We start from the raw sequence: 72,089 nt of genomic DNA on the forward strand, positions 1-72,089 counted from the left end.
AGGAAAATTCACTGTATGAGGGCTTCCAAGCCTCTCCCTCATCATTTGCTTTTAAGCCAAAATTAAGTGTAAATTTTTTTATTATTGTGAAGTGTTTGATGAATTGGAAGTTGATTTGTTTAAAAAAATGTCAGAAAAGGAAGAAAAAAAAAACGATTTAAAAGGGGGATTGCTGCAATTGTTTATGTTCACTTCTCCAGTTTGGCCTCTGACGAAAAATTTAACAAGTCAAGTAAAATTATCCTTTTGCCTTTCCCCAAATTAAATTCGTGACCAAAAATTGATATAATGCAAGTAGAGGCTCGTCCCCAGAAAACCATAGGTGACGAGGGAAGACAGAAGTCATATTCGAATTCAGCAAGCTATTTTTCATTAGAATCCAGTAGCAAAACCTACGGAGTCCCTCTGCAACACTGTCAAATTTGTCTGCAGCCTCAAACGAGTTATGCTGAGATTTTAAAATTTACACTTATTCTAATCTATATTTTGCGCATTTGTTCATACATAACATACATATATGTATACTTACATTCATATATTCATGCATATATATATATATATATATATATATATTCATACATATATACATACATTAATATATATATTTATATTGTCATTTTAATTTATAAAGTGACACTATGTCTGTGAAAAAAGCTGCAAAAGTCGTTACGTTTCATGATCTTGCATAACTGAACAAGTAATTCTTCAAATCTCTAAACCTTACATATATAATCTCACGGCTATTATTGAGAGTTTTTACCAGCAGGGAAGTGCTTACTAATCTTCGCTACAAGAGGTAAGCATATTTAAGTTTACTCATAATTATTGTTACACCCGCAACAGAAAGGTGCATTTATTTCTCCACAGAAAAATTTATTTGGATATAAATTTTGAAACTTTGTATTCTAAAATAGCTTATCAAGATACTTTGTATTAAGGGCACAAAAAATTATGTAATATTTTAATTATAGTTACTAAGCTTCCCGGGCATAACATTTAAAGTTATAACTACAACATCTTACTAAATTGAACAGACAAACTATAAATAAAATTATGTAATAAATAATATGTTGGAAAACTTAAATGGCAACAGTAACTACACCCTTTGTCTTAATTGAGTGAACCCCAGTTAGTAAATCAAAATCAGCATCATTTGATCATGTAACATTGTGTGCAGTTTATTAATTCAACTTGGAAGATTCTTCAGGAAAATATTTTGTAAATGATACACTGGTTATCATAAATTAAGGAAAAATCACAAAAATAGCGATAACTCTTTCAAAAGTAAGCCAAACCGTGCAAAATTTGCATATGTTGTCCACTAAGAGTAGCTGAGTAAAATTGCAATATGCAAATTAGTGGCGCTGCACTCGGCTTACGTCATCTGCCTGGAGCATAAAAGTCCAAGTTTGAGAGAAAGCACACAAATTTTACTGTGATTGCGACATTGAAAATCTGAGATAGCCAATTCGTAATAATGACCTCTAGGCATCATTTGCCTGAAGAACTACGATGGAGAGCCATCGGGAGACTAGAGGCAGGGCAGAGTCAATCAGAAGTGGCCAGATGGCTAAATGTGAGTCCATCTGTGGTTCATAGACTTTGGAGGCAATTTCAAACCACAGATTCGGCATCTAGGAGGTTCAGTCAAGGACGGCCAACTGTTACGACCAGTGCCGATGACCGATATTTGACATTAAGTGCACGCAGGAATAGAACCGCTACTCCGACACATCTTAGATCCTCTCTTGCTGCAGCCACCGGAAGGTTGGTGTCAACGTCAACTGTGCGCAGAAGGCTCCACGAAGGTGGTCTGTATGCGAGACGACCAGCCATTTGCGTGCCGCTCACATCACGCCATAGGAGAGACCGTTTGCAGTGGGCCCGACAACATGTCCACTGGACGTCAGATCAATGGAGGCCTGTTCTCTTTACGGATGAGTCCAGGTTTAGTCTAGAAAGTGACAGTAGACGTTATTTGATATGGAGAGAACCTGGGACCCGTTATCATCCATCAAACATCCGTGAAAGAGATGCATACGGAAGAGGCAGTGTCTGTGTTTGGGGAGGCATATCCTTAGGAGGGCGCACATACCTCCATGTCTTTCCAAGGGGAACCGTGAATGCTCAGGTTTATCGAGACAACATCCTTGATGCTTATGTGCGCCCATATGCCGGGGCAATTGGTGATTGCTTCCTGTTACAGGACGATAATGCAAGACCACACAGAGCTCGCATTGTTGATGATTATCTTCAACAGGAAACAATTACTCGCATGGAGTGGCCAGCTCGATCCCCGGACTTGAATCCTATCGAGCACGTTTGGGATGCTCTAGGGAGGCGTGTATCTGCCATCAATCCGCCCCCTCAGACCCTTGCCACGCTTGCAACTGCTTTACAAGAGCAATGGCTCTCACTTCCTATTGAACTGATAGACCGCATAATTGAAAGCATCACACATCGCTGTTTGTGCTGTATTGCTTCTAGAGGCAATCATATTCCATATTAAAGGTACTTTTTCTATTGCAAACCGATACTTCCAATTTGTTTATTTTATACATGTGCTAATTTCTATACTACTATTAATGTCTGATAATTTCTTTTTATGTTGTTTAATACCTTACTATGTGTTGTATATTGTGGGTAAGTTTCATAAAATTCCATGTGTAATTTCTTGAGTTATCGCGATTTTTGTGAATTTTCCTTAATTTATGATAACCAGTGTATATGATAAAGAAAATAAACTAAAAGGCAAGAATTCTATTGAAATAGAAGAAAAAGCAATTTTTTAGGGAATGTTTTTTTTTTGGCATGTATGATTGTTACTTGGTTACATTTTTTTAAATATATGGGGCAGATTTTGTTCAATTTTTATCCATATTAAATCAAAAAAGGAATGAATAATTGGAAATGTTTATTAAGTTTACATAAAATGTAGATACTTTCTTACTAACTGATACTGAGTTAGAAATAAAACAAAATTTAACATAATTTCATCATTATTTGAGATTAAAAATTTCGAATTATTTCAATGATAAATACAATTTGCTAAATGTGTATTTTTGGACTAAATAGTGCGACAATATATTTTTTATATATACAATTTATTTTTTGCCTTTTGCAGAAGAATGAATAAATAACAGATCACGAAATCAGAAAAAGATTTTAAAAAAAAACAACCTCTTAAATATGCAGAATGTCTAGAAATAGACAAGGGAGGAAGCAAAGCAAGGAAAGAAGCAGAAGGAGGGGGGGGGGACAGCCAAGAAGGGAAAACAAACACAGCGACAGAAGCAGAATAAGAGGCAAAGAAAATTTATATTATACTACTTTTAGAAATAAAAAACACTGTAAATATTTATGCGTCATTCCATTGGCCAAGCAAGTCACACTCGCAACAAAAACTTTCAATATTTTCTACATGGGCAAGAACTGAGTAATTTAATTTTTTTATTTTGTTGAGTTTTTGTAAATGCATGTTCTTTTTATATATCACACATATAACGCGAGGAAATTATTTTTTAAATAAATAACTAAAATATTGACCAACTTGCACAGTTGTATTAATGTAAGTGATCTACGTGGGAAAACCATAAAAATTAAAACCAATGCTATGAAATATTTTAGCTAATGGCTAATTTAGTTTGTGTGGGTGTCACACCCGCAATTTTGGATTGGGCGAAACAAAGGATGAACTTGTAGATAATATTGAAATCTTTCCCTTTTAAGGACGAAATTAACAGAATTTTTCTGGTTCTGAAAAAGTTCTGGTTTGTTCCTATTTAAAGCTTCTTCAGATGAAATTCGTTATTATAACATCACGATTACATCACAGACAACCACCAGAAAAAAAAAAAAAAAAAAACAATTCCCCATTCTTTATAAATTAAAATAGAAAAAATCTTTTCTTGATTTATTAATCTTTACTTGTTCTCGGTTTTTACTGCCAGAAATTTTTTCTCCATTTGTTCTTAAAAAAAATCGGAGATGGAAAATAATTTGCAATTTGCTGTGATAATAAGCAGTGAGCAGAAAACTATAGTATTTTGTTTTTAATAAAACAAAAATATCAATATTTTTGTTTTATCGAAATAGATTAATACTGTAATTTTCTCACGATTACTTAAACTTTCAATAGGTATTAGTTTTTAATGGTAATTCTACGGTAATACAGACATAATAAAACGAAATGTTTAAATATTTAAAATTCGCAACTAAAAAAAAAAAAAAAATACAGGCAATAGAAGGATTAACAAAGTTACAGACATGTAAACAGAAACACATAAATTTTAGTACAATTATCTAAAAGAATTGTGTAGTCTGAGTTGCTATAAAAGTTTAATAAGAACAATTAATGTATATTTAATTGATTAAACGAAGTAGGAGTGAAATATAAGCATTGAAGGACATCAACTCTCACGAAAGCATTTTTACAGCGCATAAATAAAAACAAAAGTATTTACAAATAGTAAAACGAACTTTCCAGTAATTTACATAAATATGGCTTACCACGCAGTCTTTAATGCTATTCTTCGAAGGCTCTGCCGTCATACATTTAAAGAATGATGGATTTTCAGATATTAATATGTTATTCAAATTTAATCCAAAGCATGAGCAGTCTTCTGAAGCAAATAAAAAACCTTGCGCCATTCAGTGCATTCCTGTCCCTGTGGTGCTCAGACGTCCTTGCTAAAGAAGCCAGTAACTTGTTCATTTATTCGTACAACATACATTTTCAGGCTTGTGTGTTCAATTAAGACTTTTAAACATTTGTCAAGTAGAAGGCAGCATCCAGGGTAACAGCAGAATTCGAACCCGCTACCTCCACGCTTTGCCCAGCGTTTGGCGGGAGCTAACACTAGGCCAGGGAGGCCCCCTTGTTGGATCAATCTCGCATAGTCACCTCTAAAGGTGCAAATGCTGTTGCCAAGCGCTATTTTTTGGAGGAAACTTTTAAAAACCCTTCTATTCCAGATCTTAAATGTCCTAGAAGCCTCTCATCTATAATAGCAAGACTTCTTACAGGACTCTTCAAGGACATGAAGATGTCTCCAGATAAAACCACCAGATACTACCCCATTTAAAGACAGGACGCATTTTCAACTATCAGGTCATTCATGCTGTACTTTTTAAATTCAGCCCACCATCAGAAAACATTCTATACAATCTTCAGGCGTCAAAACTCGCAAAACTCATCTTCCTAACATTTAGAAATATTTAGCACTGACAACGTATTATTTTTAAAACTATTGTGACTTAGTAACAGTTATTCGAAACTATTAGGTTAACTTAATTCCATTTTTACCTAACGTAATTGTCGTTTTATACGAAAATGGCACAAAATATCAATGAAAAAAAACTTTCTGTTTTGTGAATAGGAAAATAGTATGTAATCGAATTTTTTTTAATTAAGTTACCTCAACGCGGCATTGTTAAAATTCATAAAAAATTTGATTTATTCATTGATTTCTTTTTAGCTTGAAAATCTTGCCAAATCGGTGCTTTTTAAAAAGTTTCAATTTTTTTTTTTTTAAATCTTGCTAATTTTTACGAACCTAGACAATAAAGCGTTAGAGTGACTTTTCTAAACGGATCACAGACGCTTTTCAATTTCACAAAACTGTGGTTGTGGATAATTGTAACGAACTCCTAACAGCCAAAAAATAAATTACAAAAATAATCACCAAAATACGTGATTACATAAGACGATAGAACTTTCAAAGAATAACATTGATATGGAAATAAGCAAATGAAATAGCATCTAATTAATGTAAATTAAAATTAAAAAAAATTTCAATCACAAAGAAAATTATCACAGTTTCAACAACATAACTTATTACACCCAATAATCATTTCATTACACATATTCGATAACTTTTGATTTAATAATTTCTAGATACCAAGATACAATCTGAATGGTTCGAGGAGTAATCACAAATGTAAGACACAAGACTAAATTAGACACAGAAACTCATTTTCTCTGAATATGCATAATTACTTTTTGTCAGGGTTTGGATTCTTGACCCTCAAATAGGAAATATCCGCATTTTTGTAAATATGGTCTCAAATAATGACCAAAATAAATAAATAATAATAATCACAGTTTTTGAGAGACTGGAAAAAACTCTGTAATTTTAAAGGTAAGAATAACTGTCCTGTTTCCATTATAAATTTAGAGATTAATGAAAAAAAAGTAGCATTTGCAATTGAGCAGATCTTGCAATACTTTATTGAAAGAAAATTTTAAATTTTAACTCTAAAAATTCATTAGAAAAATTACTAATTATAATTATATTTTTCGCAAAATAAATGATTAAAAATCATTTATTTTGAAATTCATATTTTTATTTTAAAAGAATTTCATATTTTTATAAATAATATAAAGTACAATGTTATTTTTCCAAATATACTACGAAGTTAAAGAAAAAAGTTAATCAACTTGTTAACCATGATGTATCTTACAAAAAGCTTCTGTTATTTCCGCTGGAAATTCATGGATTTTAATTTAAACTCCTGGGAGTAAAAAATCAGTAGTTTTAAAAATTTCTTTATCAAAAAACTGGATTATTCCCGGGAATATACAATATTTTTCTTGCCATTGCAACTCTACTCCCAATAGTTTAGTCGAAAAGCCCATGATGTTAAATTAAATTTTTGAAAATTTTTTCGTAATTCTGAATTTATTTTAGCGAACCAAAAATTATAAAACTGCTTTATTTAAAGTAAATTTCAAGTATAATTGAAGAATTATTTTTCAATTTGTAATTATTTTAATTTAATGCCGTTCGTTTTTTTTTACTGTATGATAAACAAATTTTTAAATGATTTTAAGCAATATGGTGAAAGACAAAACTTGAACTTATTCGTTCAAATACTAGTTCTCGTAAAATAAGCATTAAAAAATCTTATTGCTCAGAAACTATTTGACCGATTTCATTGAAATTTTGGATTTCATTATTTATAATAGCACAGTATCATGCACACTTTACAATTCAAAAAGGTTTCTATTACAAAAAATAATTAAAAAGATCGTTCAAAAATAAATTAAAAAAGTATTAATAAATGCTTATAAATTTTTTTTCGAACTCTTTAAGTAATACTACTAAATATGAGTTGCAGTAGTGGGTTTGATTCTTTAAAATAGATAAATAAGCCAAAGGTAAAATAAACCCATTTGTGCCTAGTGTAAAAATGCTTTTTTCAAGTAAGAAAGAATTATTAAGTTTCATTATTTTGTAAAAGCAAGATATTACCACATTATATAAATTATTTAAATATCCATTTTTGAATCTCAAAACATAGATCCTTTTTAAAAATAAAGTGGTTGAAAAAAATATCCTCTTGGTATAGAAAAATATGTATTTTTCATAAAAAAGGAACCTTTTATAGTTAATCATTAAAACTGTGTTTCCTAAATTGCGGAACATTAAAAAATCTGTTCAGAAAAAAAATATTTTTTGTGTCTGATTTAAAATATCTTTTAAGTAGAAGACTCTAAGTGACATTTTTAGAGTAAGATATATAAAAAAAGTGGTATTTTTTTTAGATTTATTTAGAAGGTTATAGATTAATAATTCTTTTCCATTTGTCTCTTCCTAATGTGAAATAAAAATCATACAAGTGTACTCAAAACTAATGTGGATTAGTTATGTCAAAATTAAAGCAAAAACATTTCTGTTACATAAAACATGTCTATATTGATGTGATCCCTTATGTTGTATACCCGGCCTGATTTATGTATACCCCTTACCTGCTTCATTGTATATTAAGATCTATGCATAGAACTATTAAAATTGCAGGTGAAAACGTTGAAACGTTATTCAGGTTTCCCGTTTTATTTATTTTTATTTTACACACTGTATAGCAAGAATCCATTGCAATTTTTATTTACTGACATAACTGTGGTAGCAATAAACACAAGTTACTTCTTTAAAGGATTTTTGGGACATAAAATTTTTTATTTTTTCTATTCATCGTTTATAAAAAAATAACGCAATTAATTAGCTTTTTTAATAATGAGCAATTTTTTTCCTAGTATTAACTTCAAGAGATTCCGAAACACGGAATGTCTTTTGTCTCCCAGTCATTTTTCTTCAACTATATCTCAAAATTTACAAAAAATAATTGCATAAAATTTAGAAAACATATATTATAGGTATAATTACTTAAATTTCTCTTCAGGATATTGAAACATACAGATTTTGATAATCAAATTTTTAAAACATAATAAAAATGAAACATACGAAGTTTTAAGAGATGATATCAAAATAATATTTTAAGAGATGATATCAAAAAATATGCCGAAAATAATTAAAAGTTATCAGTTTATCAAGAAATTGAAGAATGTGCAAACGTTGAGGAATTTTTAAAATATAATAGTTGGGAAATTTTAAATTTATAAATTATTTTTAAAAGATATTCACAAAAGTGCTGCAAACAAATAAATTTTTTTTTCAGGACAGTGAAGCTCATGCAGGTGTTGATAAATAATTTTAAAAAAAATAATAATTGGAAAAATGTCCAATTTTAATGTTAGATATTTTTAAAAAGATTATCGCAAAAAAAGCTTAAAAGAAATTCATTTCCTTTTCAGAAAATTGGAGCACATGCAGATGTTGATAAATAATTAAAAAAAAAAATGATAATAGGAAAAATATGCAGTTTTAATTTCGGAAATTTTTGAAAAACAATAACAAAAAATTTTGAATACAAATTAAAGTAATTTGTCTTCAGAAAATTAAAACATATGTCGACAATAAATTAATATAAAATAAGGCCAAAAAAAAATTCAAACTTTTGCTTCAGAAATTTTTTGAAAGATAATAACAAAAGAAAGCAAGAAACAAATTATGGCTCTTAGTTTTTTATAAAAATTGAAACTAATACATATTTTGGTAAATAATTTTTTCAAAAATATTACAATTAAAAATATATCAATACGATTTAATGAAAAGATATTAATACATGCAGATATTGATAAATAATTTTTTTTTAAAAAATGATTATAGGAAAAATATGCAGTTTTAATTTTAGAAATTTTTAAAAAATAATAAAAAAAATTTTGAATGCAAATTAAAGTAATTTGTCTTCTGGAATTTGAAACATATATAAATAATAAATTAATATTAAATAATGCAAAAGAAAAAAAAATCCAAATTTTTGTTACAGAAATTTTTTAAAAGATAATAACAAAAAAAGCAAGAAACAAATTATGGCTATTAGTTTTTCAGGAAAATTGAAACAAACACAGATTTGGGTAAATAATTTTTAAAAAAAAATACTAAAAATGAAAAGATATTAATACACAATTTCAATAGACAATGCTTGATTTTTTCATTTTATGACGTAGAAAGTTATCTGTTGTACTGTTGATTGACCATATGGATGGTGTTTTCAATATAAATGTAAACAATAACAATTTCGAGCTCAATACCTGCTCTAGTTCCGGTTAGAAAGTTTGAAACTGCTAACTACAGCTTATTCTGCGAGGCGATATTTTCAAACGGATAATTTTGTTTTCAATACAAGAAGTAAATTAGATAATTTTTGAACTCAAATCTGCCGTATTTCTTAAGATATTAATGTTATTAAGTAATCCTGGTGAGTTTGACGAGAAAATTTGTTTTAGTTATTTAGAGATATATTGTTAAAAAAAGTGACATGGTTGCTAGATTTTGAAAATTTTGCTTTTTTGGGTGTCCTGATTCGGCCTATCTCCATTTGTTTCAGGGTTGGCAAGTTTTTGACACATGACAGTTTTTACCGGTTATTACCATGGTTTTTACCGTCATGTCAAAAACTGTCAAAAACCCATAGTTTTGGTAAAACTGTATTTTTATTTGAGTTTAACTGCTTATAATTTAAAATTAATTTTTGGGCAATAAAATCAGAAAAAAAGTTGTTAAAAGATATTTAAGAACAGATTCTTGCATTTTCCCAACATGTTTATATCAAAACATACTATTTGAAGTAAAATATTAGGATACTAAACAAAATTCTCAACATTTCCAAGCATCACTTTGTTTGGCATATTACATGACTGAAGAATGTCAAGATTGATAACTTTCATTCATAAAATCTTGCTTTGAGAAACACATGTACACATAAAAAGAAAGCCTCATAAAATAAACTTTTCTTATAATTTTTGTTTTCAATATTTTACACAGAAATGAGACATGAAAAAGCCTGGGAAATCCTTTTAGAGTTTCCTTGCAACATTGCAATAACCTTTTGTTATCATTATCCTCAATGGCAGGCTTCCATTGACAGAATCTTCTCGAATTTTGGACTCATCCATACTAAACTCAGAAATCGACTGGGCAATGAAAAATGCGCAAAATTAGTCACTTGCTATCGTATGCTTCGGTACCGTGACCCCGACTACTGAACATGTAATTTTGTTTTTAATTAAGTTTTGCTTAATATGCATTTTCAACTGAATAAAAGCTTTTAACTTGACGAAATAGCAGTAATTCTTGACTTAGAGTTTGTTAATACTTACAAGTTTTGAAAGTTTATTTTAGCTTATTTCTAATATTTAAGAAATGCCAAATTTTAAATTATTCTTTTTAGTTCTTGAATTTATTAATAGTTCCAAGCTTTTTTGTTTGTTTGTTTGTTTGTTTCTAGCAATTAAGAAGTGCAAAATTTTGAATCATTTGCAAAACAAGCTATAATGATAAAAGTAAGTATCACTATTTTCAATAAGTATATTACAATATTACTGAATGAATGTATATCCTTCTATAAGAATACATGTAAACAGTTGCAAAATCAATAGCAATCATTTACAACATTCATTTATAAAGGCAATTATGTGAAAATAATATATTGTCCGCTATATGCCATAAATTTAAGAAAACAGTAGGTTTTTGACAGTTTTTACCGGTAAAAACACGGTTTTTACCACTGTCATGACAAAAACCAGTTTTTGACGGCAAAAACCCAACCCTGATTTGTTTATTACTGTTTGTTCTTGTTGCAAGCTGTGCACCATCTTACGTTAGTGTTAGCACCTTTAGCAATGTAAACACAAGTATTGTTAGCATTGTAAACACAAGTAATAAGTAATGAAATACCACGTTTGCAAGAATCTCAAAACACAATGATCACGTTGTGAGCCAAATGGCTTTAAAATACACCAGAAACAGTAACCCGGAATTATAGGCAGTATGGAGCTTGGAGCGTTTCTTAGTGTAGAAAATACCATCCATAACCAAAACGTAAATATATACCTCACTTTCTGTTAATGCCTAAAGATGGCGCTTTTCTCATCTGTGTAAAGAGGGAATGAGTTTTCCTCACATGAAATAATTAGAGCTCGTCCCGTCATAGAACCGGTTGAACCTGTTTGCAGGCTGAAGATGCTTACAATGAACACCTGTTGTCTATGGATGGTGTTTTCAGTAGAAATTTAAACAATAACAATCTCGAGCTGTATGCTTGCTCTAGTTCCGGTTAGAAAGTTTGCATCTGCTTACTACGTTACTCTGCGAGGCGATATTTACAAACGGATAATTTTGCTTTCGATAAAAGAAATAAATTAGATTATTTCCGAGCTCAAATCTGCCGTATTTCATAAGATATTAATGTTATTATGTAATTCTGGTGAGTTTGTATTGAAAATTTGTTTTAGTTATTTAGAGATATATTGTTAAAAAAGGTGACATGGTTGCTAGATTTTGAATAACTCGCTTTTTTGGCAGTCTTGATATGGCCTCTTTCCATAAGTTTATTACTGTTTGTTCTTGTTGCAAGCTGTGCACCATTTTACGTTAGTGTTAACACTTTTAGCATTGTAAACACAAGTATTGTTAGCATTGTAAACACAAGTAATAAGTAATCAAATACATTGTTTGCAAGAATCTCAAAACACAACGATGCCAAATGGCTTTAAAATACAACGGACACAGTAACCCGGAAATTTAGGCGGTACCAAGCTTGCAGCGTTCCCTAGTGTAGAAAACACCATCCATTTTAAATGTTTTTTTTTCCGTTTTAAAATGATAAAAGATGCTGAAAGCAAAGTATGGATATCTCTACTGAAAATAAATATAAGATTTCAGGTTTCAATATTTTCTCGCATAATATTTCCATTTGTATCAAAAATTAGAAATTTCACTATAATTACTTCTTAAATTAGCATCTTTGTGGAAAGTTACCTTAAAAAAAGTTTTTAATATTTTTTCCGTGCTCCACTTAGTGTAATAACTTTTGATCAAAGAATAAAACTTTTATGATAACAAATTTTCCGATATATTGCGCGACTACAGGGTGTTTCTCACGGGATATCTGTTCATTTTAGACGAAGCGAACTTAACTGTTAACCGAGCCTATTACCAAAACAAAACATAGATATTTGCTGCCAGTTAGCTCCAAATCTTAACAAATACCAGTTCTGAATCGTAATTGTCCCTTTCACACAAAGAAACTAGCAGAGCTCGCTTATGTAACAGAACTAGTTGAAATTCTTTCTTGGCTTCGAATACCATCAAAAGTTAAGGTAAGTATTTACTAAGAAAACAGAACAGTTATTTGGTTCCTCTCATCACTTGCCATCCATTAGACTGATGGTTTTCATAAATTTATAACAGGAAAACAGTTAAGGATAAAAAAAAGTTTTTGCATCAAATTCATGTGACAAGGCATAAATTCGTTCACTTACAACTCCTGATTTAAGTTAGAAATTTTCTTCTACAAATGGCACTGTAAGTCTTTTCTACATTTCTTTAGTTGTGTTTTGATGTATAAAAAATCTCGCTTTACAATAACGACATAATATTGTGACAAATGGTGGATGTTTTGAAAATATTCTAATGTCATTTCGAAAAATCATGATGTAATTTTTCAGTCTTTGATTTACAGATTTACTACTTGCAGTGCCATCTGTTGAAAATTTTTGAACTAAAAATAAAAAATCTGGGATGAAACACTTATGTCCATTCAGATAAAGTTTCTGCAAGTTATTTTTTCCCCTGCAATAATATTTTAAAATCAATTTGTCTAATTTGGGACACCATGTATTTTTTGTGACTAAAAATATTTCATATAAAAGTGTAAAACATAAAAAATAAATCAGCTTTCTATTTCACTGCTTCAACGGTAACTCCATTTTCGCTAGTATGAGTAACAATTGTGTCTATTTCATCATCTGTACGTGGAGGAGAAGATTGTGCAGATTTTGATCCTCTTCGAGATTTGACTGAACTTCCTCTCCTGCGACTATCAGGAGTTTCAGATCCACTCAAAATGTCATCCTCCATCAAAATATTAGCATCAAGCCCAATCTTGGTTCCAATGTGTAATTTAGCCATTTGAAATGTTGCAGATAATTTTTCCTGGACAACATTTATGCACATAGAAGTTAAAGCTAATCCGAATAGTAAATAAATGAAAGTTGCCATCATATATGCTGGATGTTCTGGGACATAATCCCCAAAACCAATGGTACTCATTGATATAAAAACGAAATAAAATGATTCGAAAAAAGTCCAGTTTTCCCAAAGGTGAAACAAAAAGGCTCCTAACATCATGTATGCAACCAATAAAAGGACTGCTAATGATACGGGTAAGTTGAACTCATCTTCATCTTCATTTGATTCTATGATGTAATCTTCTCCGCTTTCCTTTTCTTCTTCTTTTTGATCAATTTCTGTATTTTTTCCCCCATTTTCTTTTTTCTTCTCGTTTTTATCAATTACTGTATTCTCTTTCCCGCTTTCTTTCTTCTTTTTCTTTTCTTTTTTGTGTATTTTTTCTTCCAGTTCATCAGCTGAATCAGCTTTTCTTCCATCCATCTCAATATCTTCGGCAACATCACTTGAACGGCGTTTCTTAGATCGGCTTTGATAGGGCATGATGTAAGGCATTTTGTTCCACGCTACTGACATGTACTAAAATAAAAAGAGAATCTCAGTTACTAACTATACGCCAATGGACTGTTCTCACTGCATGCAAAAATTTGGTGATGCGATTAAGAATCTAATTGGTATATCCATTAAAAATTTATCCATCAGATTCTCATACGTGATTTTTTGCATACAATGAAGTGGGCCAAAATAGTCGAAATTTCTTTTAGCGGTGCTGTGAAAAAATTGTCAATTATAGAGCCGGAGGTCCAAACCAGAGGCTGAACTAGTTCCACTGTCATTCAATCAAATTTTGTTTGCACTATTCCTATTGGACGATTCGTATTACTATTCCAATAAAAACACATTCCTATTAGTTGCATCTCTGTAGATCATTGGTAGATTTTAGTGGTGAGGTAAGTAAATTGGTATCAGCTAAGATATCTCTATCCCCAATAAAAAGTATCCAAATTTTTATAACTCGCCAATTGATATCATCTGCGCCTCAATGGTCTGAAAGTTGTGTGAAACAGATTAGAAGTGCTTAAAATTAAAAAGAAAAAAATCTACCTCAACGGCATCGAATTCTGGATGATAAGTGTATCGTTTTAAAAAATGATTGACTGAATGTAAACAATAACAAGCTTTCTAAAACCGGAAGAAATTTAGAAAACTTCCTACGTATCCCTCCGCTTACGTTATGTTAACGAGGCGATATTTGAACAGGCTTGATACATTCTAGGAAGTTTTATTATTGTTATTTGTGTTTAAATTTGAGCGTAATTTTACCATTCATAAGAGTTTACTGTAATTTATAAATTCTAACGGGTCGTGAGCCTAAATGAAATTTAACAAAATTAATATCACAGCATAAATAAAGTGTATGGTCAGTGTCGGCTGAAGACGTTCTCGCACTTCGGGCGATACTGAAAACAGTGCCCTTTACTCAATCTTGGGAGAGAAAAAAAATCTGAATTTTAAAGGAACAAAACTCTTTTCTATCAATCGTCTCTCTGACGTAGTCTTAACTCTATAAAAAATTGCTTTTCATATTTCTAATTACAATATTTCAACCAGCAAAATTATAGAATATATATCAAAATTAAATGTTGATTCAAGAAACACTTGAACAAAAGGAAAAACAATGAGAACAGAAATTCTCAATATTTTTTGCCCCATTCAGTTTTCTTCATCATTGTTAGGAGATAATTTTAAACCAAAATTTAAAATCAGAATACTCATTTATTTAGCTCTTATAGATTATTTTCTGAAAGTTTTTTAAAAATTAAATAATGTTATTAAAATAAGAATAAAAGTAGTTGTTTATTTTCATATACTGAAACTAAATACTTAACATCCTAAATTAAAGGAAAACGTAATTTACTTAACAGAAAAAGTTCAATTAGCATATCTGCTGGGGTAAAAAAAGCACCAGTTTAAGTAGTCTGAAATAAAAGAAATAACAAAAAGCGCAGTTTTTAAATTAAGGATGAGATTTATTTTGATATTTTAAAATGCTTGTCTTTAAAATTTATGAAGTAAATTTATTAAAAACAAGCTATACAAATAAATATAATTCCTAATATATTCCTCACACAGATTAATATTTTGCACCACTGCCCCACTATATAACTCATATAAGTCAGAAAATTTCAGCTCATTTTGACCTGCATTGTAAAATGTGTACTTAATAAGATTTTTCAAATTTTAAATTGTGTGTTTTTAAACAATGTTTTTCAAATTCGATAAATTAATCAATATTCATTTGATTTGGTTAAATTTGATAGCATTTTTATACTCCATTTAGTTTTCGGTTCACGTGAGATGTTTCAAATCGTGTTTATAACTGTACATGCATGAATACTATTTTACAGGTATTTAACATTCAATTACCATTTTGTTAAAAATTATTTATTATTGCAGAGATGCCAACTGCTCCGGATACGCCAAAATAATTTTAAAAAAACGTTAAATAACTAAAAATTAAATTTTGCAAATATTCGATTATTTTTGCTTGATTTTTAAAAGGTATAGCATGACATAAGTACTATAAAGTAGTGAAAATAATGGTGGATAAAAATCTGCTAAATTGAATTTATTAAACCAAGAATCACAATCGATAAACTACCACTTTAAAATATATATTTGCTGTCCGGAGCAAGTTGGCATCTCTATTATTGTTTGTTTTTGCATCATCATACGTTAGTATTAGCGCATTGTTCGGGCTGCGAGACTAAGCTCATTTTACAAATTGTGATCTAAGTTTAAATTTCGAAGTTGGTATATTGTTGACAAAGTATGAAGTGTTTTATAACGATTCTTTTTTTTTCTTCTTCAAATGTTAAGTTACACAGCAAGAAATACCTCGAGTTTAAGATTTAGAACTCATTGTAAACAGAAATAACGTAAACCAGGTAACAAATACTATATATAGAAGAAATACGACTCAAGATAGTCTCATAGCAATATTAACACGTAGTGAGCCATATGGCCTTAAAATATACCGCAAACAGTAACCCGGAAAAATAGGCAGTAAAGCCATGCATCCTAACACCATCCTTACTATTCTCTCTCTTGAGTACACACTCTTTAATAAATTTTAATAGTTTTTAACGAAAGGTTTGGCAGCCATTCCATTAGTTACATTACACATGTTACGTTATGTTATGTTGTGTATTCGTCTATTAGAGTCAGTGAAGCTTTGAAACAAAGAAACGCGAGTCAGAAAGATAACTTGAGCACTATTGATGGTTTGCTGAGTTTTCTAAATCCAGCCATAGAAAACGTCTGGCGTATTTTTCGGCCAATGTTGTATTTACGAGACTAACTTTGAACAAATCCAGAAAATTTTATTTTTAAGTTTTCATCCAATATCTACATTCATAAAATGTTTTCAATTTTTATATATTTATTTTTATATGGCGTGCGAGATTTAAACTGAAATAAAATTGTTCGAGACAATCAATAAATAAAATGAATGGTCTTTTGAGTGTTATTGCTCATTCATTTGTTTCAACATCGAATTTTCTACTCGGTGTAATTCGAAACATTGGAAAAGTCAGAAAGCAGTAGTTTTTAAAGATTCCGATATAGTTATATAGTTCTCTTGAAATTTTTATTTTATCTAGGTATTGCCGTAGTATGTAGGTAGTTTATTTACGTCGCACTAGAGCTACACAATGGGAAAATGTCTGTGTAATGGGTTATGTATGGGTAATGGGTTATGAATGGGTATTGGGCTATGTCTGGGAAACATCCCTAGAGATGATCCGAAGGCATGCCATCACAATTTTGATCCTCTGCTGAGAGGATGGCATCTCCACTTTGGAAGTCGAGCACTTTACAGTAGAATAGTTTAACGAGGAACCATACCGCGTACCCTTGGTCCCAATGCAGACTGATCAAAGTAGCGATGCTGGTTTCGCCGTGGAAATTTATTGGTAATCGAAGATACTTCCTTATTTTTTCGCATCTGTGCTAAAACCAAGTAAATTTCATTTGCTTGGATTTAAGTATCATTTGTAGATTAAAACTTTTTACATTATCATTAACCGCAATCATTAAAATTTTATACTTTTTACTCGCATGCTTCATCCTTTTCATCTTCCTTGTGAATATGCAGGTCATTTTAAAAAGTGATTCTTTTTTATAGCTGTTTTGGAAGTGAGACTTCAGTTATCACTCTGTATCTGAATTTAACAAGTCTAAAAAAAACATTTAAATAGTTATTAGCAGTTCGCCCTTAAGAGCCTTTCTCACTGCGTGCAAAAAAATTACGCGTGTGAATTTGGAGTTGCGAGCGAGAGTCTGATTAATGAGTTCGTCGCGGGTAAATTTATTCGACCAATCAGGTTCTCATCCGCACTTCCAAATTCAGGTACGCAAATTTTTTGAATGCAGTGTGAATGGTCTCTAAGGCTGTGATTTCATTAAAAACTCAGATGTAATGCCATACTTGAACTGGAACAGCTGTAGCTCTTCGTCCCATTTTTCTTGCTTTTCTGAACTTGCCAGTTTGACAAAATAACTTGACATAGAAAAAGACAGCTTTTATCCAACGAGTAAAGAGCTTACCAAGATCAGCTAATACCATCAGAAGAAATGGAATACCAATAAAAGCGTATAAAATGGTGGCTACTTGACCTCTCACTGTCACTGGATATATATTTCCATAACCTAAGGAAAAGAAATTAAAAATGCATCATTCATCTGTTATATCGCGCATTAAAATAGCTTCTTTTTTCCTCAAAAGACCTCATTGAGACTCAAAACACTGACTCAATAAACTTATTTATATAAGATGTTTCGTAAACACCTGCTTTAATTTAGTTACTTTTAAAATATGTCAAAGATTAAAAACAAAAAGTATATTTACATTGGGAGCAGTGAAAAAAAACTCTAAAATCTTTAGACGTCTAAATCTAAGTAACCAAAATCTTTGAGCCCTTTCATGCGCTTTTTATTTCGAATCTTTTACTGTCAATGTTCGAAAAATGGGAAAAAATTACAAAATTTTAAATGCTATTGAAATCGAAATATGAAGACTTATATTCCATTGAAATAACGTTACGGTGTCAGATTTCTGGGCATAAAGTTAGCGAAGACTTAGCGAGTCGACGGGCGAGCCAGGTTACGAAATGGTCAATGACGGTTTGTGAAGGAAGTTCTTTTCGTTGCTCAATATTTGCAGCCTGTCAACCACTTTCTATCTATAAATTGATACTCAACATGCCTAAGTGTTGTGCAGATTGTATTTCATCGCATGGGAGGCAAATCGATGTATTCATTATACCAGTGTTTCCCAAAGTGTGGTACGCGTACCCCTATGGGTACAGGAACAGTTTAGCGGGGGTACTTGCTCTTATGCGAAATATCTTGCAAAAAACGAAAATTTCAAATTTTTTTTTTTAAAAAACAAAGCTAGCCGTGAAAATTTACGACTACGTATTTTTCAACCCACGGAAGTTTTAGGAAAAGAAGTTTTAGAAGAAAAAATTATAATAAAGCGAAGTAAAATATTTTTGCTTTATCTAATTGCTTAGAACTTAATTATTTTTAAGTGGTGAAGGTTTCGATTTTTTTTAGAATGAATCAATGTTATTTATCACGTTCTAACTCAATACAATGAACATGCAGGACTTCTTTTTATGGGCACTACAGCCCAGGGTGGGCCTTAGCCTGCGGCACAATATTTCCCCAGACAGATCAGCCCCTGACCTTGATCGTCCAGTTGGAGATCTTTAAAGTTTTTAAATTATTCAAGACATCATCCATACATCTTTTCTTTGGTCTGCCTCATTGCCTATTGCACATGGGCTTTCAATGCAAATCTTCACCACTCGGTTGTCATGTGATCTCTCAATATGACCAAGCCATGAAAGCCTCTGTTCTTTGATGAATTTCACAATGTTTCTATGCTTGATAAGAGCTTCCGGTTCATCATTAGTTCTTATTCTCCCTCCCATAATTATTAGTTAGCTGTATTGGGCCATACATTTTTCGTTCAAAAATTAGCAAATTATTTATATCTCTTTGTGTCAAAGTTCAAGGCTCGCAGCCATATGTCACCATGGGACGAATGATTCTTATGTAAAATTTTAGTGTAATTGCGAACATCCGGGACTATTTGATGTTTTTATGAAGCAATATGATTTACATTTCATAGTAGAAAATGGTTTAATAAGAAATGTTTTCTTATCTCTTTTTAATCATGATTCATCGAACTATTTTTAAACTTAGAATAATATCATTTGAAGAATGAGCCTCATTCAAATGTACAATTTCATATTTTGTAGTATTCAATTAAATGTAAACTTTAATCATGTATTATAAAAAAAAATGATAGATTCGAATAACAAAACAATTACGAGACTAAGAAAAATATGTCATATTGTGTAAGAAAAAAAAGCAAATAATAAATCATAATTTTATTGGCACATCCATAAAATTGCTATTTTAAAATAGGTTCTAAAGAATTCTTTCAGAACCATGCGATAAACTTTGAAATTCCAAGTGGCTATAAGATAATCAAAAACACTACAAACAAACAACGCTTATAATAAAAAAATGAAGCAAAATAATTTAGCAAGGTATTTTTCCCCTTAAGAATGTATAATTTTAAAAAGGTATTAGTTTATTTTCAAAAATAAATTTAGCTTTTTTTTTATTTTCAGTATACTATAAAAAAGTAAAGTATTTTAAAACATTAAAGTGTATACTAACATGTAAATTTTTTATGACAATCTTTCTTATCAGATTTGTCAAAAATATATTACAAAATAGTGAGTCCTCTCTAAAATTATTAGCGGAATATTCTGAGCAGAAAGTGTTCAATAATTAAAAAATTACGCATGGTAAGAGACGAGAAAAGATTGTATACTTTTGCGAACTGAATTTTAAATTCTACAAGATTTTCTTTAAACCGTAGTTTTTTAAGAAATAAAACATAAAACAAATATAAAGCATTTATTAAAATCATCTTTCGTGTTACTGAATACGATGCATTTCAATAATTGATGCATTTTAAATAAGATATATTTAAATGAATATATATACATATGTACAAACTATTGTTTTAAAATATGTTTACAGGAACTCTTCGAGACTTAAATGATAAACATATAAGTGGGAAAAAATGAGAATAGTGCTTTTAATCTGGAGCAAACTCAAAATTTATTTATTCCTAAGATTGCAAAAATCTAAATTTAGTTTAAAAATAGAATGTTCCATTTTTAGTTTTACTGCTATGATATCTGTGTGTATACATATCATCCCATCTGTGCATTTATTTGCTTATCAATTAGAAACATTTTCTATGGTAAGTTGCGTGCAAAATGGAAGAAAAAAAAATATTTTAAAAAAATCAAATGCACAAATATAAAATGCTGTAAAAATTTTAATAATTTTTAAAATACTTGTTTAACGCACAATTTTATAAAGTATATTAGACTTATTGAAAACAAAATTACTTTAAAGTTCTATCTTCAAAAGGGAAAAAAATTCAAAAAACACGTTAACACCAAAAAAAGCATATTTGTGAAAAAGCTTTGTTTTTTCGGAAAAAACCACTGCCCGTTTGCCAAAAATTTTATATATAATTCAGATAGTTTCAGTTAAAAAATTTTCAGTGTATTTGGAATTATTTGAAAATTTAATGTAAGCTATATATTATTTTTCGATACTTTTGTTAATATTTGGCTAATGTGACATCTTAAAATTAAATTACAAAATCCAATAATTAATTCTATTGAAGTAAAATATTATTTAAGATTTCACCATGGCTGGTTGACCGTGTAAAACTAGGTACAGAAGGCCCTAGGGGATAAAATTATTTGTAAGATATCCGGGTTGCATGTAAACTCTCTTTACACACATAGTATCCCCAAGAGATTTTGAGTGCGCTGATTGGCTTTCTTGGCAACGCCATCTGTGACGTATGGCTATTTCATTCTGCCATGCTTGTTATTTTCAGCATAGAGTGGTCTTTATACTCCAGCTTTTGTGTACAAACTTTAAAAGTCGGTTTTTTCAACAGAGAAACTGTCTTCTTCATTTAAAAATGAAGTACAAAACATTTCCTCAAATACTATTACCCTTAGAAGCAATGTTCTAAATTTAGACGATTGCAACAAGTGGGTAATGGAATTTGGGGAACTTACCAATACGAAATGGAATTCTAGAACTTCCAAATCTCATGGGCAAAGATTTGTTTGTAGGTAAATAACTAGTTTAGTTATTTTAAGAAAAATTTTGTATTTAATTTTTATGGGAAATGCTTTTTTCGTTAAATTTATGATTATTACATGCATGAATTCTTATGAAGCTAATATCCCTCTAATTTATTGAATAACATTGAAATCGAATTTAATTACCTTGCTTAATTCTTATTCTCACTATAAAATGAAAACTTAATAGTTTTCACTTGATATTTATTTAATTAAATTAATGTTCATCGAATTAAATTAATATTTCATTTATTTCTTATGGATTACTAAAATTAAATTATAAAATTTTTTAATTTAATATTCATTAGTGGCGCCATCTATTATTATAAATTAAAACTAAGAGATCTGCATTATGCCTACCTATTTATAACTCATTTTTAATGTTTTTCTTTTTTCTTTTTGAAATGTTTTATAATACCAAAAAACTATTAATTGATATCTAAGAAATCAAGCAATTGTCTTTTAAGATGCTTATTTTATTAATTTTGGATTGCATAATTCCCATCAAGATAAAAAGTTAATGATTATGAATCGTCCATTAAATTAATACCATGAGTAATTAAAGAATAAATTTACAAAAAATTCCCTCTTTTAATTCTAGTACATTTCTATTGGATTTTAATTATTTTTTTATTATTTATTCAATTGCAGGAAATTATTTGCTTGTCACCACAGTGCGTTTATGAAAGTGCCGCAGGAGAAATGTAAAAGAAGTTTTTGAAAAATTCTACAATTTTTTTGCTGAATTATAATTAATTTTTAGAATAATAACATTTCAGAATAACATTTTAGATACATTTAATAACATTTTAGAATATTTTCCTCTAAGATACGATAAAATCCTTTTCAAATAATCTACCATAATTTTAAAAATTTATTTATATACATCTTAAAATCTCATATAATAAATTCAAATTTAATTGAGTGGCTCTGCAATCATACTTAATAAATTTAAGTAAGAGATTTTAATTTCTAAGTGCATAAGACTATTCACAATGCTATTCAATTTGAATATTAATCAATTCTTATATATATATTACATAAAAGCTGGCTAAAAACTTTAATTTATGTTTAATAATTCTTATTATACTAATTTGATGTTTTACCAAAACATGATTGTTTACCTTGCATTCACCTAAAATTAATAACGAAATATTAGCATAAAATTTGAAGCAAATTAGATTTAAATAAATGTGTTATTAATAAAATACAATTAATAACGCTGTTTAATTTTTTGAACGAAACTTTAACATTTGTCATAAAATTAGTATGAGAAATATACTGGAACTGATTTATGATTGATTTACATTTTGATAACAAACTACGGAGAAATGTTATTGGGGAGGAGCTTTAAAAAGACGTAACTGAAAGCAATGCCGAGAAAGCCAATCAGCGCTCTCAAAATCTCTTGGGGATACTATGTGTGTAAAGAGAGTTTACATGCATCCGGGTTACTGCTTCCGATTGTTTTTTTCTTTTTTTTTTCTTTTTCTTTTTTGCCTAAGCTTGAAAAAGCGAGCCATCTAATAGTATTATACTTATAGTGTTTTCAATACGATGCGTTCTTTCAATTTAACTTTCAGCTAAATAAACAACAAATGAATTCGGAAAACTCCGCAAGCTTGCTATGATGCCACCCAAAAAATAACAAACGGCGCTGTTTTACATAAATATACCCAAATAAGGGATAACACTCAAAACATGACAAACGTTATCAGGCGAACCGGGTTCGAATCCCAGTCGATACGAATTCCGCATTCGGTTTGCACCAACCACAGTACTGACGTGATATATCCTCAGTGGTAGACGGATCATGGGTTAGAGTCTCCTTGCCGTCAGGCTAACCGTGGGAGGTTTTCGTGATCTTCTTCTCCATGTAACGCAAATGAAAGTTAGCTCCATCAAAAAGTCCTCCACGAAGGCAAATTTCTCCCAATGCTCGATCCAGGAGTTTCTGGATTGGGTTCAAAATTACAAGGATGCGGAGTAGTTGTAGTAAACCCATAAAACTGGGTCGGCTGCTCGACGGCGGCTATAAAAAAATAAAATAAAAACTAACGGTTCATTTATGTTGTGATATCAATTTTCTTAAATTTGTCTTAGGCTCACGAACTTTTTTAATGTTTAATTACAGAAACTCTTATGAGTGGTAAAATTACGCGTAAATTTAAATTCAAATCACAATAATAAAACTTCCTAGAATATTAAGCCTGTTCACACATCGCCTCGTAAGCATAACTTAATCAGAGGGATACACCGTAAGTTTTCTAAATTTCTTCAGGTTTTAGGAACCTTGTTATTGCTTACATTCAGTCAACCATCCATAAGATATACATACGCAATTTATCTGTGTTCGAAAGAATCATGTCATTAATAACAGTTTCATTAAAATTAATTTAAATATATTACCCCAAAAAATTTAAATGGCTAACCTTAATTTAAATTCTTTTTTTTATTAGTATTTATTATCAATTAATGCTCAGGAATATTTCTGTATTCAAGGATAAATATTTCTGAAATTTCAATCATACAAAAGTAGATTCTGTCTTTAAGAATAAATGAACCAATCATTGTCATTATTTTATTATTTCTTTTAGAAATAAAACGAAGTTGTTTATTATTCTAGTTTTCTAAATAATAAAAATTTGAGTTCTTTGATGGCATCTGATACTTATTTGCGAAGATAGTTTTATAATTAGTTTGAATTGATAAATATTTACATAAGACAAATGATGTTTAAATTTGTTTCATTTCAGGACAAAAAGTTTTGCAAAAGTTCGAATGTTTTGCTAATTTTATATTATAATATTCGCCAATGAACATTAAACAATACCCGAACATAGAAATTTTTAAATACGACTTCTTTCATTGTGTTATTAAGAAGCTTTTGATAAAGTCTACGAAACAAATATTACAACAAAATGAAGAATAACACTTACTCGACCATTAGTTATTATTTGATAATTGTCGAATTTAATTGGATATATCCATTTTTGTTTTAGTTCCTCATTTTTAAAGAATTAGTAAACTGGCACTTTAGGTTCATTTTTATAACTATCTTTACTTCTCGGTACAGCTCAGGTATATGACATTGTTAAAAACTATATAATAGCATATAAATAATCGTTTTATCGACGGTTAAACGAAGTTGTTGTTCAATGACAAATGTTTGGAATTGCCGTCAAATAAGTTATGAAGAACTACCGTGTTTGACGTCACTTAAAGACTTGTGATCTCATCGGTCTTAGTTCTCGCTTTCTTGGTTCTTCTTAACACGTTAAGTGCCACGTCAGTCATCGGTAATTAACTCTGAACTTTCCGTTTAGCATTTAGGCGAGGCAACGTCAGTCATCGGTGACAGACATTTTAAAATATGAAATATAAAACTCAAGGATTTACATTGTCTTAAGTATTTACTGAAAATGTAATAAAAATTTACGTAATTTTTATTCATAAAAATTTTTTCAACTCAATTTTTTATTTATTTTAATCTATTAGCAATGCGCTTCGTTTTGTTACATCGCAATACGCGCAATTCTATGCAGCGAGCGTGGCCGGACGGGGATTACATTAAAAATATTATGAGTGGCTTAACATGTTAATCAATTTCTCGTTATGCATTTTTGAAAATCGTCAGTCTAATTTAGGACACCCTGTATTTTTTTACAGCATTATAAATCACTCTAATAGAGCGGTCTTACGTCATTTTACTTTAAATTCACCAATAATCAATCAGTTGCTAGTTTCAAACAATGGGAATACGTTTCGATTGGAATAGGAATTAGATTCGCCTAAAAGAAATGGTGCATACTACTGATTAGAATTTAGTAAGTGAAAATTACGGCAACTACGTTCATGGCCGTTAATTAAGGATAAGGCCGGCTGCGGAAAATAAATGTTCAGAAACGGGAAAAATGTGACATATTCGTACAGCCATTTATTAATCAAAAGTTTTTTACTCCACGAGTAATTTTAAAAAATATCTCCTTTAAAAAAACTTAATATTACATAGTTGGTATAATGCAGTGTTTCCCAAACTTATGACTTTTGTGTACCCTTTCTAAATTTTTTGTAGCGCTGTGTACCACAAATATAAAATGAATGTATTTTTTACTATAAAAATTTCCACAAAAGTTAAAAATCACAACTGGCTGTTGACACCACTAATTATGAACTGTTAATTTTGCAAAAAATAGCCAATAGAAAAATGAGAAGCCTTCACTCTCGGAGGTTAGGGACAAAATCTGGTTAGTCAAAACCAGGGGTTTTAAGAAAAAAACCCAGCAAACGTGGGTTTTTTTCATGACCCGAGAATAAATGTTATTTTTTAACAAAAAATTTCGAAGTGGGTTTTTTCAAACATATTCCACATACAAACTTATATATACGATATGTAAGAATAGGACATAACATATACTTAAAAAATATTGCTTGATTATTACTAAAGGGATTAAAAAAAGAAATTGTATGCGAATAACTATTTCAGTTATTTTTAAGTCTTCTAAATGTATATTGAATGGAATTTCTAAAAGGATTATATACATTCATGATATGAAATGCACATATCTCTTTGTAGCACTTATATGGTTCATTTGTGCTTTTGAATGTATGAATTCAATCAATGTCCTACAATGTACAAGAAAATATTACCTTGTAATTATATTATACTTTTTGTTCTTGAAATAAATGAAAAAAGTTAATAAATCTTAAGCATTTTTTTTCTAAGCAATCCAAGTATATAATTAAAGATTTTTATGAACATGCAGAAATACTCATAAAATTAATTCATAATTATGTGTGAACGAATATATCATGAATAACCTCTTTAATATGCATTTACATTCGATTAAGTAGCTTCATTCTATGTTCACTATATAATTTAATCTTTCTTTTGTAATTAATAAAATTTTTAACAAATAAAATATTAGGGAACAACAATAAGATTCACAAATAAACTGCTGTTTGTAGAAAATGCAACACCATGAAGGAATCATCAGAATCAAATGAAATTCGCAGCAAATGTCAATTATAGGATATTATGCAAATTAATAAAGTTTCAGAGCCATCGCGCGTGCGTGGCGCTCGCAGCGCCCTCTGAATTGATGCTGAAAGCGTATAAATAAAGTGCTGTAGCGGGACGTTGAAAATAGTCTATGATTATTTGTTAGTGGCAAACGTTTAGTGAGACCTGAGTATGCCTCCACGACGGAAGAATAAGAAATTCAAGCAACTTACGGAGTTTGAACGAGGGAGGATAATCGGCCTTCGAGAAGGAGGATTTTCCTATCGCGCAATAGCAGCTCGTATGCAGCGGAACAGTTCCACAGTGATGCGAGTTTGGAAGCAGTGGACCGACGAGCACCGAACAACTCGAAAAACAGGCACTGGACGACAGAAGGTGACGTCAGAGCGCGATGATCGACACCTGCTCCGCATGGCGGTGAATGATCGCACAGCTTCCTCCAGGCAGCTGGCAGCACATTGGTCTACTGCTACAGGTGTACAATTGTCGGCTTCGTCAATTCGTCGTCGTCTGCTGCGCCGTGGATTGCGTGCAAGGGTGCCATTATACAGGATTCCCCTCACGGCGGATCATCGACGGCTGCGTCGGCAGTGGGCTCTTGAGCACAGAGACTGGCGAGCTGATTGGCACCAAGTTGTCTTTTCAGATGAATCACGCTTCAATTTGGGGACCCATGATGGCCGTGTTCGTGTTAGACGTTATGCCGGTCAACGCTGCCTTCCTGAGTGTATTATTGAACGGCATAGTGGTCGAACACCCGGAGTTATGGTCTGGGGTGCGATTTCGTATCATGGACGATCCAATTTGATACGAATTGAGGGTAATCTCAATAGCAACAGATACGTCCGTGAAGTGCTACAGCCCGAAGTCGTTCCTTTCCTTCAAGGCATCCCTGGAGCTATCTTTCAGCAGGATAATGCACGCCCACATGTTGCGCGGACTGTTAGAGACTTCTGTTCAGCACAACGCATGCAACTTCTTCCTTGGCCTGCTTATTCGCCGGATATGTCGCCTATTGAGCACGTGTGGGATATGGTTGGTCGGCGTCTCACTCGTGATCCGCGTCCTGCAGTTTCCAAAGACGAACTTTGGTTGCGCATGCAAGCGATATGGAATTCTCTTCCTCAAGCAGATATTCAACATCTGTTTGACTCCATGCCACGTCGTATAGCAGCACTTATTGCAGCGCGTGGTGGCTGCACCAAATACTGATTTCGGACGCTTAATTTGTTTCTTTTGTTTTGAAAATTTCATCATTTATTTGTATCAGTACAAGTCGTTTCTGCATTAAATTTCATTTGATTCTGATGATTCTTTCATGGTGTTGCATTTTCTACAAACAGCAGTTTATTAAATAAAATACATAATTGGTATGAGTTAAAATGTAAACTATATATAAATTTAATTTCAAGAGTCATGACAATTTCATGAAACCAAAAATTTAAAATTTAAGAAAATTCTTTTTATTGAAATATTCTTCTCATTCCCATTTCTTCAAATAATTTTTTTATTTTATTATAAATTAGTATTATCGATTAGAAAAATCATACTTTTTTTCTAATTGTTGAGTTTTTTTTTTCTTGTATTAGTGAAATGAAATTGTAACAATAACCGTAAGCAGAAATTTCTTAAATTCCACAAGCACCTTAAACCACATCAATCAGATAGCTTTTTATGTGTTTAATTAATTAAGTATTGATCAAAAACATTTTAAATTAAATTTATTAAATAAAAAAAAGAAGAAAGATTGCCGATTTATGATTTGGTCCAATTAAGAATTTCATGCAGCAAAATCGGAATTTCCCCTCTAGCTTACTTTTTGGTTATAATTGGAATAAAGAGTTAACTTTGCTGCATTACAAAATGAAAAGATGACTAGCTGTCTATTACTTTTATTTATTTTATAAATTTCTATGTGACTAAAAAAAATTCCATCTGATTAAAAAGAAATTTAACTATAGCCAGGAATTCCGGGAGGAAACAAAATATGCATATGGATTTATTATGAATTTGCTGCAAGAATTGATTTTTTTTAGCCTTAACCGTTTTTCAGTCATAAATTTTTAAAAACAGTCCATCTAATTTAAGAAACAATGTAAGTAAAACTGTTTTCATCCTACTGTGCCCTTGAAAAGGTTACGCTAAAAGATCAATGTCGTGTAAAGTTTTAAATATAGTAAATCCTCTAAGCTTGCTTAAATACAATGAAAGTTACTTATCATTTTTACACCCAAATACCTGTAAATATCTTATCAAAACACGACAGAAACATTAAATTCTCTTTAATTATGTGAGGTACTCAGAAAGAAAGCTGTTTACACTCAAGTGTACACAATTTCTAATGGTATCATTCAAGGAGGACTCGTTAACTTAGTTTTCTAGCAGGGAAAACATTTCATTGAATGTGAAGTCATTTTTTGTTTGGCTTTCCGCCATTTCAGTTAATGGAGTGGGAAGACAATCTTGAAGGATTGAAACATAGGCAATGCTATCTTAGAAAGTTAAATCAATTTTAACAAGGGTTTTGAATTGAAAAATAAAGATAATTCTATCTCAGAAAGTTGTAAATCGATTTAATTAAAGGTTTTGGATTGAAATATAGATACTGCTATCTCAGAAAGTCGTAAATTGATTTTAATGAGGGTGTTTGGTTGAAAAATAAAGATACTGTTCAGTTGTAAATCGATTGTAACGAATATCTTGGATTGAAAAATAAAGGCTCTGATCGCTCTGAAAAAAGTAAATTGGTTTTAATTAGTTTTTTAACATGTATTTTGGCGAAGAAAATTTTATAATGTCCGTAATTTACTTTTTCAGTTTTCTTTTCAAAATCAAGATCTTACATTACAAATCGACTTTAATGATAATAACAAAAAAATAAAATAAATAGACACTACAAACATGCTATCAAAATAATACATAAAATGTGATTGATCAAGCGAAAAAAAAAATCAGATTTAATGTGATGGTGAGTAATGTGATTGGCGAGAATATTTGACTACTTAAATAATTGACGATCGAAATGGGCTACTACTGGTGGTGCAGAACAGAACTCTCTACCTATCGTAACACTTCATACGCTTTCTCCAATAGCGTGTGGAGAGTCATAGGAGAAAGAAGTACGTTAATTTCTCTCTTGATTTTTAAATAGATTAAAAACTTTTAAGTTGGGAAACTATTTGGAACTAAAAACTTTATTGAACATAGTTCTAAAAGAAAGTGTAGTGGAAATTGAAAACAAAATATTTTTGACAATTAAATAGGAAAAATATTAAGAACGAGGAAAATATCGTAGTACATTCTTATACAACTGAGAAGAGGAGGAGAGAGAAGGGTCAAGACATGGAACCGGTGTTCTCCCCAGATGGCGTATTCGAGCGTTGCGATCGCTAATTGTAACATCACAAATAGCTCACCACCGACACTAGCGTTCACACGACACATCACAATTAGCATTCATCCGACATCCGGAGTCCCTCAAGACTTCTTGGAAATTCGGAAAGGAATTGGTGTGAACCGGATGCGACTTTACACGTTGTCGACTCCTGGGCACTGCTTTGGCACCGTATTTTGAAATTCGCCAATGTTACATTCGCCAAGTCGGGTTTCAAATTTTCTCGCGAAAATCTTCGAATACTAATTCGCCCATGTCTCACTTGCAACATGAACATGAGGTCTGAATAAATTTATCTGCTTTTAAAGTTTTCGTGTATTATTAGTCTCTTTTCATTCGGACTTCTTGAAACACCTATTTATTTCTTAGTTTTTTGTTTCTTTTTTAGGATAAAGCTTCGTTGTGGATGTAGGATATATGAGTAGGATATAGCTTTTTAATTATTTTTATAAATTTATTTCAAATAATTTAAGGTGCCTTTACCAAGTATGTGGACGCAATATTCAGTAATACAGCTGGGTTTTGTACCTTATTGTTTAGTTTTTAAAACCTTTAATTTAAGTAACTACACAATTTATGAGTTAAGCATTTTCTTTTTATATGTGTGTAATGATGAGGAGATTATTGCTGTCAGCTTTATATATGAATTTATTCTTTTTCACTTTTCTGACACTGATATCTACGATTAAATTTGATGTAGTGATTCCCATTTGCAGTATTTGTGCCAATAATATTTGCGGTTAAACAATCGTACTTAGATTTGACACTTTTTTGTAAATGTTATGTCCCAAACGATAAATTCCTTTATACGTATTAGCCAATTCCACAGCTTTGGTCACCAAGACTTAAAAATTTGTAGCTGTTAATATACATAATGTAAACAGCATATAATGTAAACAGTAAGCATCAACTTTGACATTCTCATATCATAACTGTATAGCAATTTAAGGACAATCTGATTATTTATTTCTGATTCATTAAAGATAAGATATTGAGTCAAATAAGAGAATCTTAACAAATTTCAAATTTAACAATTTACTTAAATAAAGAAAGTAGTTTTAAAGCAATTGGGTTGAAAAGCTGAGGACTTACACTTTTCTCTAAAACAATTTATCGATGTTATGATAATAAAACAAAACTCTTGCGATCAGTTATCTCAGCAAAAGTAGGATTTTTATTACCAAATAAGAAACAATTATTACCATTCTGCAAGGGACAGATAAAATAAAATAGGTCATACAGTTTTCAGACACACAGAATGCATGACAATCTAAGAATAAATGTTTGAACTTTTAAAGCAAATTACAAACAATAAAAGCTATTGTGTAAAAAAAAATTTAAAAACAAGTTGTTACAAATGAGGCTATTATATGATTCGAGTAACTAAAAATTCTTTTGAAATTTTAAAGACTAATGAATACTATTAAATAATAACAGAAAAGTTTTCTGTGTCTCATTTTTGAAGCAGAATATAAATTAAAATACACATCTCACTTTTTCTGATCCTGCTTTTCTCTGAATCGTTCTTATTAAAATAGATGAATCCTGTTAAATTATGTTACCTTAAGTTAGTAAATGTGTTTTCGTACTTAGGAGGAAAAAAGGCCTAATTTTAGAGTGACAATAAATGTAATAATTTTCATAGTATTTTTTCCATATCTTACTTAGAAGCCCAAAAATTGAATAAAAAAATTATAAAATATATAGACCAGTTGTTGAGTTACAGAATCTAATAAGCTAAAGTTGTTAGAAAATTATGAAGAAAAAGTTACAAGATGGATAAGTTATGAAATTAATGAAGCATAGAATGAAAGGATAACTATATATATCAAAATATATGATAAAATTAATTAGGAAACAATTAAAAAGCAGGTGAGTAATTTCAGATATACACAAATAATAGTGATAGAGGCAAGAATAATGGAAAATATCGGAATTTTCCCTGACAAATTTAGGAAACATTAAAAAAGTTAAGCAGCCACAATTTTAAGTTTTAATAAATATCACTATTTTCACTATAAATATCACTAAATTTTATAAAATCACTTAATAATGTGATGATTTATTTAGGGGATTATTTTTTTAAACTTAGTTTATTAATTAAGGTATTCAAAAGAAATTGATTATTCTGAAGATATAAATATTTCATTACTTTAAATTTTTATTTAATTTACAGGAATAGTTTCTATTTGAAAATTTATTTTAACCAAAATATTTATGTAATTAACTGAAATGATTGTGTGTATGCAAATTTTTCTTCCTCTTTCTTTATAGAAGGATGAAGTATTTTTTCCTGTTATTTGAATTTTTCTAGTCTTAAACAAGGATAAAATCTTCACTTAATTCAACAAGCAACTTTTAAACAAGCAACTTTTAAGAATTTCCATGAGCGCGAAGATTCGTTTACGAATTTTGCGAGTGCTAGCATAGTGAGGGTGAAGAAATAGAGTGGAAATAATTCCAATATTCTTCCCTACCTGGATCTATCTTTTTACCAGACTTCGATACTGCGTCTCTTGTCTTCAAAAGAAAACGAATTCTAATAATAAAACATATTTAATAAATGGAGGACGGACATAACATAAACGATCTTCTTTCATCGAAGCTATAGAAATCAACACTGAAACAAAATAAAAAAACATTAATATTCATAATATTCATTCAGTCTGTGCGCCATCTGTTGGCATTAAAGTTAATCTTTTTCAGAGGGTTACTAGATAAGGTGATGAAACAGTTGTCAAATAAAACCACGGCGAGTGGGGGTGCCCGGGAGTCGACATTAGGGAAATTCGCGAACCGGATAGGTGGAAGAGTGAAAATTATTTTTCGAGAGACAAGAGAACTATTGAGAGAATTCAATAAGACCGGAACAGATTCTAGGGAGAACTGCAGGACTGTTGATATACTGACTGTGATATTACCAATTTGAAATCCAGAATAAATAATTGGAATATGCCGATAAACTTGCAGCCAAAAAATTTTACAGCTTATATACTCTTATATTAAATGGCAGCTAAAGGAAACCACCAAACACACAGTCGTAAAAATTGTCCACGGAGCTTTCTTGAAAATTAACGGACATCGGCTGAAAATGAAAGTTATCCTGTCTATTTGAAATTGAAGGAAATTCTGTACATTCGAAATTGACCTGGTTCATTGCTGTAGATGGAGTGCTGAAATCCATAACTGAATTGCCGAATTCCATAGCTGAAGTATTAAAATAAAGATATAAAACCTATTTTCTTGAAATTACGGTCACCAGTCCATGAAATGACCACCCTTATATTTCTATAATTCTTCTCATAATTAAGTTTGCATATTAAGGGTTTTAAATAAAATTTTAAACGAGGGAAAAAATGCTGAATTACTAATGAAGAAGGCGGGACTGAAGACATTAAAATCTGTTTGATTGCCAGAGCTACTCTAGAGGAGTTGAAATATGTTTCGAAAACTGGTTTTGATGTGCTTCATGCAAGTTCCTGAATAGTGGGCGTTTCCTTTTTGCTTAAATATTACTTTTATATATTAAATATAAATTTGTTTAATTATTACTTAATTCATGTGCTAATGTGCACGCTTTTTTTAAAACTTCTTTTTTGAGAAGGATTCAAAAAATTCATAACAAGGACAGTGAATACAGTACACCCTGTATATTTAAGACATTGTTGCCAGTATTCAAAATATATTCACAAATCTACTGCGAGAAATGAAAATATAACGCTTTAGTAATAATATATTATATAGACAGTTACTTTCAGTAAACTGTCAATACTTTAATTTGGTTTTGATACTTTTTGATATTACCAAAGTAAAAATTTGAAAAGTCTCTAAATCGGATATTGCCTACTGTTTTCTTTTTAAATTTTTAGATATTTTTTATTTCGAAAAAGTAATATTTTTTTTTACTTCTGAAGGCGAACTAAAGTAAGATATTTAAAATAAACTTATTAAAATTTTCACACGGTTCAATTTTTTAGTTTTTGAAATGTTATGATTACTTGAGAAGACAACACTTGATTTAGATTAGCCTAACATGGTTTGAAAAAAAAAATTCAAACTCACGTCCTAATTGCGATAAAGAACAATTATTTTTTACCACTCGAGAGAGAGAATATATGAAAAATTGTAACACAGGAAAAAAGAAGCATTTGATTATAATCAGCATCACAAGATTTGAAGAAAAATTAAAAGTCACTCTCCAATTTAAGTATAAGCATATTTCTTTTTTAAATTTTCCGACATAAGAAATATAGAAAAAATGGTAATGTAAGGAGAAAAAACTTAATTTGAATCAGCATTGCTTGATTTGGGAAGGAAAAAAAATTAAAAGTCACGTTCTAATGGAGATAAAAGCATAATGCAACAATATCCGAATTGGAAGCTCAATGGAATTGGAACAGTCTTTTAGAATTATTAAGAATGATTTAATACTGGTAAAAACTGCAAAAAGAAACATTTGATTATAATCAGCACCACAAGATTTGAAAAAAACTTAAAAATCACTCTCTAATTTAAGAATAAGCATATATATTTTTTTTAATTTTCCGACATAAAAATTATAGAAAAAATGGTGATACAAGGGGAAAAAAACTTGATTTGAATCAGCATTACTTGATTTGGGAAGAAAAGAAAATTAAAAGTCACGTTTTAATGGAGATAAAAGCATAATGTTTTAAGATCCAAATTAAAAGCACAATGGAATTGGAACATTCTTTAAGAAATAATAAGAATGACTTAATAATGGTAAAAACTGCATAGATGGTAAAAACCGCAATAAGAAACATTTGATTATAATCAGCACCACACGGTTTGAAAAAAAAAACGTAAAAATCACTCTCTAATTTAAGCATAAGCATATTTTTTATTTATTTTCAGTTATAAAAATTGTAGAAGAAAATGGTAATACAGGGAAAAATAAAACTTGATTTGAATCAGCATTGCTTGATTTGGGAAGAAAAAAAAATTGGAAGTCACGTTTTAAGGGAGATAAAAGCATAATGTTTTAAGATCCAAATTAAAAGCACAATGGAATTGGAACATTCTTTAAGAAATAATAAGAATGACTTAATACTGGTAAAAGCTGCATAGATTATGATCAATAAATCTTTAAACAGTTGTTAAAAAAACAAAAAAAATTCAATTTAAAAAATTTAAGAAATTTATTTTTACAAACTCTTACTAGATTATGCTGCATTTTATACCTGTAAATATAATAATGAATATCAATTGAAATTAATATTAAATAAATTATTATAATGTTAATATATACTGTCATCGAATCAAATATTTCTTAGAAAACTAACTCAACTTCTCAACTAGAAATAGAAAGTTAAGGATATATATCATATAAATATACTATTTTGTTTAACTACACAAACTCTGCGATGAAAAGAAACGGTAAGATCTATTTTTAAAATTTTAAACGTCTGCTTTAGTCATCAATATCATCCGAAAATAACACTGGCAAACAGACTCTCTCTCAATTGGGTTTGTTTTTCTCCCTTGAATTCCTTTTTTATATATTTTTTTAAAAAAATAAAGAATTTGCAAAACAATCTAATAAGGAGACGTTTCAATCTAAATGCTTCGAGGGACTAGCCATAAATTTATTAATTAGTTTATGTAAATGATATTTCAAGTTACGAAATCAGACACAAAACCATACTTTCTTCAAACAAACATACCCTATTTTCGACGAATGTATTAAGAAAAAGAATGTAATTAAGAAAGGAAGAAGAAAAAATTTATTTAATGAAAAATAAAGACATTATAATTTATATATTTTCATACGAATTTAAAATCATGTTTGAAATTCATTTTTGTGTAAATGTATGGGGAAAATTTTTAATCATAAAAATTTATTGTTTCCAACAAAATTATTTTTAATTTTTCTTAAATATTATAAAATATTTATATTTTAATAAATGTAAGTAAATAAAAAATAATAATTTTAATAATTTAATAATTTTAATAAAAGATGAAATAACTAAATCCATATTTTAAATTCATTTTTATGTAAATATATGCAAAAATTCTTCAATAATAAAGAAGTTATTATTTTTAACAAAATATTTTTAATTTTTTAAATCCAAAAATAAAAAATATTTAAAGTCTTATGATCTAAAATTTCAATGTTACATTTGTGTGCAAATCCTATTTTATTCTTTATTTCAAAATATATTACTTGAGGTAAATATTTACATTAATATAATAGTGAATCTCATAATAAAAATAATTTAGAACTAGATTTAAAGTTTTACTATCTTTATTGGATAGCTGGATGTCTGGGGAAGTTGCCCCTCCCCCCTTCTGCATGCCACTCTGAAAAGAAAGATCTAAAAAGACTAATAAGGAAAGACATGAAACACTTCGTTTATCAAAAGATAATTTCAAACAAAAAACAATTTTTCTATTCTTATTTATCATTATTTAATAATGGCCAAAAGATGATTGAATTGTAAGAGTTCCAATTTTTTACATCCTTTTAAATAACATAATTTTAAATGACAAAATCTCAAATAAATATTGAGATATAAAAATTATTTATCAAATAATTATTGAGATGAAAAAATAATGAGTTATAAAAATTTAGAAACTACAACAACAGAAATTATAGTTCAAATTTTGTCAATTGCAAATACATATGGAGATAAAATAAATGTGTTTATCTCATCAAAATTGCTTTTGACTGATTTAAAATTAAATAACAAAATCACATGTGCACAAATTCTTTATTTCATTAGATGCATAAATCGCTTTATTTTTTTCTGCAATTTGGTCTACAATTTGGCCTTGACAAGCTTGGAATTTGTGGTTCAAATACAATTTGTGTATTTCTACGAATAGTTTACGTTAGTTTAAATTTTATATTTAAATAAATCTTAATTTATATTAAATTTTACAAAAGCTTTAGTTGTTTTATACAACACGTATTTTCAAGGCAAGAAATTAAGAAATATTATTTGAAAGGTTTGTTGCGAGACAGTTATAAGATGTCTTTCGACGGGTGTACGAGGCGACGTCTGAACAGAAATTACAATGTTTCCAGCATTGGTGTGTGTGTGTATATATATATATAGGTTCAAAATGAAGATAAAACAAAAAAAAGGATAAAAAATATTTTAAAAAATCCGAAAAATAAAAGATATAATCTTTTCATCAGCCCACACGATTATATCCGCAAAAAGGAGTGCTTTCTGATATTGTATCAGTATAGCCAAAGCAAAATATATTAATAAAATAGTGTGAGGAGCACTCAAAATTTTTTTTTACACAAATTACAACAAATAAAATAGAACACAAAAAGTAAAAATAACACGTAGAAACAGAAAATAAAATAAAAGAAAAAGAAAAAACAGAATAAAACATAGATGAAATATAAGTTTCATCTATAAAGCGAGTAGCGAATTCAAATGTACTTACATGAATGGGAAATTTTTCAAGAATGATTTAAAAAATATTTTCGCAACAAGATTGCCAGATAGCAAAATATGAAAACAAAAGCGCAAATTGAGCGTAACTAGAGGAGTTTTGTTTTAAAGTGCCGTTCTTACTGCATTGCTGAAGTGCGTTTAATTTGTTAGTTACCAAGGATGGGCCCGAAGGGGATGTGCGCAAGGTAATATTATACTGGAAAATTTAAAGAAGTTGACCATAAATAATTTTAGAAAATAAATATTTATTTAAGTATAAAATATAAAAGAGAAACATGAATTGCTTGTTTTGCACATAATTTTAGCCACGGATTTGCCCGAAATGGATTTGCACATGGAAAAATTTTATAAATTAATAAAGAAATTTTTAGTAAATAATTTTATCCACGGATTTGCCCGAAATGAATTTGCACTTGGAAAAATTATATAAATTAACAAAGAAAAAAATTTTTAGTAAATAATTGTAGCCACGGATTGGCCCGAAATGGATTTTCACATGGAAAAATTATATAAATTAACAAAAGAATTTTTTTAGTAAAGGAATATTTTAGTAAATAATTTTGACCACGGATTTGCCCGAAAGGGATTTGCACATGGAAAAATTATACAAATTAACAAAGAAATTATTTAGTAAATAATTTTGGCAACGGATTTACCCGAAATGGATTTCCACATGGGAAAATTATATAAATTAACAAAGAAAATTTTTAGTAAATATATATCCACAAAAATATACCATTAATTCAATGATTTTATATAGAATTTTATAACTTCAGTAGGGTATCCATTGTTTATTATCAAATTTTGAAAGAGTTTATCGATTTGTTTTTTGGATAAATGAATATTACTACATATTCTTTTAATTCTATTCATTTCATTAAAAGTGGTATTTAAATAGATGCTTCTAGAAACATTAGAATTCCAAGTAATTAGTTTATTTATATTAAAATTAAAATCATTTCTTTTATCGTATAAATCAACAAAGCAGATATTATCATCTTTTATATTACCCAAATCCAAAAAATTGAAATTAATATTATCATCACGATTACGAAGCAAGATTAATTCCTCTGGGTAAATATCATTTAATAGAAAAGTATAATCTTGAAAATTAAAGATAATTAAGTCATCAATATATCTAAAAACAAATTTAATACTAAGAGTACAATTTTTTTCATAATAATGCAAAAATAAGTTAGCTAAGAGAGATGAATAATTAGATCCTTGTGGTATTCCATCAATTTGAAGAAAAATATCCTTTCCATTGTAAAGATAATTATTAAAAAGACAAAAATTAATCAGAATTTCTAATAATCAAAATCGCAACAAAGGATATTTTTAAAATGATAGTAATAATTCAAAAGGACATCTTTTAGTTAAAAAAGGGGAATGCTATTGAAAAGATCCTGGAAATCAAAAGTCGCAATAGAATTAATTTTATTATGCTTAATGAATTCTAAAATCGGTTGATTATTAGTGATAATCCAAGAGAAACCTTCTTTAGAAATATTGTTAATAATTTTATTTAAGTAGTTAGAGAAAATGGTGCCAGATTTTGTTAGATAAGTATTAGATCCACACGTGATAGTTCTAAATTTTACAGGAATTTTATGAAATTTAGGACTGATAATTAAATAAGGAAATTGTAAATTGCTAATTTTAATTTTTAATCTCCTATAAAAAGCTAAAATTTTTTTAATGACAATATTATTATTGAAATTACTAAGTTCAACATTTTTCTATTTCTTAATTCCGTATTTAAAAGTTCAGCATAGAATTTTTTACAGAAAATTGCATAATTATTGTTAGCTTTGTCTATGGGAGTAATTACAAAATTTTTTTGAAGTTGCTTAATTGATTGAACAATATTAGAAAATTTTATTGGATTGTTACTGTTATTTAAATTATCCTTATGATGGAAAACAAAGTTTTTAAAGTAATAATAAACGCCCCATTTCCATTCTGTTAGCATACCTAAAGGTAAAGAGAATCTATTTGATATCTTTAAACAAAAACTATTGAGATTACTATTTTATTTGTTGTAATTTTTGTAAAAAATTTTTTTGAGTGCTCCTTACACTATTGTATTAATATATTTTGCTTTGGCTATATTGATATAATATCAGAAAGCACTCTTTTTTGCGGATATAATCGTGTGGGCTGATGAGAAGATTATATCTTTTATTTTCTGGATTTTTTAAAAATTTTTTATCCTTTTTTTCCCCCAGTTGTTTGCTATTTTTATTCCCCCCCTTTTTTTTTCATTATATGTCTGCAATTTTCCTTTGTTTTATCTTCATTTTGAACCTATCTAATGAGTTCTGTTTACTTGCATCTTATGCGCAATAAATGATACTTATTGTTTTTCTTAATTTTCTTCGTGTTTTTTGTATTTTGTACATATGTTTTTGTACGTATGTTATGTATTTTGTACATATGTTTTTTGTACATATACAATACTTTGTTGCGTATTGTATATGTACGCAACAAAATAAATAAACAATATATATATAAAATTAGAGAAATATTCTTAAATTGAAAAGGAAATTCAATTGAATTCGAATGAAAAAAACATAAATGCAGTATAACTCAATTATACAGTTATTCACACAAAAGCTCCCTCATGAATGCAGACAGGGTGTCCCCTGAAGGAGTATTCATATTTCTATTCTTCTGATTCAATTTAATTTCCTAAATCAGTTTAAGTATAATTCTAAAATAGTTTTTTTAAATTATATAAACTTGTCTTCAAACAATAATTTTATAAATTATTGTTTGAAGACAAGTTTTGGGGCTCATGCTGCTTTAGCATTTTTCCAGGTTTGACTTAGATTTCGTTATAATGCTTTTATGCTAAATATACAGACTGACTTTTATCTGATTTTTATTAAAGAATATAATTGAAACTTCTGGTAAATCCCACCTCATCTGAAAACTATTCTGTTAAAAATTTGAGTGTACCTCAACACCGAAAATAGTGGTAACTACTTTACACCAAAGTGGTGCAGCGAAACACCACAAGTAGCTCTTGGTTCTTCGTGTTTCTCTAGTCAAATACCAATAATGTTTTGTTTTGGCATTTTTTTACTCTAACATATCTAACAACAAGATAACATGAAAGTCCGCAAAATAATTTTGAAGATTTTTTGATAAAGTAAGAACAGTAAGTATAGGAAACGCACATTAAGTATAGGAAACACACATTAATTCTTACAATGGTAAGTTTGTAAATCGAATATACGCATAGCACAAAGATAATAAATAGTAAGACAACTTCGAATTAGGCTTAACGGATCAAAAGCTGATGGAATTTAAATATTATAAAACTATCTAATAAAATTGGAAGATAATTGAAAATTAAAATGTAATTATCTTTATTACACAACTGAAAACATACTTACATGTTGTAACGGGGAGCTTTCGTTTCTGTGGATGTATAATAGAAGTAAACAACAAAAACTCATATTATTCCCTATTCAATTGCAAACAATTAACTGACGATATCCTAAGTACGTTAAAATTGACGTGTTTGGAAGCAATGGCGTGAATGCGTGTGCTTTTGGAGTAAGCTGTCATTCGTATAAAAAATAAAGTGCTGAGTCTTTATAATAAGTAACATTAGTTTTTTTCTTTTTCATTTATCAAAATATTTAAAAAATTATTATATATGATTTTTGAAATATTTTAATAAATATTTTTCCTTCTTGTACTCCCTGAGAAAATTTCTGCGAGTGCCCTAAATGTTGAATTTTAAATTTGAGCTAGAGTAAAAAAAAATGATGTATTACCAATAGTTGTGAAGATAGTTCCAGCGTAGAACAAAGACCCCCAAAATGTCCAACCAATGTCCTCTGAAGCAAGTGGTATTCTGCTACACTTCAACTGATCTAACTGTTTTTCGTATTCTTTTAATCTACCAAGAACTATTCGCCTCCATTCAGATAAATTTTGAGTTTGTCGTTCATATAAAAAGTTAACAGCTAAGTCTCTATAATGAGTAACACTTGTTTTTTCTTTTTCTTCAACTTCACCTTCTAACCACTGGAAAAGTAATGCGCCAACAACTGCATAAATTAATAAGAAGATCAACAATAATATATGAGAAAACCATTTTTCTGAAAAAGCTTTTATAGCTTCTAAAATCCGCACTGCAGTTGATCTTGTTCTGTCCTGAAGGTTAATGATATGCATAGGATTTATCACAACATATTGAGTTTTGTTGTGAGGCCATTCCATAGGACTCCCTGGATAGGAAGGCGGTCTCAAGAGTTTACCGTCTTTTGACATTTTCTAGCTTTTTAGATCATCTTTAACCTAAAAAGAACAAAAAAGATTCAATTAAAACTGGCAATAAAACTATCTAATCATACAAAGTAAGAAGAAGATTAACCCTTTTAGGATTGGTGGAAGGAGAAAGAAACACTTCCCTTGGTACGTACTAAGGAGTACCGACTAAGGAGTACGTATTATACGTACAAAGTAGTAAGTACACTCACTAATGCGAGATGTAATACTAGAACACCGAATTGAGATCCCGGCAGTGTGATATTGTGCCGCAGGAGTCAGAAAGGCTCGTTTTATATACGACACCACGTTTCATGAAGGGAGAACCACGTGATTACTGTCCTTGAAAGAACGCCATTCCATGAGAGAAACGTTTCGTCGCAAATTATTTTTCACCTCCATTACTAATTTAGCACTTAAAATGTAGAAAAAGTGAGTTCAGACAAACCTAGAGTAAGTCATAAAGTTTCAAATACTGAAAAGATAATTTTAAAATATCAAAATTAAAATAAATTATGAGAAAAAAACTGAGTATTATAAAATGGAGAGGTTCTCTTTTAGTAATTAGTTTGCATTTTGATTTTTTCTCCAGCAATTTAAACTTCATAGCTAACGCTAGGTTTCCATGAACTCACTTTTTCTTTATTTTTTAAATTTGTAATGGAAGTGAAACGAAATTTGCGACGAAAAGTTTCTTCCGTGATATGCCGTCCTCTTAATGGCCAAATCTACGTATGAGTCCATTAGTGTTCTTTGAAACTCTTTCACCGAAGTAGAACATTAATTTTAAATTTTATTTTATAACCGGCGTTGAACAGCTGTTCACAAGTTTTCAGGTTAATGACTATCAATGTTTAACTTTGTAGTCCTGTAATTTAAAACCCAATCTAGAAGACAGAAAAAATCCTGAATCAAACATTGGGACAAAGTCTTCATGGAGAACTTTTTTTTGATGGAACTAATCCACGTTACATGGAGAAGAAAATCACGAAAACCATCCATGGTTAGCCAGACTGCAAGAGAATTCTAAGACACCATCCCGAACAGCCTTCGCTGGGATTCGAGCCTGAGTCACCTCATTGGGAGGGAAATAAATTCTGTCACTGTTTTAAAGTATTGTATTGTCTGTCCTTCCTAATTTAAACCATAAAGATTTAGGTTTGGAACACTCATTGCCTTTACGGGTTTGAAACAACTAGTATGGATTAAATAAAACTGAATGTAAAACTAAACAGTTTTGAAACCATAAAAATGAAATATAACAGGACCTTGGTGTTAGATTATATCAGGCCTTTCGTTTGGTAATGAACATTAAAGTTAGGTTGTGGTTGAGTAGTGTTTTGTCAAGTAAACAGCAGTATCTGGCTTAATTAGTTGATCTAGTGAGGCCATCTATCGTGAAAGATGGAAATACTTGACTTTTTTATGTTAAGCAGCTTCTGGTACCACCATCTATGCGTGAATGAGAATTTCGAAATCCAACAGTCTAGGGCCACCAATTGAGAAGTTCCGGATAATGGATGCCCCAAACTCCTCACGTATTGTGAGAATGGAGGAAATATTACGTTGTCACCGCTGGTATTCGAATCCCCGTCCAGCCGGTCATAAGATTGACAGATTTGCCCGTTCGGATCAAGTACATACCCAGTTGTAATACCTAATTTGAACGAGCTCTGAAAATAGTAGCCTGAAAACTGCCTTCTGACGTTACAAGCCAGAATAAAGACTAGTCAAGTTTACTCCATTCTTTATGTTAAGAACTCCATCTTGCACGGTTAGACGAAAAATAACCACGTGACGAGAAGAGCTTATCATATCATACGCCTGAATTTCGGCTGGGCTTCATGAGTTGTTTTCACCCGGCAATGCTTGTCTGAAAGAGGGCTAGAAGAAACTGAATTGAAAATTGAGGTTTTCGTTCCTCTTGTGACGTCACGCTCCTGATGTCTGACCTCGTGTAAATGGGGAGTAAAAATCTAAATGGCTTCATAAAGTGTACCCTACACTTTTATTACTAGAAGATTGATAGGCATCCGATGATAAAAAATAAAAATGTGGATTCGTAATCATCATCATATGGCTTTGCTTCCAACTTTCGAAGACCGCGCGATTCTCATTAGCTATGGGCCTAGTTTGCTCCGATAAAACTCTGGTTGTATACTTTTAATGGGAATTCAATATGTCTTTCTCAGTAGCCATCATAACAAACGCTTCTAAATATTAATCATCCACGAAAAAGAAACCTGATAATTTTAAGTTTGGAGAACATTCTCTCACATGTAACTTGAGTCAAAGGAGTTATTAATAAGTATTTGTACACTTTATGTAATTCAATATACCGCAGGATTAAGCAATTCACATGAAAAAAATCATTAATTCGATTTATTTTTCATTTATTTATTCTTAGTTTGAGTTATTAAATGCAACCTTTTAAAAAAATGAAATTATAAACTACAGAAGTTCAAAGTAAAGAGCAAAAATTCAAATCGAAAAGCAAAAATAGAAGAGCAAATCGAAATATTTTAAAAGTTAAATCGACTTTTTAAATTTTTACCTGTAGTAAACACGCTAAAATTATTGAATTTGATAATTTTAGCGTATTTACTACCGGTAAAAATTTAAACAGTCGATTTTACTTTTAAAATAATTCAAGGTGAATTTTAAATAAAACATAATCGTATATATATTTTAAAAATTTAAATCACAAAAATTTTAAATTGAAAAATAATTCCTTGCAAATTAAAGAAAAGAGAATGAAATGATAGTCCAATATCACGCACAGGTGATGTCACATATAGGCGAAGAAAGAACAAAAACGCAAACATAGAAGCAGATGCAGAATCGAAAAACTCTCGATATTAGTTTATATGAATGTTAACACCGAGCCCCCTAATTAAAATAATCCTGGAAAAAAAGAGAATACTTGGTTTTGGTTCTGTCAAAACTAAATAAATAAATTAATAAATAAATACGTATTACTTATAAATACCAATCGAGATTGTATAGAAATACACCAAAATTTTGAAACTTAATTCCAAATGTTTAAAAATGTTTTAAAAAAAATTAAATATTTAGTCATAGGGATATTTGACTGAAAAAAATTATAATTTTCTGTGATTAGTTTTTATTTTACATTGAAAAATCCAAAAAAACTGTCGATAATAATAATTTAATTACCCCAAAACTAATTCGAAATTTAAACAAACTGGGACAAATTATTCATTTTCAGAAACTACAATAGTTTGTCTATGTAAAGATCTCCCCTAGCCATTCGTCTGGAGTAGTGGCGGTTACTATGGTTACGAGGTTTAACAATTTCAAGTTGGATCCTAATTTAAGATTGGTTTTGGCTAGGGTCGGAAAGAGAAAGTGAATCAGGAGAGAAAGAAGCTCCCCTTTTTGAAAAGCGCTATTTCTTGTTTACATAGCAGCAGACGCCTTTAGATTTCGTGGAGAGGGGAGTTCATTATATAGACAAACTATATAGTGCTTATCTTCAAAACAATCATATATCTCCTACTAATAGTTTTCGCTAAACAGAATTACGCGACGCAAAATAGCAGTTTTCGACTTTGACGTAAAATAGCTCAATTACTAATAACTACATCAACAATATTTTGACTTCAGAAATTTTTTAAAACGTTTTTCTATAACTGTGCAACATTTCATAATATTTATTTCATCAAACAGTTTTTGTGTTATGACAGAGAAAAGCACATTCGTTAAAATTTTTCTGCAATGGCGGTAACGGCAGCAGCAACTCTCTTTAATATAGAAGAAAAACATTTTGCTAGAGAAACATAAACACCCTACAAACAATTCAACTCTGAATTCAAAACATCTATAAACTTCTGTTTCACGATGAAGTTATAACGGTCGAAAGAGCCAGTTAAAATAAGGAAGGAAATTTTTTTTTCTCAGATCTTGAAGCGATTTGCAAGATGATTGTGTGTGTGTGTGTGTGTGTGTGAGAGAGAGAGAGAGAGAGAGAGAGAGAGAGAGAGAGAGAATTTAAATATTTATTCGATACTTTAATATCCAGTAAGAATAGATTAGGAAAAACATCAATGTTGGGGCTATCGAACATTTGTGGGGATATTAACTGGTATTTTTCACCCTTATGCTTCTTAAATTAGAAAATCTTTGCCCGGTATTCACTACACTGATGTTTTCTTAAGGTTAAGTACCACTGTTCGGTATACATTTGCCCAGTATTCCCAACAGTCAACTTTTTCCTAATCTATCCTAATAGGATATTAAAATATCAACGAATATCAAATTGCACATTTTGCAGACATCGGTCAACATAGACACACACATACATACTTCTACATACATACATACACATACATACTTCTATTAATCTTTTTATGTTATTTCTTTTCTATAAAACAAATCCTAATTAATTACTCCAATCGAAACACTTTCTCACACTTTTAAATTCACATTCTGTCCCTCAATCTATTTTTGGTTCAAGTATGCATTAGTTAAAAGCAAGATATTTTCCCCTTTGCTTTTTGTGGAAATCACGCGACTTAATACTAATTTCTACGATAACCAATAGTAATTTCTAAGATATCCCTCTTTTCCCTAAATAGAGACATTTTCAGATTTTTTGCAAGATCGCAATTGAAAGCAAATTAATTTTATTTGATCATTTTCAAAAGGATAAGGAGCGAAAAGTGAAGTTTACTCCATCGACGATCAGTCTTTCTGGTTGAGAAAATCTTGCAAAAAATCCGAAAATGTCTCTATTTAGGGAAAAGAGGGAAATCTTAGAAATTACTATTGGCTTATGCAATAGGTCGTGCGATTCACACAAAGAGTAAAGAGATAAATGTCTTTACTTTTAATTATGCATACTTGAGCCAAAAATAGATTTAAGAACAGGATGTGGCTTTTTATAAGTATGACAAAATGTTTCGATTGGAATAATTAATTAGGATTTGTTTTACAGAAAAGAAATAACATAAAAAGATTAATAGAAGCATTTTTTGTTACAGCTGCAGGGTATTTATAAATGATAAAATGCTTCTTCGAAACATATTAAAAAAATTTTTTTAACTGAAAGAACACACTGCTGATTGACTGAACTAAAAGATTGAGCCTATTTACGAACGGATCGAAATAAGACTTACAGCACAATGTCAGAAATCATTGGCTGATCTTAAACCCATACCTTTCTTCACGGCTACTTCAAACTAGAAGAGAATGCAGTGAGCAGTTTATTTCCAATGCTGCGAAATTAATTGGATTTGAATGAACCTTGACCCTGGGCTGATGGCGACATTTACCCCTTCTACTCAGAAATCGAAAGAATAATCTGCCACAATTTCTCCATCACTCTCGGTGTTAGTTTGTGATTCATCTTAACGAAGAAAATTGGTTTATTCCCCTATTAACTGTCGTGTTTACTTTTGGAATGGAGAGAAAACACTAAGAAGAAAAAAAAAAGAAAGAAGGAGGTTTCGTTGGCCTAGCCTTTTCGAAAAGCTACCAAGTAACAAAAGAGCTGTTATGATGCAAGAATGTGGGAATCATAAAAAAACAAATGAAAATGAAGAAGTGCTTTGTCTTGATTCGGAACCTGATTTGTGTTACGCGATACGGTGGAGATCCTGCCGGTTTGTAAAATGTAGCAGTCGGACCGAGCAGGAAAACAGACACAGGATTTTAATGAAAGCAAAATAATTTTATTTCATCATTTTCAAATGGATGACGAACGAAAAGTGAAGTTTACTCCATCGACGATCAGTCTTTCTGGTAGGGAAAATCTTGCAGAAAATCCGACTTGGCGCAATTCCCACAAAGAGCAAAGGGAAAAATGTCTTTACTTTTAATTATGCATACTTGAGCCAAAAATAGATTTAATAACAGGATGTGGCTTCTTAAAAGTATGAGAAAGAGAAAGTGTTTCGATTGGAGTAATTAATTAGGATTTGTTTTATAGAAAAGAAATAACATTAAAAGATTAATAGAAGCTTTTTATGTTATATATATATATATATATATATATATATACATATATATATATATATATATATATATATATATATATATATATATATATATATATATATATATATATATATATATATATATATATATATATATATATATATATATATATATATATATATATATATATATATATATATATATATATATATATATAAAACATGAAAAGCTTCTATTAAACTTTTTATGTTATCCTAATTAATTATTCTAACCGAAATACTTTCTCACACTCTTAAAAGTCACATCCTGTTCTTAAATCTATTTTTGGCTCAAGTATACATTTAATTAAAAGCAGGACATTTATCTCTTTCCTCTCTGTGGGAAACGCTCTATCTATTTCATAAACCAATAGCAACTACTAAGATTTCTCTCTTTCCCTAAATTAAGACATTTTGCAGATTTTACTTTCCCTAACATATAACCAAGGAGCACAACTTTTCGTGTTCACTTTTACACACTCTGATGACTGCTCTGACTAATAATTAATAAATAAATTTTGTAACCTCCTTCCCGGCCTAAGACCTGTTTTAATCCTTCCACTCGGCAACGACGTTATAAGTCGCCAGGACTGAACTGTCGGGAAGGGGGTACGGTACATCAAAAATATGGAATATCTCTCATTTGAAATTAAATAAATCAACTTCGGAAGAGGGTACATCAAAAATACGGAATATCTCATTTGAAATTAAATAAATCAACTTCGGAAGAGGGTACATCAAAAATATCGAATATCTCATTCGCATGGACAGTTGGAAAATAAGCAGTTAAATTCTTCTTAATCATCATAATTCATCCAGTAACTTCAACAAAAATAAATTCTTCAATCATCAAACTTTTTGTTTATACAGGGTGGTCCTAAAATATATGTCAAAAATGTAAAGGTAGGTACAGGGGACTTAAATAAGCATATTTCGGATAGGAATGTGTGTGCGGTAATGGCACATTAAAGCACTAGCTTGTAAAGCAGTATGAATCAGAGGAAACTGAAAAGACAAGTAAAGACAAAAGAAAATAAAAATTTATCAACAGTTTACAAGAGGTACTCCAAAGAACCGCCACCAACATCGATACAAGATTCACAGAGACGGCACATGGATCGTCTTACATTTGAAAAGACGTTAGTCATGTCGAGCACATGTAAAGCAGCGACAGACAAGCGGAGAACAAGATCTTCTTGATGGGACTCTCGTACACCAGGCTTTTAATATGACCCCAAAAGAAAAAGTCCAAGCAGGTTAAATCAGAAGAACGCGGTGGCCAGGGACCTGGACCACCCCGTCGTATCCAATGCTGGCCGTTGACAGCGTCCACGTGATTTCTGACGCTACCTGTACATCCTCTGATCAGCTAATTCGTTTCCTTGTGCAGCCCCATGCATGAAATGCACGTCGGCAGGCTCCACATTGGTGAAACGATGCATGCTGTTTGAGATCCGTGAGGGAATCCAGCTAGCAAGCGCTTTTATACGCCGGAGTCATCAGCGCTCCCTACCGGCTCAAGGCGGCATTACCGCACACACAATCCTATACGAAATATGCTTATTTAAGTCCCCTCTACCTTCCTTTACATTTTTGACATACATTTCAGGACCACCCTGTATAAATGATACCTACGCCCAGTGGAACTTGTCTTAAAGATCATCGATTTTCCTTTTGTGTATGCTGCATATTATGTCTACGTTCTGAAGGCGATGGATACAACTAGAGAGCTGAGATTCGATTCCCCCCCCCCTCTTGGACAGAAAAGAAAATCTGCATTGGACTCCTGATAGACGTTAAAAAGTATTCGATTTGAAACCTCATCCCTTCCGGAAAGCGTAGCATTTTATCGTCAGTAAATTGTTCTAACCTCGCCTCATTCAAGGAGAAATATAATTCCTCTTAACGAAGAAACAAATTTTTTCCCTAGCAGCTCTCGTCTTAGCTTTTGGAATTGTGTTTATGGAATTTCAATCAACTTTCATCTGATGTTGCAGTTTTCAAAATATCTTCTTGGACTAATTCGAACTTTTTCACGTATCCTTTGTGTTAATTTTTTTACAATTCTCATAAAAAAAATTCTTGAAGTTTTATTGATTAATAAATAAAAAAAACACTCATGTAAATAAACAAAAATAATAAATTATGATTTTAAATTTTTTTTCTCATATTTGATGTTTCAATTGAAACAATTATTTTTTAAACATTGATCGTATTTACTATTGAAACTTTTTTTTCTTGAGAAATTTTTATTTTCAGAGAATTGATTGGCATAAAAAATGTTTCGAGAAATTATTTTCATATTTATTGTTTTATGTGTTACAGTTTCTATGATTTATTGATTAATTGAATTTATATTTTTGTTTTACTATAGTGTGTAGGGTTAATATTAAAATGCCATTAAAAAAATTTTTCTCTTCTAAATGCAACTACAATAACTATTGATATTGATTTTTGGTATTGATATGATTGATGTTGATAAATGAATGCAATTGCTGTGTGGCAGAAATTATAAATTAAATCAAGAAAGGTTAAAACTAATGCAAATAATTTGGAAAATGAATAAAATACTTGTTGTTGGAATTTGAATTGAAATGTGAAACCAGACATTAATGCTTGAGTCCAACGTTGGTAATTAGTTCATAGCTCAGTTCTAGCTCAGTAATTTCCATTAACAAATTGTTTCTTTATTTCTGAACTTTAATTCCAGCATACAGATAGGAAAATGATATGAAACACAAATTGAAAAGTATTAGTAACCAAATTCACTTAAAAAACACATTTAAAATGGAAATGAAAATATTAGAATTTCCTAACACTCAATTGTGACAAATTAAATAACCAATTAAGATCTCTGCATAAAAATTACTTTAAAAAATATCCGAAATAAAATTTTTGAAAAAAAGAAGAAGAAAAATTATGTCCAAAAAGAAAGAAAGAAAGATATAAATGAGAAAAAAAAATTAATTTGCAAATTAACCAAACTTGCACTTCAGATTAAAAATAAGGAAAATAGCTAATCAGTCAAAAATTAAAAACTGATTTACCTTAATACCATATTAAATTTGAAAGCTTTGTTTTGGATTTCAATTAGTGATAAATTGTGTTAAACAGGTTGTAATGTAAAATCTGAGAAGACTGATCACCTTTTCTGATTAAAAGCATTTTGTCCTTAGACATTTTGCCTGAAATCCGGGTTAATGATTGCAATGAAAATACCAAGAAAGAAAGTAAAAGTATAAAAAAATATAGAAAGCAGAAATAAAAGGAAAATAAAAGAAAGAAAGAAAAGAAAAATAAAGGAAAGAAAAGAAAATTTTAGGCATAAAAAAAAGAAAAAAAAAAGAAAGAAAAAACGAGAATAGCAAGAATGTAAACAAAGTGAATTTGTAGAAAAATAAGACAAAAAAAAATAGACTTAAAAATAAAGATTTAAATAGCAAAGCTGAAAATAATCTTGAATTTTCAAATATTCTTGAGACTAAATGTGATAATGGTGCGTAACATTGTCCAAATTATGTTGACGGAATTGTGCAAATCCAAGATAAAAAATAAATTCCTAACTTCAGGAGATTTTCAAATATTTTGCTATTAAGGTGACAAATATGAAAGGTAAATAATAAATAAAGTGAAATGAAGACAATACTAAAGTCTTGAACTTCAGAATAACAACCACTGTGTCATTTTTTTTTCAAACAAGGTAAACGATACTCAAATTGAATTCCAGATAGAAATTTTTCCTCTATAACTGTATTTTGTATTATGTGTTTAACATTCTAACTTGCACATTTTTAAAAATGTCTATAAATTTTTATCATCCTCATTGAAGAGTTAACTTAAATTGTGTTATTATGAAGAATACTTCTTATAGTGAAAAAACTGTGTTGTGATCTTTAAACAAAGGACTTGGAACTGAAAAAACTGTTAACTCAGAAAAACTGTTGAAAATGAAAATTTTAAATTTGCTGATAATGCCACTACAGATTTTTAACTGTGTTAAAATTTTTACCAAGAGTACAAATGTGTATTATTTTTTTTTTTTTCAATTCATATTACTTTTATATATTGTTAACATTATAAATTTGATTATTTTCATTTTAATTATGCTTCTACCATAGGGAAGATTTTACAAATTGATAATTTTTATAATTTTTTGATTGTAACTAAACATTTTTGGCGAGGGGGGATGTAACATAAAAAGCTTTTATTAAACTTTTTATGTTATCCTAATGAATTATTCTAATCGAAATACTTTCTCACACTTTTAAAAGCCACATCCTCTTCTTAAATCTATTTTTGGCTCAAGTATGCATTTAATTAAAAGCAGGACATTTTTCCCTTTCCTCTCTGTAGGAAACGCTCTATCTATTTCATAAACCAATAGCAACTACTAAGATTTCCCTCTTTCCCTAAATTAAGACATTTTACAGATTTTACTTTGCAAGATTTTCCCTAACATATAACCAAGGAGCACTACTTTTCGTGTTCACTTTTACACACTCTCATGACTGCTCTGACTAATAATTAATAAACAAATTTTGTACCCTCCTTCCCGGCCTAAGACCTGTTTTAATCCTTCCACTTGGCAACGACGTTATATATATATATATATATATATATATATATATATATATATATTACAGGGGATTTAGATATTATTGACAACGATAATATTAAAAAATTTATGTCTTTAGGTTCAAAATTTAGACCATCTTTTCCAACTTCAAAAAACAAAGTTATTTCTATTTTTATTAAAAATCTCGATGATTTTATTTTAAAATTATCTTACAAACATAATTTCCCAATTGAAGGTTTCTTTGAATGGAGAGAGAATATCATTAAAGATTTTAAAATCAATATTAAAAGGGACAAATTAGTTTTTCAAAAGGATTTAATTTTTAACTCTGTTTTAAGACAAGATGTTAAAAATATTCAAAATAAATTTTGTATAACCACTGTTGATAAAGCTAGTAATAATTTTGCAATTATTTGAAAATTTTTTTACAAACAACTTCTTTCCAATGAACTTAATAGCAATATTACCTACAAAAAACTTAACACCAGCAGTGATATTATTATTAATAAAATTAATGCTATCTATAAAAGACTTAAAATTAAACCAAATAATATTAACAATTTTCCTTTTCTTTTTGCCAATCCAAAATTCCATAAGACTCCAACCAAATTCAGGTTTATTGCAAGTGGCGTTAATAGTAACATGAAAAAAATCGGTATTTACTTTGAGAACATTCTTAAAAAAGTTTATAACAAAATTAATAAACTTACTAAAAATAATAACTATTTAAATTGGAATATTAAAAATAGCATTCAGGTTTTAAATACACTAAAAACTTTAAAAAATGTAGATTCAATTCACTGTTTTGATTTCGAAAACCTCTATACTTCCCTTCCAACTAATAAAATTCATGATGACCTTCTTCAAATTCATAGCATGTTTAATCTCAGTGATATTATTAATGAAGATAACTGGAACTTTCTAGTACATATTAACCTTAACAACAATTATATTCTTTTCAATGACCACCTTTTTCAACAAATTAATGGTATTCCCATGGGAAATAATTTCAGTACTAACATCGGCAATATTTTTCTTTTTCTACAAGAATATAGATTTGTAAAATCACATGTTAATCTTCCAATTGATTCTCTCTTTCTCAGATTCATTGATGATCTATTAGTTATTAATTTTAATGATTTCGATATTCTAGCAAAACATATTTATCCAAATGAATTAATTCTTAATAAAACAAATAATAGTAATTCTTCAGCAAATTTTTTAGATTTGACTCTTAATATTAATGCAGATAAAAATATTACATTTAAACTTTTTGACAAAAGAAATGAATTTAAATTTCCAGTTAAAAAATGCATAGATTTCAACTCTAACTTAGCCAATAAGGTTTTTTCTAATATTATTGCCAATCAAATTCATAGATTTTACAGGAATAATTCTAACTATAACGAGTTTTTATTAGATACTGATATATATAAAAACGATTTAATTAATAGCCATTTTCCTAGTTCATTTCTTAATTTCTATTTTAAAAAAATCTTAAATAACTTGGTACATTAATTTTTAATTTTTATTTAATTTTTCTGTTTTAAAAATAAGCTCTGATTTTTTCAAGGTAGGAACTAACTATGATAAACTATTCCTAAAGCCACTGGACGGAATAGTTTGGATGTATGACCTTTTATACTGGATTAGTTAAATATTTTTTAGTTACTTTTTAATATTTGTAGCCTCTTAAAATTAATTTAATTTTAATTGTCCAGTATAATAAACAGTTTATTTATTTATTTATTTATTTAATTATTTTTATTTTTGTATAAGTGGAATGGGCTCTGGTTCGTAAAGAACCACCCCAAATGAATGCAGGTGATACGTGTATACTTTAAAATTATGTAAGGTTGTATGAATGAAGAATAAAACCTATAAACGGTTTTCTATTCCTGTATGCAGGCTCTGATTTTTAAATAAGTCACCCTATGAAAGATGGATATGTGTATTCTGCAAAATTATGTTAGATTTTATGAATGAAGGATAAGTCTATAAACGGCTTTCTATCCTGACAGACTGACTTTTAAATTAATTTCCCTATTAATGATTTTTTTTTTTTTTTAAGACTGCTAATTTATTCAATCCGTTAAACATTTTTATTATTATTTCAATTTTATTACCTTTTTACTAATTGTTTCTCATTCAGCACTAATATTTTACCTAAACATTTTTTTCTTCTTCTTCGATCAAATGTTTTTTTAATTTTATTATATTCGATTCAAGCTATAAGCAATATTTTACATCTTCGCGATTTTTGTTAACTGTTTTATTATTGTACTTTTAAACCTAAACCGCCTTTTAATTCACGCCGGTAAGTTTGATTTCCTTTTACATTTTTCTTTTATTTCATGATTTTTTACAACATAAGGTTTTTTGCGATATCGACACATATAAAGAATAATTTTTATCTTAGGATAATTATTCTTTATTCAGAAATATCGCATTATTTATGGCAATTAGATGTGTCTTGACAACGACTATTTGCTTTTACCATTCTTGTTTCTCTACCATTTAGTTTTTTATTTTTATTTTATTCATGTTTTTTTTCATGTTAATTTGTGTGTATATATATATATATATATATATACATAAAATAATAAGTGATCAAAACTTAAAATACTTAAATGGGAATTTGGACATCCACTCCTCTAAAACTGTACAGTGTCCTAGAGATTGGACACAGGACTGTGTTAGCCTGAAATCACACTCAACGGAGAGATGTTTTAAGTGAGACTAAACCTTACTAGGAATAGAGAATCGTTCCGAAAAACTGGTATTAGACCCAAAGATTCATCTTGGCTTAGACTCTCAACCATCATCGGCGGCCCAATTCCACCCTGGCGGCAACCGACCATGGGTTAGGATCCACCTTGGTTCTCCGTATCACCCTATTTACACTAGGACTGAAGGAAGAAACATCTAGCTGGGATTCAAACTCCAGTTCAACAGGTCATTATATTGACAGGGTCGTCCACTCGGCTTAAGTATGTACCCAGCTGTAACATCCTATTTAAACGAGGACTGAAAAAAAGGCTTCTGAAAGCAGTCCTCCAACGTCAAAAGCCTGAAAAAAGCTTGCCAAATTTACCCCATTCCTGAAGTTAAAAACCCTATTTTGAAAGGATTAGGGAAAAATAACCACGTGAGGCTAAGAGCTAGCTAATCATCACGAGTTTAAATTCCAGCCTGACTTTGCCTGAAAGCATTGCCGGAGGTTAGAAATCAGGTTTTTTTTCCTCTTGTGACGCCACGAGTTTGATGTCAGGCCCAGTGTAAATGGTGTGTATGATCTATTTAATGGCTCCATGTTTCGAGTTACTTTCTTCCTTTTAAAAAAAAAAAATTTAAAGTGCAGTTACTTTAAACAACATATCTGTAAAATAGTTTTGTATCAATATTTATCTCAGCAGTTTAAAATTATTGAACACATTACGTAATTCTACAACTTACAGTCTTTTAAATAGATAAAAATTAAAGTTTTTTTTATTTAATTGTTTATTTATTTATTTTTTAAAGCCTTGCTATTTTAAATTTTTGAATCATTAACACAAAATCATATTGGAGCAAAATAAAGATTTAGCAAGAAAAAAATATAGTATTCGGATTAAATTCGGAATCTGAAATAATTCTTATAGATTATTGCTGTTTTTTTTCAAAAAACTTTTTCTGGTTATGGAAAAAACAATCAAAAGGAACTCTAATTCTTATAGAAATAAATTCTTAGTAGCAACATTATAAAGTTTATAAAAATATTAAACAATTTATAACAACACTCATCATAGAAACTGATTTATCTAAACCTATTTATGGTTAAATGTTGATACTCGCTGTTATTATTTTTTTTAATTATAATTAACAAAAGTTAGTATGGGACAATTTGAAATTTTATTTCTTTCCTTATTTTGGCTGGTAAAATATTTTCCAACATAAAAATAAAGCAAATTAATTAAATTAAATAATACGGTGTATCTTGAAATGTCGATATTTCGAGATATTAAAATTTTGATATCACTCGAAATTATTTGGTACGTGTTCTCATTAATTTCATTTAAAACATAGTAATACATACAAATAAGTGATGTTGAAAAAATAATTCGACTTACGATGCATTGTTACCATGGGAATGTTTTCTTAGTTCCTATGTAGCACTGTCAAACTAGAATTAGCACTTTTCAAAGCGAAAGAAAATATGTCATATTTAAGTTTTGGCTTTAAGGCTTTCATGTAATAAAACATAAATAATTTGCGTGAGAAAATATTTCTTTACAAGCTTACGAAGAATTTTTAAAACCACGGGAGGGATTTTTCAGTTTCTACGTCGTCAAACCATATTCAACACATCATAAATTGAAAGTAAATACGTGAACTTTTAAGTTATGATTTTGAGCTTATCATAAATTTATAGGTTTCATGTTATGTAATACAATTTCAAAATTAGAAAATACACTTACCTTTTAAATAAATCGCTTGAAATTAATTTATATAAATCCAAAGAAGTCCTTTACTATCCAATGAATCTTCGTAAATTAAACTATCTTTTAGTTAGTGAACTTTTTTGAGCCTGATCCAGATAAGTATTGATCATAATGCAGCAATATAACTATTTCTGTGAATTCTAAAGCTCTGATGCATCGCCTACCATATAGCAAAAACAACTTGTGTTGGCGGGTTGCCTTCTGACTTCGAAAAGAATATTTCTTTTCTCCCTTCTTTATTTTCTTTATTTTTTATGTTCCATTCGGGACTATTTCGAAGGATGACACTTTTCTTCTTTGAGACAATTTTAGATCTCACCCATCTTCAGTTTAGTCTGACTAAAATTGATTTCTAAGAAAGTGAAATCAAATTTAAGAAGAGAAGTTAATGAAATTCAGGTTGCAGAGAAGTCTCCAACGATTCCTAGAGAATTGTTTATTATTTCGACTTAAGGTAAGAATCAACTAAAGATGTCAACATAAGAGAATGCTTTAAAAACAATCGATATCGACGTTCTTGTGAGTAATTTCTGGAAGCTATTTAAGTTGGCTTTTCAACATGGCTTTTATGATTGTCATCACCTTAGTGATCTTTTAACAACTTCGTTTGTTTTGTTTACATGTCTGAAGTCATACTAAACTTCAAGCGCTCTTTGATGGAATCCCTCCAATAATTTACCGAACCCACGCACTCAACAATGTAAAACTCTTTATTGAATGTTTATACTAATTTCAAACTCTATATTATGAAGGTAATTTGTTTGTACAAAATAATTAAAAAAAACAACAACATAATTAATTTTGATAGAAGATAGGATTTTTCTGAATCGAAATCGTTTTTGTTTCATAACAATATGTATTTAAAAATAGCTACATAAATAATACCATAAAAATGTCATCCATTTTAAATATTGCAAGGAGAAACATTTAAGGTAGTTTAATCATATTCATTTTATTGCTAAATTTAGCTCTAAATTCATAACGGCGATAGCAGTTTCTGCCTTAGATAACATGGTAGAAGTACCATGCGAAAAAAAAAAAGCTTATCTTCTGATCGGTTGATTGATTTGTTCATTTACGTCGCACTAGAGCTGCACAATGGGCTATTGGCGACGGTCTGGGAAACATCCCTGAGGATGATCCGAAGACATGCCATCACAATTTTGAATTTGGGGATGGCACCCCCGCTTCGGTAGCCCGACGACCTGCTTATCTTTTGATCGGATTTTTACATAAGGATTCAATTTTAATGGTTTGAGAAAAGGTTTTGCCACCTTAAATGTGCTAATTAATCTGTGTAAATGATATTTTAAGCCATAAAATTAGTTCGAAAACACGAAAACGTGTTTTCGAAGAATTTGGATTCTTGACTCTAAAAATAAGGCGGTACTATTAAATAAATGGAAATTGCGGTGCTAATTATTTAGTTAGGAGAGCGGTCAAAAAATCGAGCCCCTTATTGTTAAATTCATTTTTTGTGTTTTTTGCGATATATTAGGAACTTTTTAAGGGATTCAAAAAAATTTTGCACTCAATTATAAAATTCGTTTATACAAAGATAAATCGAAACAAAAATTATTTCTTATAAATATTTATTATTTTATTTATTAATGGTTGAAAAGGTTTTGACAAATTTTTAAATTAATTCAATCGAAGTCATTTTAAATGATAAAATCCAAAAATTGAAAGGAATCGGTTGAATAGTTTTTGCGAAAATAAAAATTTAAAAATACGACTTCTTTGCGAAGGCGAATAAGTAAAGAGTAAAATTATCATCAAGGGGTTTAAACTTTTAACCATACTCCTATCTTTACGATTAGGACCATGCATTTTTCAATTTCATTCCGCGAACTGCGACGGCTCAGGAGATAGAGGGTTCGCCTTCCAAAGAAGTGAAACCAGTTCGAATTCCAGCGATGACTGCTAGATACGATTTCTGCATCCGGCTTGCACCGACCACTGTGCTGACGTGAAATATCCTCGTGGTAGACGAATCATGGTTTAGAGTCCCCTTGCAGTCAGGCTAATCGTGAGAGGTTTTCCTCACCATGTAACGCAAATGCGGGTTAGTTCCATCAAAAAAGATCTTCACGAAGTCAAATTTCTCCCAATACTTGATCCAAGAGTTCCCCTGTCTTCCGAATTGAGATCAAAATTACACGGCTGCAAAGTTGAACATTAGCAGTCGTAAACCAGAAAATCGGGTCGACCGTTTAACCGACGGTTATAAAATTTAAAAAAATTTCCTTCCGCATATTTTGAGGGTCAAGAATCCGTCGAAAAAAATGTATATTTATTTAGAGAAAGTACGTTTTTGCTTCTTATTTCGGCACTTAAAATGTTTTCAACGCAAATTAATGAGCAAAATTAAGATGAGCCATTCAAATCATTAAGTTTGGATCTTGGTAGGGGAGAGAGGGCTAATGTGGACATTTAGAATAACTTTTTCAGTTATTGCTCAAATCTCCTCAGTGAGACATGGTAGATAGGCAGGATGTCGAAAATGTTATCTTCCTACATACAAAGATCGCAAGGGCCGCCGCTGTTTTTATAGCATTCAACTTTCAACTTTGCTTCGCTATGCAAAAACTATAAGATTGGAAATTTACTGGCAGTACGAAGGGAAAAAAATTACACTCGATTTTTGGTTCGTTATTTACTGATGAGCTTGAAGCAAAGGGTACCATGCGCGCCGCACAGCAGGTCGTAAAAATGAAATTATGAACTTCGTACTGAAAAGGTCATTTTTGTTAATGAATTTAGCATGAGCTTTTTATTTTTTGATTTTTGTTTGCTCGAAAATATTAATTAAGATTAATGATGTTGTTGTTGCTTCTAATGTCGCTTGCCTAATGCCAGCAAGCCTGTTTGGTGAAACCAAGAGAATTTACGGCAGAGGGTGCGTTTCTTATTTTTCAGTGGCGCCGCATCCATGGACAAGAATATGACTTCACACACACACACGTCACAGCTCGTTAATAGGATGAATCTATACATACATTCATTCATACAGAGATCGTAATTTTGACCTAAATCAGAGAACGATCAATCTCCAATTCAGTACCCCCAAGGGTATTGATTTGCTATGGGAACATGGAAGACTTTATGACCCAACAAGTTTAGCGCGCATAAGTCACCAAATACTACATGAGGAGTCTTTGGCCGGCGGGGATCGAACTCACGACCACTTTGACACGGGTCCAACGCCCTACCAACCAGGCTATCCTGGCCACATTAAGATTAATAAACTAGTTACTATGAAAGTGCGTATAAAACTGATGGGATGAAAAAACTTCGTTCAAGAATTATCAACTGTTGTAAAAAAATAGCCTGTGTGCTGATCTACTTTCCGCTGAAATGCAACTACAGAGTTGAAATTTGACATGCTGAAAGAACCATTTTCATTTGTGAACTTATTGAAAGATCTTTTTTCTAAATTTCAATTTTTTTCGAAACTGTGTCTAAGTGTGTATGTATATATAAACACAGTTTAATGAAAACAGAACTACAGTGAGAATTAAGAAATAGAACAAATATTTCTGATCAGGTATAATTATCAATTTCTTCAAATATATATCATACAGATATATAGTATAAACAGATGACAAGAGCTGAGCCGTGACCCCGAGAGGTGACTGCTGAGCTGGGATTATCATATTTGGTTTGATCTTTTGTTCTGATTAATATATTTTGATGCTATTTGCGGCATTTCTCACTATTTTGTTTTAAATAAAATTTTTATATGCGATTTGTATTTTTACCCCCCTCCTAAAATTTGCTGGTGGTAGGAGGAGTCTAAAACCGGCAACTAAAAATGTGAGAGTACATTTTTAAATCCCCTGATTTGAACTCAAAATACGTAATTTATTTTTTTGTCTTCACTGTATGAAAGCAATCAAGCGAGAGCTTCAAAGCTGCAAGTGAACGCATAATTTTTCCACTTTCCTTTATTTGCACGTACATTGATAGAAACAATTAAGGGGGATTTTCTTCTTTTTGCAATTTAAAAAAAAATATATACAAACAAATAATAACCAAACTTGGCCTAGTCACCTATCCAGCACAGCAGCTGATCAACACACTGTCAGCCAAAGAAAAAACATGTCTAATAATGTGTTTAATCACCTCGAACAGCTACACAACTCTCGCATCGGCGTTTCATACTGTTTACCTCGGTTCTCATTAATCCCTACGGCAACGCAACCACTCATGTATACCAAGGCTTGAGTTCATCGATGGTCGTTGAACTTGGTCATCAACCTGCAAATGAGCGACCAAAGGCGCCCCACACGTGATCGATGGAATTAAGGTCAAGGGATATCGTAGACAATTCCAATCGTAATCGTGGATTATCAGTTATTGTTTGCTACTCTATAAACTAACATCCATCCACAGGCATAAACTACCTGGAATGTTTAATTTTTTTTAATTAATACAAAATGTTTTCAAGGTTTAAAAATAGGCCACTGAAAAAAAGTTTTGTCGAGGGGGTCATGTGCCCCCGACGCTACACCTCTGTGAAATCATAAAGGTCGACCATCTGTTTCCGGTTTAGTGTAACAAAAACAAAATATTCATTAGTTTTCCAGAAGGTGATCTGATGATCGACTCCTTTCATAAGTGCCCTTGCTCACTAAATTTTATAATAACGTAGAGAAAATTAGCCAGTGGTGAGAAAGAAAGAAAAAATTTTTGCAGTTAATTACAACTACTTTATAACAAACGTAGTTAAGCACGACTTTTGTAGTGATTACGAACTAGTTTTGAAATGTAGTTTCCACTTCATCATTTTGAACTTCACTGGAAAACTTAATTTACACTCATGTTCAAATTGATTTTGAATAATGATAATAAAAAGGCTTATTCAAGCATAAGTTATTATTAAGAAATATTTGTTCATGTTTACATGGGCTAGTGAATTATCCGCGATCGCAACGCTTGATTACGCCATCTGGGAAGAAGACCAGTTCCATGTCTTGACTCCTTTTCTTTTTCCACCTCTGCTTAGTTGTATGGGAATATACTACGATATTTTCCCTTTCCATAGTATTTTTCCCATTTAATTATCAAAAATATTTTTTAAAATTTCCTCGATGCTTTCTCTAAGAACTATGTTTAAAGCAGTTTTGAGTTCCATATAGTTTTTAAACTTAAAAAAAATTATTCTATTTGAAAACCAAGACAAAAAACTTACTTCCCTTCCCCATGACTATCCACAAGCTAATGGTGAAAGCATGTGAAGTGTTGCCATAGGTAGAGAGCTCTCTGCGCCACCTGTAGCCCATTTCGATCACCAATTCTAAACAATTTTTTACAAAGTTGCTCTTAAAATCTTTAACTTTCAAAGCTTTCCTCGACAGCGAATATGTTCCTTTCCATTGGAATAACATGTACACATTCTTTTAGTATAGGCTGTTGCTTGGCTGACCGATTTTTTAATAAATAGAGACATTTGATTAGTCGATCGCTCCATCGTTTTCATCTTTATCGCTTAATCGTTTAGTCAGGCTTACTAGAATGACATTTTTAGCATTTTTGTTTGGCGCAATTTTACTAATGCGCATGCTCGGTTTAATAATTTATTCAAACCAATCGAAACACTTCGTAGACAATGAATATAGAAACTTGTATCCCCTCCTTTGCTTGTGCATACTCAGACCATAGAGTTGAAATACTGGGTAGAGAGAGTAGAATAACCCCCGACCCGTGAACAAGATAAAGTCACGTGACTGTAGCCCAAACTTGCCGTTCACTGAGACCGCTTCGATTCCCGTCCATTCGTTTAGCATTGCGATCGTCTGATGCAATTAACTGTCTGTCTTTTTAATTCAGAAATAAGAATGGTACAAAAGTCCTGAGCATTTTGCTGCACGGAGAAGTTTTCTAGGGACTGTCCGATAACTTTTTACAAGAAAGGGCGACATTTTTTTTCACTTTTTCTATTTTAAAATTGATTTTAAAATTTTTCCGATACTCAGTCATGCTCTGATAATCATGTTTTATTTGCTTTAATAATCAATTACGCTCGTTTTTGCTCACTTTTTTTGCATTTAACATAAGTTTTTATTGTTTCTTAAACTTTAAACTTATAATGTTTAAGTATATTTCAATATATATTCTATTTTTAGCTGAAATAGCTGCAAAGCTTTGTTGGCTTCCTTGGCGAGATACTTTAGCGCCAAGGAACAGTTGAGTAAACTTTCGGTTTTGTTTTAGTTCTCTTTAAATGTCGATATCATTTCTGTATATTCTGAAGATTTTGTATATCTTTACCTCTTGATTACTAAAACCCAATATTTATCTTGTTCTAAAATGTTTCCTTTAAATATATATATTTAAATAAAAAATATGGTACATAAGAAGTTGTGTTTTTTAAATTACATAGGAATGCTTAAAAACCAAATTATTTGTATATTCTTATATGTTTGATGAATAATTAAATTCTATGAAATATTTTTAGTATTTAAATATAAAATAGTGTATAGTAGTTTTAGTGTTAATTTTTAATAAAATTATATAATTCTGTTACTATACATAAAATGAATACAAATTATGTACTATTTAGAAAATAAATTAAGGTATATTTAATATAATCATTAAGTACTTGTTTATCTTCTTTTTATTTAAAAATAGTTGCTTTATTGGAAATACTTTGTACATATTCTTTTAGTATAGGCTGTTGCTTGGCTGACCGATTTTTTAATAAATAGAGACATTTGATTAGTCGATCGCTCCATCGTTTTCATCTTTATCGCTTAATCGTTTAGTCAGGCTTACTAGAATGACATTTTTAGCATTTTTGTTTGGCGCAATTTTACTAATGCGCATGCTCGGTTTAATAATTTATTCAAACCAATCGAAACACTTCGTAGACAATGAATATAGAAACTTGTATCCCCTCCTTTGCTTGTGCATACTCAGACAAGCACATAAAGATAGAAAGATCAATCACTATACCAAACGGATGTCAAGGTGAACTTTGACATCACTGGTCTCAACTGAATTTTCTTTATTTCATTTTTATAAATTTTTTATGATAAATAATAACATTCTGTCTCTGTGCCAGAAAATTCTGAACACATTTTTTTTTAAATTTTCAAAAGATTTATACTTTGTAAATTTTTAAATTTAAAATGAAAAAAAATGATATATTCTTAAAAATTGATTTTTATATTGTTCTGAAGTTCAAATACTTGAAATAAAAAATTAAAAAAAAAAACAATTTAAAGGCTTATTAAAAAATATGAAAATAACTAAAAAAAATAAAATAATTAAAATAAAATAAAGAACAGTTTTATAAGCAATCTAAACTGCCCAAAACATTTAATTTTATGAAGAACAAAAAATTGGAAAATTTTAATAATTGCTGAGATAGAGCCTCATAATTGTCTGCTAGCGTTCAATTAGTTTGTTATTAAATCGTTTTCGTGGTTTTCATTTGTGCGTAAGGTAAATTTTAATTATTTTCGTTCAAAAAGTCTTTCAAAATATAATTTTATTCCTGTATTTAAATTACAAGTAACTTTGATATCTGGGTTGCGGACAAAAATACAGAAAAGTACAAAAAATTTTTTAGAGCATTTCACAACATTCACTTAGATAGACTATATATCAAAGATGATAAAAAAAAAAGTGATTGATTATTAAAAATGATTTCATTGCTATAATGAACATTTCGATGGAATCCTATTACCATCAAGAAATCTGACAAACGTTTTCGTGGTTTTCCTTAGCTTGTATCGCAGAATTACTACTACAATAGCTTTTATAAGTATGCTTTTATTCTGATATTTGAATTGCAAGTTGCTTTGATTCCTGGATTGTGTAAAAAAAAATATTAATATAAGAAGAATGTTTCACAATATTCAGTAAGATGACAGATTGTTTTTCAAGGACGATGAAAAAAATTTTTGATTATAAAAAATAATTTCATTGCGATAATCAGCATTCAGCGGGAAACCTATAACCATTCAACAATTTAAAAGACTTTTTCGTCGTTTTCCTTTGCATGTAACGCAAATTTGATTATTTTAATTTAATCTTCATTAAAATAAACTATTCTTATAACTTTCATGAACATGATTGTATTCCGATACTGAAATTGTTAATTACTTTGATTTCTGAATTGAATTAAAGATAATAATGGCGTTTCGTTACATTCACAAAAATGATAAGCTTTACAAGGATGGAAAAAAAAATGATTGGTTATTTAAAAATAATTTATTTTAGATAATAAACATTTAGCTAGAATCCTAATACCGATAAAAGCTATTTAAAAAAAAAGCATTTTCGTGGTTTTCCTTAGCGTGTAAAGCAAAATTTGATAATTTTAATTAAAATTGGTTATTTTTATAGCAATTATACTTCGATGCTTAAAATCCGGCTTACTTTGATTTCCGGGTTGAGTTAATAAGAAGAGCTTTTCTTTCTGTTCAGAAAGATGGTACCCTATCTATTAAGGATAATAATAATAAAAAAATGGCTATTTAAAAAAAAATTTCATTGAGATGATGATCAACATTTAGCTTGAAACCTGTTATCACCAAGCAATTTAAAAAAAAAAAGCATCTTCGTGGTTTTCCCTTGCGTATAACGTAAAATGTGATTACTTTGATTTAATCTTTGTTATTTCTCTTAACATGAGACACAAAACACATATTAACGCAGCGGACTGTTATTTTATTTGCACATTGAATTCACACACTTGCCTCTTTCGAGGTTGGTAATACACACACTAGTTCTCGTTTCTTACACAGAGGGCGTTGCTCGCATACAAAACTGAACATACCGCCCCACATTGCACTGGTTCAACCAGGCAATCATTGTTATATTCAATTCACTCATAAGTGATTTCATTAACACTTTTAACATTTCACACAATTAACCACTGCTATATTCAATAACATAAATCACTAAATACAATTAACATTGTAATATAAAAGACATTGAGATATAAAACTAAAGCTAATTTTTCATTTACACAATTACTCTATGGGAAGAATACAAATGTCACGAATATTTCTTTGAAGTAGTTTGCCATTAGGTAAACTTAACTTCACTACTCTTATATTTCTGTCATGGCCAGGCATCACCTCAACAATCCGTCCTACTAACCATTGTGTAGATGGTAAATTATCCTCCTTTATCAAACACAGGGTTCCTATTTCTACATTATTCTTTTCAAATTTCCATTTATTACGTTCCTGCAAATTATTAAGGTAGTCTCTTTTCCTCAACATCCATATTCTCTGACTATACTTATTAATCTTTTGCCAGTTAGAAAGCCTATTCTCAGTTATATCTATTAGTTGGGGTTCAGCGAGTGAGGTGATGGGCCTACCTATCAAGAAATTACCAGGTGATAGAGTTTCAAATTCATCAAACTCCGGTGAAAGTGGAGTAACAGGTCTGAAGTTCAAAACACCTTCGATTTCGATCAAAACTGTTAAGAATTCTTCCAAAGTTAAATTTTAATTGCCGATTACTCTTTTTAGGTGGAACTTAAACGACTTCACACCAGCCTCCCAAAGTCCCCCAAAGTTTGGTGACCTCCCTTATGAAAATTTAAGGTATATTTAAGGTTGATTTGAGGAATTTTTGAGGTATTAAGGTTGTTTTGAGGTATATTTGAGGTATATTTAAGGTTGCAGAGAAAACAGCAATAAAAACTATACCTCGTAAAGGTTGTTATTAAGGTGCACGAGGTTGATTTATATATACTTCAGCTTGTTTTGAGGTTGCTTAAAATTCACTTCAAATCAACCAGACTGATAAGGAGATTTTTAAGGTATACCAGGTTTATTTTCTTACACTTGTAACAAAAGACGTATTTTTGAGGTATAAAAATTTTTACCTTATTTCAACTAACGATATTTATTGAGGTATATGAAGTCATTTTATTTATACCTAAGCTTATTTTGAGGTTGTTTTAAATTCACTTCAAATCATCCAGACTGATAAGATGATTTTTAAGGTAAACGAGGTTGTTTCTCTTACACTTGTAACAAAATAGGTATTTATGAGGTATAAAAAAATCAACCTTATTTCAATTAACGAGAGTGAGGTATTTATTGAGGTATAAAAAATATACCTTTTTTCTACTAACGATATTGAGGTATTTAAGAGGTATAAAAAAATATACCTTATTTCAACTAAAGAGAGTGAGGTATTTATTGAGGTGTTGAAGTCATTTTATTTATACCTAAGCTTGCTTTAAGGTTGCTTAAAGTACACTTCATATTAACTAACTCACTTCCCAGAGTTCCATGCGAGCCGGCAAATGGCGTGTGTGTTGACAATCGAAAGTCTATTCGAAATTCGGTAAGTGTGCTTGATTAGTTTAGTTTTATCACTTTTAATCAAATATGCTTCAATTTTGAAACTTAAATTTTATTATTTTTGTTTTAACGACGCTTCCTGATCTTAAATAATTTAGTTGGAGGATATTCTTAGAGGCTATCGTTGAAGGCTTAGCAATAAGAGAGAATAACCGAAATATTTCTCGTCACTGTTTTGGGTAACATTACTGGTGAATCGTTACAGCAGGTTATGCACAGTATATTTTATTGTTTGTAGTTCAGTCAAATAGAACTATTCTTTTTATTTTGCTTAAATGTATATGTTTTAACGTAGCAGTATGCACGCTGATTAATTGAGAAAAATGTTCACAATTTCTCTTATAAATAAATCATTGAAAATTGAAAGATTTTTAAAATAGCAATTTTGCTTTGAAATTCTACTATAGCTGTATGCTTAACGTTTGGATATTTGTTGTAAAGTTTATATTATTGTTTATATATATATATATATATATATATATATATATATATATATATATATATATATATATATATATATATATATATATATATATATATATATATATATATATATATATATACATATATATATATATATATATATATATATATATATATATATATATATATATATATATATATATATATATATATATATTTACAGAGCGTATCCACAGTTCCCTGATATTACTGATATTACTACCCTTATGAAAAAATCGAGGTAAAAATGAGGTATAAACGAGGTATATTTTAAAGGTATAAAGGAGGTTGTTGTTTAAATACGTCGTAAAGGTTGAAAAGGGTGCAAATGAATACCTCAAAATCAACCTCAAGTATACCTTAAATATACCTCCCGAGGTATATATGTTTCAGCCTGAAGTATATTTTTTTACACTTGTGGAAGTATTTATTCAACAGCCTAAGGTGTGTCATTTTACACTTCAGGTTATTATAAATCTACCTCAGGTGTATTTTGTTTGACTTCAGGTAATTATTTTTCAACCTCAGGTATCTAATTTCATGCTTGTAGAGGTAGATATTTTTCAACCTATGGTGTGTCATTTTACACTTCAGCTTATTATAAATCTACCTCAGGTGTATTTTGTTCGATATCAGGTAATTGTTTTTCAACTTCAGGTATATAATTTTATGCTTGAAGAGGTATATATTTATCAACCTGTGGTGTGTCGCTTTACACTTCTGGTTGTTATAAATCAACCTCAAATGTATTTCGTTCTACCTCAGGTAATTATTCTTCAACCTCAGGTATATAATTTTATGCTTGCAGAGGTATATATTTTTCAATCTAAGGTGGGCCATTTTACACTTCTGGTTGTTATAAATCAACCTGAAGTGTATTTTCAACAATTGGAAAGGTTATTTTTAATTAGCGCCATGTGTTCCACGTTCTACCTTAGTTATTATTTCGTAACCTCAAGTATATATTTTTGTATTTTTAGAAGTATTAATTTATCAACCAAAGACGTTTTTTTTAGCACTTACGAAGGTGAGGTGTTATACGGACCACCTAGTTTATTAATTTTTAGACTCACTATATAAAAAATATAATATATATATAAAGATATTATATATATTATATGAAGAATAATGTACATTAAATTTTTTTTCACTAGTACAGATCATTTATCAACCTGAAATTTTTAATATTAAACCTTCGGCAGTAATTGCTTCTTTTGTTAAGCTATAAAAAAAAGTTTCAAATGCATAATTCTTCTATAATTTTAATAGATTGATTTAAATCATCTTAAAATAACACTTATCCAAATTCTACAGTTAGTAAAAATTATTTATGGGAACTCATACTCGTATTTTAGAAGATAGTTGTCTAGGGTGCTTGAATTTTTAAAGCTATAAAACTACAAATTTAAATAATTAGTCAGCTGAAATTCAAAGTACTTTTATTTAAAACTAAAATTTCACTTTTTTTACAAACCAACAAAATTATTTTAAATACTGTTTCCGTCTACATGTTGAAACTTGTAATTATTGGAACCTAAAAGGATAAAAAATAAAAATTAGTAAGAAAGTCATATTTACAATAATAGTGGCAGGTCTTAAAATATTAGAAAGTATTTTTTTTTATCATTTAAATTAACTGGATGAAATTAATTTTCCTTTTCAGATAAATATCTTCTGCCATTTCTATTCAATCCTCGTAGCTAAAAAGCATGACATGCATCACAGCCACAAAATAAAATACACTGAAGACAGTATTACCATTAACAACATTTACAGAAATTCAAATATACAGGGTGTTTATAAAGTCTCGGACCCATTTTGATGTTTAATAACTCATAAAATAATAAAGATAGATTAAAATTAATAACATAAATGGTTAAGTAGACTCAAAAAGTTTCATGAACCTTGCCAATGAACTTCCACGCGTGCCCCCTTCGTCGCACGGAGAATATCAAGTCGATAGTCAATTTCACGCCAAGTAGCGGCAAGCATGTCGGCATCCACAGAGGCTATTACGGTTGTAATTCTGGCTTTTAGGCCATCAATGGTCGATCCTCCTGCAAACATTGTCCTTTATAAATCCCCAAAGAAAAAAGCCCAGCGGCGTTATATCAGGTGATCTGGGTGGCCAAGGAATTGGACCTCCTCACCCAATCCATCTTCCTGTAAAATGGTCATTCAAAGAACTACGAACGATGATACCCCAATGAGGTGGTGCACCATCTTGTTGCGAAAAGACATGTGGCTGAAGCTCTTCTAGTTGTGGAAATACGAAGTTTTCCAACATGTTTAAGTATACGACTGATGAGATTGTCTTTTCTGTAAAAAAGAAAGCTACCTCTCGTGAAATTGACTATCGACTTGATATTCTCCGTGCGACGAAGGGGGCACACGTGGAAGTTCATTGACAAGGGTCATGAAACTTTTTGAGTCTATCTAACCATTAATGTTATTAATTTTAATCTATCTTTATTATTTTATGAGTTATTAAACATCAAAATGGGTCCGGGACTTTATAAACATCCTGAATAATTCCAATCTTATTATGCAATTTTAACACTTTTTTTTCTTCTATACATCTGTAACATTATGGTACTTGTAAGTTTAATAATTAGATTTCCTTCCCTTTCTTTCTTAAAAATCTTTAAACTCAACAAACCTAGTCTATATTTTTCAACTTTTAGTCAGACTTCTTTAAACTAGCAGCTTTTTTTTAAATTTTTGACGCCGATTCTGAAAAGGACTTATGTTATTGTCAATCACATCAGAGTTTCTTAAAAAATAGTTATTTTAATAATTTTTAATCAATGTAATCAAGAATCTACAATCGTTTAATAAATTAAAATTTTAATGTTATGTACCAATTTTTATTCTTTTTTTACACTCAATCGAATAGAACAGATTACAAGCTGATAAGGAGCATTTATTTTAAAGTTGTGAGTAATTTTATGTGAGGAAAATGTCAAAGAGAGAATGATTTGAAATAATACTTTTAAAATAAGTTGAGTATAATATCTCCTATATAACTTATAATACCGAGCAGAATAAAACTAATAGTTAGTTGTTACAAACACTTGTTTAAATATATATACACATCCCATAGGATGAAACTCTAAATAATGCATATTACTTTCAACAATAAATGTTTTTATTTGCAATTGATTTTATTCAATTCAGGATTAAAATTGCATACCATACTGACTTACTTCTAAAATATTTAAGATTTCCGAAATTCGCACATTTTTGAAGTAGTGAACCATAAACAGCTGCATGAAAAAGCTCATAACCTTGAAACAAATTGTCATATAAACTTGAAATCGGATTTAATTTCATTCTGCCCAATATTCTAATAAGTAATAACAATCTGCTTAGTAAATAATTAACGTGGGTAAAATGCGAGAAAATAACATGTAGTGAAAATAGCAGTTTTGTGATCAAACATGAAGAAGTGAGCTAGTACAGTTATTAGTTTTCAATTATCAAATATCTAGCAAACTATTGTTATCAACAATTACATAAATTCTGTAGTTTATTAGAAGAGATTACTTTTTCTTTTTGGTATGAATTCAGAACTATATCCTAGGGGAAGGCTGAGCAGTAGCTTGCTTGTCTCTTCTTCTGCGCAGCCGTGCATGTGCTATTTACAGCCTAGGCCATCTCAATAATATCAGGGAACTGTGGATAAGCTCTGTAAATATATATATATATATATATATATATATATATATATATATATATATATATATATATATATATATATATATATATATATATATATATATATATATATATATATATATATATATATATATATATATATATATATATATATATATATATATATATATATATATATATATAAACAATAATATAAACTTTGCAACAAATATCCAAACGATAAGCATACAGCTATAGTAGAATTTCAAAGCAAAATTGCTATTTTAAAAATCTTTCAATTTTCAATGATTTATTTATAAGAGAAATTGTGAACATTTTTCTCAATTAATCAGCGTGCATACTGCTACGTTAAAACATATACATTTAAGCAAAATAAAAAGAATAGTTCTATTTGACTGAACTACAAACAATAAAATATACTGTGCATAGCCTGCTGTAACGATTCACCAGTAATGTTACCCAAAACAGTGACGAGAAATATTTCGGTTATTCTCTCTTATTGCTAAGCCTTCAACGATAGCCTCTAAGAATATGCTCCAACTTAAATTATTTAAGATCAGGACGCGTCGTTAAAACAAAAATAATAAAATTTAAGTTTCAAAATTGAAGCATATTTGATTGAAAGTGATAAAACTAAATTAATAAATGTCAAGCACACTTACCGAATTTCGAATAAACTTTCGATTGTGAACACACACGCCATTTGCCGGCTCGCATGGAACTCTGGGAAGTGAGTTAGTTAATAGAAAGTGTACTTTAAGCATCCTTAAAACAAACTTAGGTATAAATAAAATGACTTCAACACCTCAATAAATACCTCACTCTCTTTAGTTGAAATAAGGTATATTTTTTAT

The 72,089-nt window shown here is 29.9% G+C and overlaps 2 protein-coding genes across 2 annotated transcripts in view; both read right to left on the reverse strand.

Moving 5' to 3' along the window:
* Window positions 1-3,085: 3,085 nt before the first annotated feature.
* On the reverse strand, window positions 3,086-57,390 carry LOC107448813 (TWiK family of potassium channels protein 18). The gene is made up of 4 exons (XM_016064158.5): window positions 56,735-57,390; window positions 41,210-41,735; window positions 17,803-18,023; window positions 3,086-13,892 (listed from the first exon to the last, which is right to left on the reverse strand). Exons 2-4 carry the CDS (start codon window positions 41,706-41,708, stop codon window positions 13,083-13,085), a joined length of 1,530 nt encoding a protein of 509 aa, XP_015919644.1. The 5' UTR covers window positions 41,709-41,735; window positions 56,735-57,390; the 3' UTR covers window positions 3,086-13,082.
* Window positions 57,391-65,742: 8,352 nt separating this feature from the next.
* LOC147800880 (uncharacterized) overlaps window positions 65,743-72,089 on the reverse strand; it is an 18,986-nt gene continuing 12,639 nt past the window's right edge. The window contains exon 2 of the mRNA XM_087156046.1: window positions 65,743-66,200. Coding sequence (XP_087012172.1) covers window positions 65,743-66,200 — 458 coding nt within the window. The remainder of the gene's footprint in view (window positions 66,201-72,089) is intronic.

The sequence above is a fragment of the Parasteatoda tepidariorum genome, chromosome 12, assembly GCF_982258835.1.
Source record: "Parasteatoda tepidariorum strain Cologne lab strain chromosome 12, Ptep-v5.0, whole genome shotgun sequence".
NCBI classification, from domain to species: Eukaryota; Metazoa; Arthropoda; class Arachnida; order Araneae; family Theridiidae; genus Parasteatoda; species Parasteatoda tepidariorum.

Bases quoted from the DNA above. Each gene is read 5' to 3' on its own strand.
- LOC107448813 (XM_016064158.5), bottom strand. From the start codon at position 41,708: ATGTCAAAAGACGGTAAACTCTTGAGACCGCCTTCCTATCCAGGGAGT. The intron at 18,024-41,209 runs GTAATACATCAT...TCTTTTCCTTAG, and splicing joins AACTATCTTCACAACTATTG to GTTATGGAAATATATATCCA. The intron at 13,893-17,802 runs GTATGGCATTAC...TTTTTATTTTAG, and splicing joins CTACAGCTGTTCCAGTTCAA to TACATGTCAGTAGCGTGGAA.